The sequence below is a fragment of the Barbus barbus genome (genome assembly GCF_936440315.1).
Source record: "Barbus barbus genome assembly, chromosome: 15".
NCBI classification, from domain to species: domain Eukaryota; kingdom Metazoa; phylum Chordata; class Actinopteri; order Cypriniformes; family Cyprinidae; genus Barbus; species Barbus barbus.
In genome coordinates, this window is record NC_136743.1 from 22,552,471 (window position 1) to 22,624,559 (window position 72,089).

General features: G+C 41.9%; 1 protein-coding gene across 1 annotated transcript; it reads left to right on the forward strand.

Moving 5' to 3' along the window:
- The first annotated feature begins 14,558 nt into the window (after positions 1-14,558).
- Positions 14,559-32,610, forward strand: LOC306881053 (lysine-specific demethylase 4A-like). Its single transcript, XM_079434942.1, has 22 exons — positions 14,559-14,678; positions 15,881-16,033; positions 16,134-16,309; positions 16,384-16,498; positions 16,609-16,802; positions 16,959-17,008; positions 17,097-17,200; positions 17,870-18,007; positions 18,389-18,609; positions 18,708-18,862; positions 19,058-19,464; positions 20,724-20,832; positions 20,912-21,084; positions 21,356-21,545; positions 22,522-22,598; positions 23,663-23,718; positions 23,883-23,991; positions 25,137-25,325; positions 26,819-26,992; positions 27,069-27,188; positions 30,115-30,207; positions 30,394-32,610. The coding sequence occupies exons 2-22, from the start codon at positions 15,905-15,907 to the stop codon at positions 30,532-30,534; spliced, it is 3,120 nt and encodes a 1,039-aa protein (XP_079291068.1). The 5' UTR covers positions 14,559-14,678; positions 15,881-15,904; the 3' UTR covers positions 30,535-32,610.
- Positions 32,611-72,089: the final 39,479 nt, after the last annotated feature.

Consider the following 72,089-nt stretch of genomic DNA (forward strand, 5'->3'; position numbering starts at 1 on the left):
GAGAGATAGATAAAGTGCATAAGGCACATGGCAGAATAGATGGAGTGCAAACCAGTTGAATGTACAAAAACAAAAACAAAACTGTGCAGATGTTTTGTTTTGTTATGAGTGTAGTGCAAGAAGAGCTTATCAGTCTGTTAAAGTGACAAGTCGAAGTGACTGTTCGGATAGTTTTTGTCAGACTATCCGAAGAGGTAATTTGCAGTCAATGTTGGATGGGTAGTGATCAGCCAATGCTGCACAAGTGACAGGTGCCGGTCACAGTTTGTTGGTCGGTGGGGGGGTTGTCACAGAGTCAGAGTTCCTAGTGTGTTGCTGTGTTAAATGGGGGTGAAAGAGGGGAGGGGGGGCAAGGACGGGAGGGAGTTCAGCTTCCTGACAGCCTGATGTATGAAGCTGTCCTTCAGTCTGCTGGTCCTCGCCTGGAGACTCCGCAGTCTCCTCCCTGATGGCAGCAGACTGAAGAAGCTGTGTGTCGGGTGGGTGGGATCGCCTGCAATGCGGAGGGCTTTGCGGGTGAGACGGGTGCTGTAGATGTCCTGGAGGGAGGGGAGAGAGACACCAACGATCTTCTCAGCTGCTCTCACTATGCGCTGAAGTGACTTGCGGCAGGATGCGTTGCAAGCGCCATACCACACAGTGATGCAGCTAGTCAGGATGCTCTCGATGGTGCCTCTGTAGAAGGTGCACATGATGGGGGCCGGGGCTCTGGCTCTTCTGAGTTTGCGGAGGAAGTAGAGACGCTGCTGTGCTTTCTTGGCCAGTGCTACAGTGTTGTTAGTCCAGGAGAGGTCCTCAGTGATGTGCACACCCAGGAACTTGGTGCTGCTCACTCTCTCCACAGTCGCACCGTTGATGGTCAGAGGGGCATGCTGAGTGTGTACTCTCCTGAAGTCAACAACAATCTCCTTCGTCTTCTTCACGTTCAGAGAGAGATTGTTGTCACTGCACCACCCGGCCAGGCGGCTCACCTCGCTCCTGTAGTTTGTCTCATCTCTGTTGCTGATGAGACCCACCACAGTCGTGTCATCCGCAAACTTAATGAAAATATTGGAGTTGTGTGATGGTGTGCAGTCGTGGGTCAGCAGAGTGAAGAGGAGGGGGCTCAGCACACATCCTTGGGGGGCCCCAGTGTTCAGTGTGATGGTGCTGGATGTGTTACTGCCGACCCGTACTGCTTGAGGTCTCCCGGTCAGGAAGTCCAACAGCCAGTTGCACAGAGAGGTGCTGAGCCCCAGCTGGAACAGTTTGTGAGTGAGCTGTTGAGGGATGATTGTGTTGAATGCTGAACTGAAGTCTATGAACAGCATCCTGACATATGAGTCTTTTTTCTCCAGATGTGTGAGGGCTGGGTGGAGGGCAGTGGTGATGGCATCATCGGTCGAGCGGTTGGACCTATATGCAAACTGGAAGGGGTCCAGGGAGGGGGGGAGGACAGACTTGATGTGGTGCAAGACTAGCCGTTCAAAGCACTTCATGAGGATGGGAGTGAGTGCTATTGGACGGTAGTCATTGAAGCAGGATGGAGATGACTTCTTAGGGACTGGAATGATGGTGGTAGCTTTGAAGCATGTGGGGACAACAGCCTGATTTAGTGAGATGTTGAAGATGTCTGTGAAGACCTCAGTGAGTTCCACTGCACAGTCTCTCAGTACACGCCCAGGAATGTTGTCAGGACCCGGAGCTTTGCGTGCATTGATCCTGCTGAGGGATCTCCTCACACTGTCCGGGGACAGCGTCATCACCTGGTCGCCGGGAGGAGGTGGAGTCTTCTGTGCAGTGGTGCTGTTTTGTGCCTCAAAGCGAGCAAAGAAGGCATTCAGCTCGTTCAGCAGGGGGATGGTGTTGTCACAGGTCTGTGGTGGGGGCTTGTAATCCGTAATGGTCTGTATCCCCTGCCACAGGCTCCGCGTGTCTCTGCTGTCGCTGAAACGATGGGCTATCCTCCTGGAGTACTGTCTCTTGGCCTCTTTGATGCCGCGGGATAGGTTGGCCCTAGCTGTCTTCAGGCCCTCCTCATCTCCAGCTCTAAAGGCAGCGTTCCGAGCCTTCAGAAGTCTGTAGACCTCCCCTGTCATCCACGGCTTCTGGTTGGCCCGGACAGTGATGGACTTTGTGACTGTTACATCATCAATGCACTTGGAGATGTAGGCAGTAACAGTCTCTGAGTACTCTTGGAGGTCTGTAGTATTGTTGTATGTGGCAGCCTGTTTAAACATATTCCAGTCAGTGGTGTCAAAGCAGTCTTGAAGTGCCTCTGACGACCCTTCCGGCCACACTTGAATCTGTTTGTGAACTGGTTTGGTGACTTTAACGAGCGGTCTGTATGCAGGCATTAGCATGACAGTGATGTGGTCTGAGGCTCCGAGGTGGGGGAGGGGGAGGGCCTTGTAAGCTCCTCTCTGGGTGGTGTAAACAAAGTCCAGAGTGTTTTTTCCCCTTGTTGGAAAGTCTATGTGTTGGTGAATTTTTGGGAACACACTCTTTAAGTCTGCGTGATTGAAATCCCCAGCCAAGATAAGAAAAGCATCTGGGTGGGCTGTCTGCTGCTCACTGGTGTGCTGGTACAGATCATTTAGTGCCTCACTCCTGTTGTTGTTGCTGGAGCTGGGAGGGATGTATACAGCAACGAGCAGTATGGCTGAATATTCCCTCGGTAGATAGAACGGCCGGCACTTAATAATCATAAACTCCACCAGGGGTGAGCAGTGTTTGCAGACCACAACAGCGTCGCGACACCACGCATCATTGATGTAAACACAAAGCCCGCCGCCGCGGATCTTACCTCCCTCGGCTGTGTGTTCCTCCCTACACACATTATATCACTGCTTGGGATACACGCAGTCTGTGTGTGGTCTGCTTGAGAGCAGAGCGCACAGATTCAGCTCTCGAGGGAGCTGACTGCCCGTTTGTGAGCTTTTTCATTTCTTACGCCTGCTCTCTGAAGGCTCTCTTTGAAAAAGAAAAGGAGAGGAGTGAGTTTCACTAGCCTTTAACGAAGACGGGCGAGCCCGTGTCTTCCCTTCCTAGACCTGTCTTCCTCCGAGGAGGTGGACGCGTCAATGAAACAGTGTTTGCACAAGCATATTATGAATGAGAACGGCGCGCAGTCAGCTCTAAAAAAAGGAGAAAAGGGGCTGATTGTGTTTCTCTCCGCTGTACATCTCGCATTCCCGCCGCTGCTGAGGCACGGCGGCGAGTGTGAGTGCGGGGATCGCAGTGCGCGTTGCCGAGGCGACGCGTGCATTACCTATTCTCATTCATATCAGAGCGATGCCCCGGGTGGAACAGACGCTCGCGAGCTATCTGTCCCCTTGCGTGGCGTTGTCTCTGAAGGCTCACGGCTGCAGGTCAGGCTGGTGCATCATGGCAGTTTTACAAAAAAGAAAAAAAAAAAAAGGCGCACCAAGCTGACGTACCTGCTTAGAGAGCTGGACGAAGGATGGGGCTCAATTTGACTGGAATATAAGCTGATCTCTGAGCTCCCTAGAAACGCTGTCTGTGGTCGACCCTATCTGACATGAAGGAGAAAATAGGGTCTTCCTCATGCACGCCCCGCTTGCGCCTTCTGGCCTGTTCGGCGACGCCGTCATTTTCGTCGTCGACAGGTACCAAGAGGCCTGTATACAGGCGGCGGCGTTTCAGCGATTTCTCCCTCGCTTATCTCTGGCTCAGGGGGCTGCTGGGCGGGAGCAGCCCTCGCCGCGTGCCAGCCCCTCTTTAGAGAGGCGCAAAACAGAGCGTGGCTACTCGCACCCCACCGAGGTGGGGCCGTGGCGGCTAACGCTCTGGGTCCGGGACCTCTAAGGCTAAGCCGGATCTGCGGACCGTTCTTAAGTCTAAGGGGGTTCTCGGCCAAGAAGCCTACGGGCGTGGGAGATCAGTCTGCCAACCCTGCCAGAGTTTCAGGGCGCAGCTGGCTCCAGCGAGCGAAGTTCTCAGTTTCTTCCGCACCGAAGTGTAGCGGAGCTGAGAAGCTCGCCACCCCTGCGGGGGTCCCTAGAGCTCCTGGTTCGGCCGTCTCCTGCCGGTCCTCCGCTTCAGGGCACCGAGCCAGCAGCTCTAGGCACGCCAGAGGCCAGTCTCGAGAGACTGGTTCCCTTAGGAGACCATCGGGCAGCGTGGGAACTACTGCCAATGTGTCTCTTTGGGTCCTGCCTTGCAGGGTCTGGTTCTTCAGCTTGGTCTTCCTAGGAATGACGCGGGTCTGAGGACCGTCGTTCATTAGGAGGCTGAGGCTGAGGAAGTCCTGGTGCTGTGCCCAGGACTTACGAGGGCAGACCCCTCTGGGGTAGATCGGGTGTCCGTCTCCCCCAGCGCCCTCGGGAGAACAGTCTGCCAACCCTGCCAGAGTTCCAGGGCGCAGCTGGCTCCAGCGAGCGGTGTTCTCAGTTTCTTCCGCCCCGAAGTGTAGCGGAGCTGAGAAGCTCGCCACCCCTGCGGGGGTCCCTAGAGCTCCTTGTTCGGCCGTCTCCTGCCGGTCCTCCGCTTCAGGGCACCGTGCCAGCAGCTCTGGGTACATCAGAGGCCAGTCTCGAGAGACTGGTTCCCTTAGTAGACCATTTAGGCAGCATGGAAACTACTGCCAAATGGATCTCAATGGGTCCTGCGTGCTGTAGAGAAAGGCCTTTTGTATTCAGTTCGGCGCTCCGCCACCGCCTTTCAACGGGGTGATTCCCACGTGCGTGGGCCCCCAGCAGGCTCTGATCATGGAACAGGAAGTAGACACTCTCTTGGGGAAGGAGGCCATTGAGGTGGTCCCTCCTCACGGAAGAGAGTCCGGGTTCTACAGCCGGTACTTCATTGTTCCAAGGAAGGATGGTAGATCTGCGTCAGTTGAACCGCTCAGTCATGTGACTGAAGTTCAGGGTGCTTACACTCATCAGTCGTGTCTCAGACCAAGTCCGAGGACTGGTTTGTCACGATGGATCTAAGGACGCATATTTCACGTCTCCATCCTTCCCTCTCACGGGAAGTCCCTCAGGTTTGCTTTTAGGGGCAAAGCTTACCGATATCGGGTTCTTCCCGTTGGCCCTGCACTCGTACCCCGCATTTTTACATCAACGATTGGTTGATTCTAGCTCGATCAGAGCAGGTGGCGACTCGGCATCGAGATGTCGTTCTCGCGCACATGAAGGGGTTGAGACTGAACGCCAAGAAAGTGTGATTTCTCCAGTATAGAGAACCACTTATCTAGGCGTGGTGTGGGATTCGACCACGATGTAGGCACGTATGTCTCCTGCTCGGAGCGAGTCGATCTTCACCTCAGTCAAGAGAGTGAAAGAGGGCCAGTCACTCACTGTCAGGCAGTTTCAGAAACTGCTGGGGCTCATGGCAGCTGCGTCCAACGTGATTACTTTTGGCCTCCTGTACATGAGACCCCCTACAGTGGTGGCTCAAGACCAAGGGGTTCTCCCCGAGGGGAAACCCGCTTCGCATGATCAAGGTCACGCGGCGATGCCTACGTGCCTTAGACTGGCCAAGAAGCCTACGGGCGTGGGAGATCAGTCTGCCAACCCTGCCAGAGTTTCAGGGCGCAGCTGGCTCCAGCGAGCGAAGTTCTCAGTTTCTCAGAGGCGTGCCTAGAGCTGCTGGCTCGGTGCCCTGAAGCGGAGGACCGGCAGGAGACGGCCGAACCAGGAGCTCTAGGGACCCCCGCAGGGGTGGCGAGCTTCTCAGCTCCGCTACACTTCGGGGCGGAAGAAACTGAGAACTTCGCTCGCTGGAGCCAGCTGCGCCCTGAAACTCTGGCAGGGTTGGCAGACTGATCTCCCACGCCCGTAACACTGTCCCTTACCTCCACTTCTAGCCTCCGAGACCCAGACTCCGCCTCGGTCCGTAGACCCAGCAGCTCCACTTCGGCTCCTAGCTCCCTCTCCTCCACCGTCACCCGTTGATCCATCAGCTTCGCTTCGTCGGGTTCCTTCCTCCTGCCAGCTTCACCTTGGTCCTCAGTCGCTCCGGCTCCGCCACGATTTCTGGATCTTCGCCTCGGTCGCCAGAGCCCTCGGCTCCACCCTAGCACCACGGATCTTCGGCATCCCCCTGGCTTGTTGGCTCTCCGTCTCGGGCTCCTCCACCACCTGCACCATTCCTCCTCCATGGCTCCTACCTCCGTCGGCTCCACCGTGGGCTGTCATCATGGTTGTGGCCTAGGTCCTGCTGTGCTCCTCCTGCTCCGGGTCCCTTCTGTCTCTTCCCTGGCTCCTCCCTCCTTTGTCGCCCCCCTGGTCTCTGTCTGCCGCCCCCTCCCGGGTGTCTGTCTTCCTCCAGAGCCACCTCCCAAGCTCCCACCCGTCCCTCCCTCAGTTGTTTCTACGGTGCGAGGACACGTCTTCCAGCAGGGGGGGCGATATGTCAGGATTGTGGACTGTCTTGTGTCTTTTTGCTCCCCATGTGCTCCGTGACCCAGTTTCTGTCTCTCTTTCATTATGTCATTTGTTTCAGGTGTGTCTAGTCATTAGTCCCTTAATTGTCTCTGTATTTAAGGTCTTGTCCATTCAGTTAGTGTTTGTCGGTTCTTAAACGTCATTCCATGTGTTCCTATGTCTCCTACGTTCCCTGTTGGATATTAAAGACTCTTTATTGAATTAATTCCTACGTCTCCTCGTGTTCCTTCAATGACTTCAATGACTCATTAATTATGACCACCTACTGGCGGTTTACATTCATAGTAGCCTATATTTTGCATTTTTTCCAACATTTCATATTTGTATATTATAAATAAATAAATAAATATATTTTAAAACACAGAACTCACAACATTATTTATGCTGTTATAATTTAGCATGCAGTGTAAATGCATTCATGCTACATTTCAGCTACTTTGAACTGTCTGTATAAATGCATCTGAATGCCACTCCAGTCACTTCCGTTTCTTCTGCAATGGAAAGATTTTGTAGATACTGATTTTATATGATTGGTAACAGCCCTGTATTATCTTATTATATTAAGTGAAATTATTAATAAAATGTAAGAATTTGATATGAAAGATGATGCATGCATTTAATACGGTTAGGGAAAAATGCCCTTTAAATGTCAAAAATGACCTAATAATCAATTTGAATAAATTTTTGTATTCAGCATTAAGTCATATAAAATATAATTTCCCGACAACAAAATTGAGACCAGTGAAAATGCTGAGTGGCTAATAAAATTGGAAAACCACTAGCCACAGTGGCCGGTGAGCAAAAACGTTTATGTCAAGCCCTGCTCACTACTATACAAGTACACAATTTGATTATTTTTATTAGCACAGATAAAGAGCTCAATAAATGTATAAACATAAATTGGTCAATAAATAGTTATATCATTAAATAAATAAAGTGCAATGGTGAGAAAACTATTGACTATGACAGTTTCACATGGATCAATGAAACCTCAGTAAAGAGATGCTTTACAGACTCCTACAGTAAACGGGTCTATAACCCTCTATGGGTAAACTCTGCAGGACTTTGGCCCTCCAGGAACAAGATTGGTCACCCTGTCATGGGTCAGGGTGCCTTCCTGGCTCCTCTGCTATCTGTGTTGTCATGTCTTTTTCGGCAGCTCGTGACAGGTGCAATCAGCGATGATCTGGCAGTGGGGCTGTGCATTTCACGAGCTACTTCTATTCTACCTGTCGCTCATTACCCTTTCCTTTATATTTCTCTTCTGACTAGTCCTGTTCTGTGTTCTGTGCTCGTGTTGTGCTCAGGTGTTACACTCACGTCTGTTTATCTGTACCCCAGGACGCGTAGAGAGAAGGACTGCCGCTCTCTGCCTCGCTCCATTCTTAGTTGGTGGATCCTGTGTGAGCACTGGGTCTTGGGCAGTGAAAGGGTAATGAGCGACAAGTGGAATAGAAGCAGCTCGTGAAATAGCCCCACCGCCAGATCAGCGCTGATTGCACCCGTCACAAACTGCAGAAAAAGACATGACAACACAGACAGCAGAGGGAGCCAGAAGGCACACTGACCCGTGACACACCCCTGTGGTTACTGAAAGGTACACCTCAGACTATGCACAAGTTATCGGAATTGCAAAATAAAGCAATTAAAATAAATACTTTAACAAATAACATTCAGATATTAAGCATGAATAAAACTCAAACTTTGTGGGCCCACACACACACATGCATACATCAACCCCACCACTGCAAGCCTGAATTAGGGGGCGTTGTAGCAGAATAAAACACAAATGCCCTCTTCACTCAACTGAGCCAACATAACCAGCAAAGTACCTCAAATCCCGCTTCTGTGCATGCAGTCCGTAACCAGCGGTCCAGTGTGGGTCCCAGGCGATCTGCTGCCACCTGTAAGTACTTCCAAAGCGCTAACCCCTTCTGTGGTGCCAAAGGAACTCTGAAGCGTTCCAGTGTGGGTCCCAGGGAATCTGGTGCCACCTGTAAGTGCTTCCAAAGCGCTATCCCATTCCATGGTGCCAAAGGAACTCTGAATCATGCAGGGATTCAGAGTGCTATCTGGGTGTTGTACTCTCCCTCAGTGCCAGATGAACTCTCGATTGCAAGGGTCCAAGTTATTTAAAAAGCTTATTCTGGATCAGAATGATCTGGATTTGGAAATCCAGTGTTTTGCTGTCCAGGATCAGGTAATCCATCTTATTTTTCTGCTGTTTTTTCAAAGCAACATTGGATTGGATCACAACGCTCCAGATACACACTTTTTCAAATGACCAAATCTGAATTACTCCTCCTCCATGGAGCCCCTAAGGGACACGGTAATGGAAAAACATATGAGATATAAAAAAGTCAATGCTTTTGCATTCTCTCACAAATGTTTGCATTGCATTCACACATGAAACTTTGCATTCACTCACAAATAACTATACTTTTGAGAGGTTTATCTCTGCTGATTGTGCCAATGTAGTTTTCAAACAGTGATTTAAAGAAAAAAAAAAACAACTTTAAATTAAACATAATATATAGCCTAATGTCTACCTCTCTAATGTCTATAGGAGCAATATCACACTCGTAGCAGTGCGATATGGCTGCATATCGGCACGGCTGTGATTCTTGTGAAAGTCTATTGTATTACTGTATTAAAAGCTCACTGTGAGCCGATTATTATGAGAGATAGACTGAGCGAGTGTGATTACCTGCATCTGATATGCATTCATTCTTCAGCTCAAATTCATATTCACAATAAAACACTTGTTTGAATGTTCGCTGAGTAAAGTGATATATATATTTGTCTTACTATATCCTTTCATCAGTTAAGGGTGATTTCCAATGACAATGCTGTTCAGGCATTTGTTGGGTGCGTCTTACAAGGTGTTGTTGAAAGTAAAATTAACTTCCTTGTTTACAACCATGTTTCAGTCTCTTTCAATATAAGTCTTTACTGCTGTGCGTCTTACAAGGTGTTGTTGAAAGTAAAATTAACTTCCTTGTTTACAACCATGTTTCAGTCTCTTTCAATATAAGTCTTTACTGCTGACTCCTCACTAATAAAATTCTCGTCGCCATCTAATGGCGGAACAATTCAACACACACACACACCCCATTTCCCAATACTAAATATAGTAAATACTATTATTAAATAATACTATTGAATAATAATATTTAATAAACAACAAAAAGAGCCATCAAAAGTTGCTAGGCAATTCAATCTATTTTACAAAGGCAGCGATACAGCATTAAATTGGTATAAAATACATTATGAGATTTTGCCCTCAGCCAAAACTGTTTGCTCTGGAACAAATGATAGATTAATGATACCAAAAACTGGCCATTAGATTAACCCAAAACAAATTATATCTCATGTTTACTCTAGAGACATCAGAGTCAGCGGCAAATTCTAGAAGATAGGCCTATGGCCAAGTAAGGCTGCTTTCGGTTGGCTTATTAACGCTGAATGGCCGCTGATGACCTGGAGCACACATCTCCAAAAACATTGAAGCAAATGTTCAAATAGACGTTATCTTTATTAACAAACTGCATAATTGAGGTCTAAACAATTACATTCTTGCCTTTAAAAAAAAAAAACACTTAAAACTACATTTCATGACACAAATCAGTATTATTTATAAAATAATAGTGGATTTGGGTGTCCGCCATGATTCTCTCTGTGAGAAGTGCTGCAAGCGGAGTGAAATTGGAGTTTTCACCAGAATATTGCACTCCTGGAAAAGGCTTGATTCAGATTTGAGTACCACAAAGAACTGTTGTGTGTATGTGTGTATACAGAGCTAATATGCTCTTGCATATTAATATAATATTGGGGCACTTGCTTGGCTATTTTTTGTGATAAACAGGAAAGTGTTTCCAGCTGAATTCAAATAGTGATTTGCAGCCGTCGTGTGAAGACCGAAGAGTGTAAAGACCATCGACTCTACCGTGCGACTCCACCAGACAGGGACACCGGCAAAGGACATAAGTATCGCTTTTTAGTTTTCCTCTTTCCTATAACTTGTTTCACTTCTGTTTCAGTTTTTGTAACCATTTCTTACTATGTGTAAGGAAGTTGTTGTTGTCGTTTTAAAACATGTGTGATTGGCTCAGTGGTGATGTCTGTATAAGTTTGTTTATTCAGTTTTATTTTTATTTAATTTGTTATTTTAGTACTTGAAATTGTCCTTTTAGTATACTAAATTGGTATAGCCTACTTTAAGTCTGCTAAATTGGAACAACACATTTTATACTTAATGCACTTTAATTGTGCATTCATTTAAAGTAGTGCTGAAGTCCAACTAAAGATGTGTGCTAAAGTGGAACTATTGTAAGTATACTTTAGGTACAATTTAAATATCTTGCATTTAAAGATCAATAATTTTCAAAGATCATACAATCCTCATCGATAGAGACATTAAAACACATTTTAAGCTTAATATTAATCAATGTGCATTGTGCACAAGTAGTACTCCAAATAAAGTTTAATTTTTATATCAGTAAGTCTCAAGCAATATGTCAGTAAATATGTTAATAGATTTGAACTATACTTAGTATGAAATAAATGTATAGGGTAGTCAGCTAAACAGCATTTGACCACTGGATTTATTTTTTTCATAATGAAGAATCACATTTGCATGTTCATGGTTCTCTGATATTGGTTATGGTCACATGACAAGAAGGTAAGCAAATAAAATATTTATTTTTTCAGTAAGTGTTTTATTTTGATTGATTTAAAAATTAATTTGAACATTTTTATGATTTATTTATTAGCTTTTCATTAAACTATAAACCCCCTGCAGTTCCTTCACAAACCCAGTTTGGGAAACCATGATGTAATATGATGATTAATGCACTCCATGTTGTTGATAACAACAAATAGAACATATTTTCTTACTCTTTGTATTTTATAGCAATATGATACAAGATGATCTCATTTAAATCAATGTAAAAAACGAGATATAAGTCATCTAAAAGTAGTTTGATTATATTACCTATGTCTAATGTAATGGATTACGTTACTACAATTTTTGTCATGTAATTTGAAATCAATAACGGATTACAATTTGTAATCAACGCAATTGTCACGAATCAGGCCTCTGTGGTTCCCCCCGATGGGCACCAGAGGGCACCATCACCCGAATACCAACTTTCCCTTCCAGACTCCATTTCCCGCCATCACCCTGTACCTGGCGCCGATGACGAGCACATCTGAAGCTTGTTCCCAGCAATATTTTAAGCCATATTATCGCACACATTCACAACGCAAAGTCTTGTTTTGCCTCGGCTGACATTTCTGAGCAGTCCCCTGTATTTCTCTGTTGGATTACGTGTTTGACCCTGGACTGTTTCTCTCGATTCTGTATTGTTTGCTGCCTGCTTCAACCACCTTGCTTTGCTGTTTGGACTCTCGTTTGTATTGTTTGCTGCCTGCCCCGACCCTTAGCCTGTGATTTGACTCTGCCTTTTGCCTAGTCTCTGATAACCCTGTCTGCTGGTGATACAGTACAGTAAGTTATAAAACAAGAGTATTTAGACCTAACTGACTGAAATGACCAGTAGATGGCTGCAGTGTTTCACACATCCTGCTCTCTGACTCTGGTTCTAAAGAAGGGGACCTCAAGATGATTTTTATTTTTTTTCAAATTATTTGAATAAAGTTAAATTAAAATAATTTAACAAAAATGTTAAATAAAGTAGCTGTTCCCAGCAATACTTACAACAACCTGCACATCTCTGATAGCAAATGATAACACCTTACTTAAAACCATTAGCCCAGGGCTGTCCAAACTCGGTCCTGGAGGGCCAGTGTCTTGTAGAGTTTAGCTCCAACTTGCCTCAACACATGTGCTTGGAAGCTTCTAGTAGCCCTGCGTTCCTTTCATAAGGGCTCATCATCTTTCTCTTTCTCTTTCTCTTCAACTGTTTCTTGAAGTGCCCTTCTGCGTTATTATACGGAGGCGCTGTCATCATGCAAAGGATCATGGGGGCCCAAAGTGTCCATCAGTTGTACCCTTCAAAATCCTTCCTTCCGAAGGGCCCTTTGAAGTGGTTAACTCTGACCACTTCGGTTTGGAACAACACTTCAATATGGCGGCCATTATTGTTTTTACTCCGAAGTGCCTTTCGGAGGGCGATATATCCTGTTTGGAACTTACCATAGGCCTAGTAAGAGCTTGATTAGCTGCTTCAGGTGTGTTTAATTAGGGTTGGAGCTAAACTCTACAGGACACCGGCCCTCCAGGACTGAGTTTGGACAGTGCTGCATTAGCCTACAATCATTTGATTTTGTTTTTTAAAAAGTGGAACTAAATGTATTCAGATTTATTCAGTCATTCATTTTTTATTTTATTTTTGTTTTACAATTGAAGATCAATTTTTGGGTTGCAAGAGAAGCATAAAATAAATCTAAAACAAATCTAAATGTCAAAACATGTAGGCCGTCTTTCGGATGAGACGTTAAAACCGAGGTCCTGACTCTCTGTGGTCACTAAAAATCCCATGGCACTTCTCGTAAAGAGTAGGGGTGTAACCCCGGTGTCCTGGCCAAATTCCCTCCTCTGGCCCTTGTCTATCATGGCCTCCTAATAATCCCCATCCACGTGATTGGCTCTATCACTCTCTCCTCTCCACCTGTATCTGGTGTGTGGTGAGCGCACTGGCGCCGTTGTACTGTGGCTGCCGTCGCATCATCCAAGTGGATGCTGCACACTGGTGGTGGTTGAGGAGAGACCCCCCACATGATTGTAAAGCGCTTTGGGTGTACGGCAATACACAATAAATGCGCTATATAAATGCATCATTCATTCATTCATTCATTCATAATACAGTGGCGCAAAAACGGGGTATGCAGTGCATAGGGACACCACACATAGGTCAAGTAAAGTAAATAAAGTAAATTTATACATACGGCCATGCATGCATACGTAGGCCTACATTACATACAAATTTGCTTAATTAGACGTCACTTATTCATAATTTATTTATAATTCCCCATGTTAACCCATTTAATCCCACCGGTCACAACAGTGACCGTAAAAAGGTTTTCATTTATAAAGCTCTAAAAACCTTACTGACTGATGTTTTAGTGCACTTCCTGCAAATATGGAAAAAGGGTCTCAATTAAATATGTGCAGTTTCACATAACTAGTGAAAATTGTCACATGACCAGAGCGGTTTACTTCCTGTTTGCAACTGCATCAAAGCTCCAAAACAAAAGGCTAGTAAAATCAACATAAAGATATGACAAAGATTTTTGGTACAGATCATCTTTAAGGTGTCTAGTATTAATATATGAATTCATATATATTCAGTTTTGTTTATTGTGGTCATAGAATGAGTAAACATGTTGACGGTCACAATAGTGGGATAACAGTGAACAAAGGAATACAGTATAAATCCAATTGCAGTTGCTAGTAAAAATTACAGTAAAATATCACAATGACAAAAAATTTCACTAAATTAAAACTTAAAATGTTACAAAAATTTTAAAATATTGATGTTGTAATACTGGTTGCACTAATATAAACATTTGATGTTATGTTTGACAAAAAAGTAACACTTTTGAAATGCGTTGATTTAATTTTTTTTTTTTTTTTTTTATCTGTGTTCCATAAGGATTTTAAGGATAATAGTAACCCTAGAATGTGATCAAACAGTTTAAAATAGCTGGGCTAAGATATATAAAAACAATTGTATTACTGCATTAGGAATTATTAACATAGGAATATGTTAATTCAGTACACACATTATCCCACCGGTCACAATTGTGACTGACCATAAAACACAGTTTTTCACACACTTTTCCAAAAATATAAAAAAATAACTATTGATTATTTCAAAGGGTTACTAATGACACATTTGGATATTTTCATGTCTGGGAAAAAATGGGATTAAACGGGTTAAGTCTCTATGCAGCCACAAAATGAATATTCTCGTTAAAGTTTTTAAATTTCCGCTTTGTTTCAGTTTTTCGGGGATTATAATGAATTGGTCATGGTATTGCCATTAAACGCCGTTATATTAGTAACATTTAAACTAAAACTGAAACCAAATGAAAGTTTGCATGACAGTGTATGGCAGAAAACAGGCAGGCTACCGTAAACGTGACAGTGATTTGATTGGTTATGGTGACTCTGGCATGGGTGGACCAATAATAATAAACAAATCCAGTGCGCGCATGCGTGGTGCGCGAGTGCTGATGGAGGTTTGTCAGGAGAAGCATCTGCTGTTAGCTAAACATCTCTACTAAGGTTTAGGGCAGTTATTAGGGTTTTGTTCGACAGAGTCAGTAAGTATTTATATATTACCTCCTTGTTATTTTCTACATTTACGCAATTTCTATCATTTACGGTTTAAAATCATTGATAACAGTGGTAAAGTTGCTAGCTTCGAAGAGCTAACGGTTGCACTTTCACTACTGCAACCAACAGCTAGTTTCCTCACTTGCGCACGTTTTATATTATATTTATCATTTGTACTTATTCCATTTTGTATACCATATCGTGCACTTTGTATTGTTTGAATCTTTTAACTTATCTGATGTTTTTGTACATGATAATGTTTACGTTTGGCCTAACTCGTTAGCCTAGCCACACGACTTTTAAAGAGACGCAGGTGTTAGCCAATCAGCAGCAAAGCTTCTGAATACGAGGCGGGGCGTGGGGTGTATTGTGTACACGCTTTACAGGCTCCACTGGACGAATATGAGGTTTTGTCTCACTATCATAGCCATATAAGGCTTATTTGCCAGTCTGTTCACAGTAATGCTATACGGCTGTTGTTTGTCACACGTGGTTTGATGTTTTTCACACTTTGAAATTAGTCTAAAACAAATGTGGTTTACCAAAATCAGGGGAAGTTCATGAAACCAAGCAACCCAGCATGTAAATAATGTGATGTGGTTTAAATTGTGTCGCAGTGACTTGTCTGGGTGTTCATATAATGTTGTTCTTATGTCATCCCACATATTATATAGCAAGGGCTTTCAAACTGAGACCTTGGGCCCTCTGTTTTTAGTGGGTCCTTGGAAAAGTTATGAGAAAAATAGTGTACAAATTTGAATAAATAATGAAAAAACAATTATTCTAAATACTAAATATTTTAGGCATATTTCATATTTACTCGTCACAGTATAAATTAGTTTTTTTATGCTTTTTAAATTTTAGGATGGTGTTTCTTGCACTAGGGCTGTCCAAACTTGGTCCTGGAGGGCCGGTGTCCTGCAGACTTTAATTAGGGTTGGAGCTAAACTCTGCAGGACACCGGGCCTCCAGGACTGAGTTTGAACGGCCCTGCACTAGGATATCCCCTGTGGCATCTAAAAGTTTGAAAACCCATGTTAAATAGTGCATGAAACTTTTTTTTTTTTGTGTCAAATAACATTCGAAACATGTTTTTTTTATATTCATGAAATTTCATTATTTGCTAATATAGTCTGTTTTTTATTAGATGCACATTGAGAGATTACAGTCCAATCAATTTTTCATACAGGTGCTGAGGACTTGGCCAGCCAAAATGGCGTCCGACATGCCGGTTTCTAGGGGTATAATGACCTTTTACCCCACAATTGAAGAGTTCAAGAACTTCAACCGCTACATTGCGTACATGGAGTCCCAAGGTGCACACAAGGCAGGCCTGGCCAAGGTTAGAGGAAAATGCTTCTCTTTACCCTGTAGCCTAAGCTTCTTCTGTTAAAAAAAAGAAAATAAATGCATAAAATGATGTTGATTTTGCTTAACTGCAGATTGTCCCGCCCAAAAACTGGAAGCCTCGACGTTCATACGATGACATTGATGACCTGCTAATACCTGCACCGATTCAGCAGGTTGTGACTGGGCAGTCAGGGCTGTTCACCCAGTACAACATCCAGAAAAAAGCCATGACTGTGAAAGAGTTCCGTAAAACAGCTAACAGTGACAAGTAAGTCTTGTTAACTTTGTTACTCATTTCAAGTGGAAATTGATTTAAACCTCATCTGCCCTCCCCCCTGTAAGGTTTTGCAGCCCTCGGTATGATGATTTTGAAGAGCTTGAAAGGAAATACTGGAAAAATTTAACCTTTAACCCTCCTATCTATGGAGCTGATGTGAATGGGACCCTTTATGACCCAGTGAGTAAACACTTGTAAGCAATATCAATGAGTTCTATATGTTTCACTTTTGGTTTGAGTACTCTCTGATGTGAATTAAGTCATTGTTTTCTTTTTCATGTCTTTCACAGGATGTCAAAGAATGGAACGTAGGGCACTTGAATACCATCCTTGACACTGTAGAGCATGACAGTGGGATCACTATAGAGGGAGTCAACACACCCTACCTCTACTTTGGAATGTGGAAAACCACTTTTGCTTGGCACACTGAGGACATGGATCTCTATAGCATTAATTACTTACATTTTGGGGAACCAAAGTCTTGGTAAGTTTGCTTGTGAAACTTTCACTAGAAAGCAGGTTAATTTGATTTTGTTAGACAAAAATAATTTGTAGATGAAATGTGATCCCGGGGCATAAAAATGGTTGATGTAATTGTCTGTCCTTATGCCAAGTAAATATGATTGGAATGATCTCACAGGTACTGCGTGCCTCCCGAACATGGAAAAAGACTAGAGCGGTTAGCCAAAGGTAAACAGCCTTTTGAGTCCTCAATTCTGTTCCAGAAAATATTTTGCTCGATTTGCTCATATATATTGCTTCCTATTGTCTTCCTAAGGCTTTTTCCCTGGAAGTTCACAAAACTGTGAAGCATTTCTTAGGCACAAGATGACTCTTATTTCACCCTCAATTCTAAAGAAGTATGGCATTCCTTTTGGAAAGGTATGTTGTTTTAGTGTGCATTTTTTCCTACTGGTTAGGTCTGCGCAAATAATCGCATGCGATTTTCATTTGCATCTTTTCAGTAAAGCCGGTTCTGTGATTAGTAGTAAATCTCCTTCACGTAGTTTGTCAGTGAACTATGGCTCAGTGTATTAAATGCTGATCCATCTGAAAGCACGTGAAGGATATTTAATACTAATCACAGAACCGGCTTTACTGACAAGATGCAAATGACGATCACATGCGATTTAATTGCACAGACCTACCACTGATTTGATTTTTATCGTTAGGAAACCGTTTTAGGCCTGTTTCACACTAGACCTGTAAGCAGAGTTTAATCAGACAAAGTGAAAACACAGCATATAATGTGCACAGTGGGAGGGGAACACAGTTGCATCAAAGCGCATGTGACATAGTTGTCAGAGGAGAACACCTAAAAAAAGGTGGCACAGCGGACAATACTTATCTGTATTTGCAGTACATGAGTCGAGGCTCATCTGCGCACATAACCGCTGCCGTTGTGAAAGCACAACAGGCCTGCGCTGCTTCCACTCTGCTTATGCATCCAGTATAAAGCTGGACTTAGGCTTCCTGTTTCCTCAATGTACATTTGTTTGTAACTCAATTTGAGAAGGTTTTGTGATATCGTTGTCTGTTCATGCTTTGCAGATCACTCAGGAGGCTGGAGAGTTCATGCTAACATTTCCATACGGCTATCATGCAGGGTTTAACCACGGTTTCAACTGTGCCGAATCTACCAACTTTGCCACAAGACGATGGATTGACTATGGAAAGCAAGCCATACTGGTAAAAATAAATAACCATCTAAAAGTATAGGGTCAGGTAAATCACAAGAGTAAATAAAGTTTGCAAAAAGTTTTAAAATAGAAGACATTTTTTCTAAACTGTAATTTTTCACAATATTACTGTTTTTGTGGCAAGTTAAAAAAAACTGCATTTATTTGAAAGGTTTTGAAACATTTATGAATTTATGGTCAACTTTGATCAAAATAATGTCCTTTCTGAATTGAAGTATTTCTTGAAAAAAGTTTTGAATAGTAGTATGTATACTAGTGTATATACTGTATAAACTTTTGTAATCTGTATCATCTTTGTCAGTGCATTTATCATGTACTGAAATGCCTGTACACTACACAGTGCATCAATCTTGGTATTTTTTTCCCTCAGTGTTCTTGTAGAAAAGACATGGTGAAGATCTCCATGGATGTGTTTGTAAGGAAATTTCAGCCTGAACGGTACGAGCTGTGGTTGGCGGGGAAGGACAATGCTCCCATTGACCACTCCAAGCCTACGCCCGAAGCAGCTGAGTTTTTAGGTGGAGAGGCTGGGAAAAGTGGTGCTCAGGAACTCTGCTTCGAGAACCAAAGTAGCGAAGGACAAAAAAAGAGGTGATAAACACTCACTAAACTCTCATTTGCACATACTGATATGTGAAAGGAAATCATGTTAAATCAGTTTTAAATGTTGCTTTTTCCAATTAAATTAGTTTGGCTAAAAAAAGAATAGGAACCAAAAGACACAGAGTGTGTCTGGATTTACCAGAGGAAGTTCTTCCAAAGAGTGAAACAAACGATGAGGAGGCTGAATATGGCAAGAAGAGCCGCTTGACTACATACACAGAACAATGCAGAGAGTATCCAGGTGTGTCATGTTGTAATGGCCTAAATAAAAAGAGAAAGGATTCAGTGACAGTCACCATAAGTTGCTAATTTTCAGAATTGACAAACTAAGGCAACTTCAAGATATATATATATATATATATATATATATATATATATATATATATATATATATATATATATATATGAAGTTTGCTGAAAACCAAATCTATTTCAGAATTGAAAGATGAAGATGACCTGCTGCCTCTGACGACTTCAACCAGTTTAAAGATGCTTCCTGGTTCCAGAAGCACTGCATCCAGTGAGCATGTTAGGGGTGCAGGTTTAAGTGCCACAAACCCGTCTTCAGCCTGTACACAGTCCTTCCCAAAGCGTCACCTCTCTATTGCATCTGTCCCTCACTGCCTGTCAGCTGTGCCACGGATTTCCACCAAACCAGGGGTGGCAAGCCTTCTCTTTCATCGGACCCTGAGCCCTTCAGATGCCCTACAGGTCCACAGCTATGCAGCCAGAGCAGTGCTCCATAAACCTCAGCAACCCAGCACAGAGAAACCCAGAGAAGATCTCAGTGAGCCAGACATCAAACCAGATGTAAGGCCAAATACGCCACAACCAAACACAAAGGTTGGTACATATATTGACTTAGTGTGTTGATATTTGATAGGGGCAATTCAAATAATTTCATAGTACTGTAGCATATAAAACCATTAAATGACTAAATATTATGCAATTAAAACAGCAGTTTGATTATAAAATAATTAAATGAGCCAGTTATTATTTTCATGTAATATCTGATAATATACATTGGAACTATATAATATTTGTTGAATTGATTAAAAATAAAATGCTGAACATGAAAATCAACCATTTTAAATAATTTAAGTGAATTTATCTATCACAACATTATAATGTACAGTATGAAAAATTCATATTTGCTAAAGGCATTTAACAGTGCCATTAAATTAATTATATTTTAATGATTACTTTTGAATTAAATTACTTCAAAGGTAACTTGAATGTAAAAAATAGAGAAAATGAGCTGCACATTATCCAGCATTGACTACTACTAAAATCATCCATTACTAGTAAGTTGCACTATTGTTTTAAAAGTTTGTTTAAAAGTTTGATGTCAGTGAGGCTTTTTTTTTTTGTTAGAAATTGAGTACTTTTATTCAGCAAGGATGTATTCATATGATTAAAAGTGACAGTAAACACTTATAGGCCCGGTTTCACAGACAGGGTTTAGACTAAGCCAGGATTAGGCCTTTGTTCAATTAGAACATTTAAGTCTTTTATTCATAAACATGCCTTAGACAAAAAACATTACTGGTGCCCATCTTGAGACAAAACAAAGGCACTGATATATTTTAAGATCAGTCAGTGCAAGTTTCTTTCAGTTGAAACAGCTCAGATTTACATTTTAGTCTGGGACTAGGCATAAGCCTTGTCTGTGAAACCGGAGGTAAGTTTATCAAAGATTCCTATAACATATTATGGTTTCCTCAAAAATATTAAGCAGCATAAATGTTTTTAATATTTAGAATGATTTCTGAAGGTTCATGTGACTCATATTATAATGATTTATTGCGATCTTGTGACACTGAAGATTTAGAGTAATGGCTGCTGAAAAATCGGCTTTGCCATAACAGGAATAAAGCACATTTCTAAGTGTATTCAAAACAGTTATTTTGCAATATTTCAAAATTTACTGTTTTTTTTATTTTAAAAAAAATGCTGCCTGGGTGAGCATAAGAGACTTCAAAAACATATATATTTTTTTAAAAGCATAGAAACTGCGTTTAAAAAATATATATTTTTTTTTAAATCACCTCGACAACATCCAAATCCAAATGAAATTTAACTCCTCTCTTGCTTTTTCTCAGCTTGAAATCGAGGGAGAGAAAGAGAATAAGAGCATGAAGAGGAAACTGCAGCCACTCAGTAAATTGCCACGCTTGCATCCCCTGCTCAGAGAGAGCTTCAGTGATGACGGTTAGCATCTGCTTCACATTGTTCATTGATTGTCACATCACTGTTTGTGCTCATTCTAATTAGCTCCTTCACTCCACAGAGATTCAAGAGCCAGCAGCTGAGCCAGAGGAGACCGATCCCTGGGCCAGACTCTTGGCTCCCATGTGGCAAAGCAAGCCACGCAACTTTATAGTTGAGAAGGATTTTAACTTCCGCATGGGCCAGCAACCTCCGTACTGTGCAGTGTGTACTCTCTTTCACATGTACACAGAGGTAACATGCTATTACCATCACAAAAATCTCTTAAAGCTCAGAGTTCTTTTGAGTTGGCAAACACAAGCAACTTGGTCTCTTTGGCTGTTTGATACTGCCAGTGGCTCAGAAATTGCACGCTGAAGTCTGATTAGTTGTGAAAATAAAATCTGGTGGTAGATTTGATACAGTCAGAAGTAATTATCCCTTTATTTGTGAGCTGATAATTGAAAAATGATTTGTGGAATCACTGTAAGACTGTGCTGTGCACTCTGCCGTTTCTTTCATATAGAGTGACATAATCAGCCTGAGCCAGAGCAATTCTGGAGCTGAAGGAGGAGACAAACGGAGGACCAAGCCGCTGATTCCAGAGATGTGTTTCACCAGCAGCTCTGAAGGACACTTGTCCACACCGAATGTGCAGGAAGACGGAACTAGCCAACTCGTCAGCTGCTCTGTGTGTAGTGTGCGCGTACATACAAGTAAGCAGTTTGTCACTCTATCACTGAAATATCTGCACTAAAAGCTTTTTTCTTTTTTATAATTATACATGCAGTTTATTAAACTATAGAGACTACATTGAATATCTCTACATTTTGTACAGATTTTACTTTCGCAATACATATTCTTGTTTGTTTCATTTTGTTCCATGTAGTTTGTCTACCCTTTAAGAGTTCGGGATTAATACTTTTATTCAGCAAGGACGCATTTAATTTATCAAAAATTACAGTAAAGATATTTACAATATTACAGATTTCTATTTCTTTTGAAATTCATCAAAGTCCTGAAAAATATAATGGTTTCCTCAAAAGTATTAAGCAGCAGAACTGTTTTCAACATTAATATTAACAAGAAATGTATCTTGATCTCTAAATCAGCATATTTCAGTGATTTCTGAAGGACCATTTGACACTGAAGACTGGCCATCACAGGAATACATTACATTTAAAATAGACAACAAATTAATTTCAATTGTAATAGCTGTTTTTACTGGATGTTTGATCAAATAAATGGAGCCTTGGTGTGCATAAGATACTACTTTCAAAAACATAAAAATGTCTTACTGATAAAGTATATAACCTCATAAAATAAGACTACATGGAATATTTGTGCTTTTTTGAAAGTCACATAACAGGACTGTTTAAAGTTAGCATAAAATCTGAATCTCTTTACTTTCTCAATACATGTTCCTTGGTCGTTCACAATTTTTATGTGATAATTTTTAGGCTTTAATTTTAATGTCATATTTAAACATTAAACAACATTTAAAGTGTATGGAGATTGCCATGGTAACCAGTTACATCATATAAAAATATTCACTTCCCTTATTGATTGGTATATGATAACCTGGTTTTTATGTTCCAAAATAAATGTTAATTCATGTAATTTGTTTGCTATCCATATTGTTTTGAAAATGTCACAAGGTAATTTGATGAATTTGGAATGTTTTGTCTGCAGGTTGTTACGGTGTGTCTCAGGATACTAATCTGGATGAGTGGAGATGTTCCCGCTGTGAAGCGAATGCCATAACTCAGGTCAGTTGGATTATTTGGGCAAGTTTACAGTTGTTTTTTTAAAATTCCCAAAACCACTGCTATGCATTTTTCTAGCTGCTAGGGGGCGCCATTATGTCTGGCTGGCATGCATGGCGTATGGCAAGCCGTTTTGACTTGTATTCCTTCTCAGGATATGAATTCTTGATATCAATAATTAAATTTTTACTAGTTAAAATGTTAATTCTTGATATCAGAAATTACATTTCTACTAGTAACAATGGCTATTTTTGATATCAGCAATAACATTTCCACTAGTAACAATGTTAATTTTTGATATCAACAATTAAATTTTCACTAGTTAAAATGCCAATTGTTGATATCAAGAATTAAATTGTTGATATCTGTAATTGTATTTTCACTAGTTAAATGTCACCATAGGCTGCCATTCAAAATCAATTGTTGATATCAAGAATTAATTTCTTACTAGTTGAAATTCCAATTTCACATATCAGAAATACAATTCTTACTAGTAAAAATGTATATTCTTGATATCAACAATTTAATTGTCACTAGTGACTGTTCATTTCTGATATCTGAAAATGTATTTCTGATATCAACAATTGGGAGGGTAATTTCTGATATCAACAATTTAGTTCTTGATATCAAGAATAGAAATTTTTACTAGTAAGAATTGTATTTCTGATATGTGAAATTGGAATTTCAGCTAGTAAGAAATTAATTCTTGATATCAACAATTGATTTTGAATGGCAGCCTATGGTGACATTTAACTAGTGAAAATACAATTACAGATATCAACAATTTAATTGTTGATATCAAGAATTAGCATTATTACTAGTGGAAATGCAATTGCTGATATCAAAAATAGCCATTGTTACTAGTAGAAATATAATTCCTGATATCAAGAATTAACATTTTTACTAGTAAAAACTGAATTGTTGATATCAAGAATTCATATCCTGAGAAGGAATAAAAGTAAAAACGGCTTGCCATACATGGCGAGGTTTTTTCCAGTTGCACCTACTTTCACTCATCTGTTTATTATTCCCAGTGGTGTGACTAAGTGTTTGTGTCTTTCTCACAGGACTGCTGTTTATGTTCTCTAAGAGGAGGAGCTCTGCAGAAGGCCAACAATGACAAGTAGGTAGCCAGGAGCCTTTTGGTGGAGCTGCTTACAGTGAACACCAGTTATTTTCAATTATACACATACATTCCTCTCTCAGCTGCTGACAGCTCTTCATGTTAAGGGTTTACCTCGGGCTCTGATGAAACCTGCTTAGGTTGAAAATGTGGTTTTGTTGCAGGTGGGTTCATGTATTATGTGCCGTAGCAGTGCTGGAGGCTCGCTTCGTGAACATCGCAGAGCGCAGTCCTGTCGATCTCAGTAGCATCCCGCTTCAGAGATTTAAGCTGGTAGGTTAATGTTTTGCACAGAAATGTGAAATACCAATCTAAATGCAGTGCTGATTGACAGAGAAGGAAAGTAAATTTATATAAATGTATAATCTTGGCCAGGGCAAAAACAATGAGGCTCTTAATTAGGGTATCCACATCAGTTGCGAACTCACAAATTCACATTGAATACATTAATAAAATTACAAACTCTCTTGTTAATATGATTTTGTAAAAACATAGTGGTAAAGCAATACGTATCCAAATATTTCCCCTAAACATTACAGACATAAAGAGACACGCAGAGACTTATTTTTAGTAAACAATTTCACTAAAATTAATCAACTTTCATAATACATAACTCATTTTAGGTGTGTGTTTATTGCCTCAGTTTGCTTGCACTATCATTCAAAAGTGATCTTTTTTTTCAAGAAATTATTTTATTCAGCAAGGATAGACATTTATATATTTACATATTATATATTTACATTATAAATGTTACAAAAAATATATTTAGAATAAATGCTGTTCTGTTGAACATTCTAGTTAAGCAGTGCAACCGTTTTCAGCATTGACAATAATAAGACCATATAAGATCATATTAGAATGATTTCTGAAGGATCATGTGAAACTGAAACCTGGAATATTGGCTGCTGAAAATTCAGCTTTACTATATACTTTGCTATATACTATATTTTATTGGTTTTAATGTATTTTTCAGCAAATAAGTAAATGATACTTGGAGAGCATAATATACTTCTTTCTGAAAAAATTAAATGATCTTAACTTTTGAACAATGTGCATGCAATACTACATAAAATGAGGCTAAATGTAAAAAAAAGTTGGAAAACTTACCTTGTTATTGTAAAAGCTTTGCTATTCTGAGAATATCTGAGGTTTTCTCATATTACTGAAAAAGTAGATAACAGTAGGTTGGCAGCATCTCTACTCCTAGTTAATTAATCACCAGCACTGTTTGTATAGCACTTCTTTTAAGCACTACTTTTTGGTATTGTAATCTCTTCATTAAACCTTTAATGAATCATTAAGATAGTCTAACAAATGACTTTCTGAATTCATTAGAATTTGTTGATTGTTCATCTTGCCTGAGCCCTAGTCTATTTCTAAGGTCAAAGACATGATGACTAACAAAGGTTTCTGTTTAGAAATGCCAGTTTTGCCGTAAATGGGTGAAGAGGAGCACGGGTTGCTGCGTCCAGTGCTCACATGGCCGCTGTTCCACTGCCTTTCACCCGACCTGTGCACAGGCAGCTGGAGTTCAAATGCACCCAGATGATTGGCCGTTTGTGGTCTACTTTACCTGCTGGAGACATAAGGGTGGCATCCAAATAGAGGTATAGATACAACACAGACATGGGCAGGATTATAGTGAAGTCTAGATATGACAACTAAACAATGAAAATGCACATAGAAGCAGATTAGCTGTTTTTGCGTTAAATCCATTGAATGACACAAAAAGGGCATGATAAGAGGATGGGTTCTCATTCATTTCCTGGTATTTAGCCTCTGCTCTGCACTGGTAGTTCTAACATGGGGGTGAAACAGTGCTAAAGGCAAATACTTAAATGCTACTAACAGTGTAATTGCACAGTTTGGGCAGCAAAATAAATCAACTTTTAAATAGGAAAAGAAAATGCTTCCCATTGTCTTGTTGACAATAAAGGTCTTTATAGTATATTGGTGCAAATTTGGCCTGCCAAAAATAAAGCAGGACATGCTATCTTTTACTGCAGACCCTCAGACTGTAGCTGTGGCCCAATTCAGGGACTGCATCCCTTAAAAAAAAACTGAACTTCAAAGGCCACACAAAGGCTGAAACGTTTGAACAAAGCATTGTCTAAAGGGATGTTTTAGCCTTAGGAGGATGGCGACTGTGACAGCTGCTGTTGATGAGTGGATATAACGTTGGTCCTGGACTTCTTTTTAAAAGTTATATCCAGCTGTCTGAAAACAAAACAACTTGGTTTAATTATGTACATAATAAAAAGTCTAAACTATATATTGAATCACAATATGGAAGTCAACATTTAAACTGCTTTAAAGATTGTTTTGTAACATTTGTATATATATATTCAAGTAAGTTGAAACCCAATACTTAAGTGTAATCCAGTATTGAGTCTGTTGTCATCAGCGTGCAAAGAGTCTTGGGATAGTTTGGGCCATGAAGGACCATTTGTTGTACCCTTCATGGCCAGAGAAATGAAGGCCGCATTTGAAGGAGGCTTCGAAATGGGATGGCCTTCCACACACCACTGTGACACATTTGGCCTTCAAAGGATGCTGCTTCTGAATTGGGACACAGCTTGTGTGTCAAAATCATTTAGTCTCATAAAATATCAGATAGTTTGACCTTTTTATAACACGACAAGGTTAGTTCAAGTTGTAAAATGACTCTGTTACTCCTCAAAAACATATGAATAAATTATTAATTGTGAAGTGTAACTCAAAATGTTTTTTTGTGTGTGTGTACAATGACTTGCTTTAGACTTTTATTGAAAGGTTTAAAAAAAACATTTTCAAAACCATATGAAACAATTTGACTAGTAGAACCACTTCCAAAAAAAAGTATTTTACTGTAATTTAGTCTGAGTGGTTTATTGGGTTGTAATTCTGTTCTTTGAGCCAGTATGTAATTACTGTTTCCACCAACACTTATTATTATTATTATTATTTTATTTTATTTTTTTATTTTTTTCAGGTTGGTGACTACAGTATGTCATAACTATAAGCCTTTTGCTTGCTGCAATCTGTTATGTTAGCGCATTATTGTTAACCATGCAAAAGATGTGTGTTGTCTGAGATGTCTAATATCTGATGTTATCTTCAGCAACGCAACAAGGCATCTATGCGGGAGTTGGAGAAGGGACAGAAAGTAATCTGCAAGCACAAAAATGGCCGATACTACCATTGTGAGGTGGTTGAGCTGACAAAGGCTACCTTTTATGAGGTTATCTTTGATGATGGCTCATTCAGTGACAACTTGTTCCCTGAGGATATAGTGGTATGTAAGGAATTACACAGCTCAAAATGTTTGATTATTAAAAGCAGTGTACTGAAGCCCTGCTGGTGTTTTTCAGAATAGAGACTGTAGGCAGCTCGGTCCACCATCGAAGGGAGACGTAGTTCAAGTGCGCTGGACAGATGGCCTGATCTATGGAGCCAAATTTGTCTCTGACCATATCATCCCAATGTACCAGGTCAGAGAACAGCAAACACACTTGTGTACACTATTTGGGTTAGTTCAAATTCAGACACTGCAAAGTAGATGCGTCACAGTATGATGACTGTTTTATTCTGAGAATCAGTATAATTTAGGATAGAAGACAGACAACTAATCTGTATCGTATACGTTTAATATCATAACATTCATTACCATACATATTCACATAATAATAAAGTACAGTCATTAGTCTTTTTTTTTTTTTTTTTTTTGTTCATGACATTGGCCTTCATTGTTGCTGCTTTTGTTAAAGCGGTAAGCTGTGATAGGTCACACAATAGGCTTAAATTTTAGCTGTAGACCCATTTACCATGGGTACACTCCTTACCCATGGTTAAATCGCTGTAACCCAGACTCTATTGGATTGTTGCTTTTATAAAACAGCAACATGATATACACTAGTGGTCAAATGATATTTATTTATTTTAGTTATTTATTTATACACTACTGTTCAAATATTTGTCAATAAGATTTTATTTGAAAGAAATTAATACTTGTATTGAGCAAGGAGACATTAAATTATTCAAAAGTGACGGTAAATATTTTTTATAATGTATTAAAATATTTTTATTTTAAAAAAATTTAATTTTTTAACTTCAATCAAGGAATCCTTAAAGTATTACAGTTTCCAGCACTGATAATAAGACATATTTCTTGAGCAGAAAATCATCATATAAGGAGTTCTGAAGGATCATGCGACATTGAAGACTAGAGTAATGGCTGCTGAACATTCGGCTTTGCATAACAGGAATAAATTATATTTAGAAAATTTATATTTTCTGCATTTATTTATTTTAAATAAAGTTTTTAAAAATCAGTATGCTGAGGCTCAATAGTGCCTCAGCAGAGCCACAGGCTGATCGCTTCCATGCCATTCCTCACTGATGCTGGAATTTGTGCTAAAGGAGCCCCGACAAAGTATTGAGTGCATAAATGAACATACTTTAAAGAACTTGAACTTTTCTGCTTTGCAAATCCTTTTTTTGATTGATCTTAGGAAATATTCTAATATATTGAGATACTGGATTTTGACTTTCATGAGCTGTAAGCTCTAATCATCAAAATTAAAACAAAAACTTCTGAAATAACTTACTTTACATGTTATGAATGTAAAATATATATGAAAGTTTTACTTTTTGAAAAGTTTTTAATGATATTCAAATTTTTTGAGATTGCCTGTAGTGTAAGTAACTATAAAGTTCACTCTATTCTTCACCCATTTCACCGGCCACTTACTTGCATGTATTTAGGGAGAAATTGATGAATTCACATGGTGTAAATCTGACTGACCGGAGTCTCTGAACTGCAGCGTGAACAAAAATGGCAGCGCCCATCTCACGTTACAGATCACGATCAAGATAATTTATATAAGGAATACTTGACGACGGGCCGTTGAATTAATGCACACCCGCGGTGGTGATGCGGCCACGACGCGAAGCGGAGGCTTGAGCCGTTGATAGTAGACTAATGCAGATGCAGTTAATACAGTAAATAACTAATTTATGAGAAGGGAGAGTGTGCGCCTCTCAAAAATGTTCGGCAGAAATGCCTCTAACATTAGTTATAGTGAAACTTAGTTAACTTTCTTCACGAACAGCACTGTTGTTGTTACCTCACTTGTGAGAAGTCAAGTACTTAAGTTGTTAAACTGTTACTGATAAAATCGTCAGAGTAGCGCTAACAACATTAGCGCATCTGTGCAAACCGTCTGTGAGGGAGAGAGAGCGGTAGAGATGGCGTCTGTGCTTTCCATACATAATAAAACGTAATTTTGTGACAAAAACATGAATATAATCTGTCATTTGTATCCTTATGTTTACTATATTTATTTGTTTGACCAGTGTCATTGTGGGTTTTGGTTCTTTTGCTGTTTTAGGCTGTAAGGACATTTGAAATAACGCAAATCAGATTCGTCAGCCAATCAGATTCAAGATTCGGCCCCGTTGTATAAAAATTTTAAACGACAACGACTTGCGGGAATAAATCACGCTATTCGCACGTAGTTGGACGCTTGAACGTTTTTAGTTTACTCTCTTCATTCGCACGTGAAATTCACTTCACAACAGACGCGAATTAGCGTCAGGGAGGGGCTTCTGCCAGACGGCTCCAGTCTCGTTGCGAAATGGCTGACATATAAATAACTTTTTTTTACTATACTATTGTGAGTGTATTTGCAATAGGATATAACAGCTCCGGGTGTCCACATACAGCGACGATTGTGTCATCCATTGTTGTTTCGGGTTTCTCCCTCCGCTCGCTACGTCGTAATCACGGCACTACTAGAGCAAGTCCCTGATTGATTAACGCGGCGCAAATATCCGCCAAAGTTCAGATTATTCAATTTACGCGAATCACACGTTGGGCGCGTCAAATGCCCGAAACGCTCAATTCGCGCCACAGGATGTCTATTCGTGTCTTTGCATTGACTTAACATGTACATCACTCGCGCTTAATGCTTCATTCGCGCCTGGTGTGATAAGACCTCCATTTATCTTCGGAACACAAAATTAAGATATTTTTTATAAATTCTGAGAGCTGTCAGACCCTCCACAGACAGCAAGGATCCTAACATGATCAAGGTCCAGAAACGTAGCAAGGATATCGGTAAAACAATCCATGTGACATCAGGGGTTCGACTGTAATTTTACGAAGCTACGAGAATACTTTGTGCGCAAAAGAAAAAAAAAAACGACTTTTCAAATGGATTTTTGGAGAATATCGACTGAACGCAAACAGCATATGCTCTTCTGTGTCAGCTGCACCACATTAACAAAATAAATTGCAAAGCAGTTTATATACCATTTCATCATGTCTTCATTCGCAGCTCGCCTGAGCAGAGATGTAAATACACTTAATTCCATTTTTTTATGTCAATATTAAAATGGCCCTGAATTATTTTCCAGGTGGAATTTGAAGATGACTCTCAAATTACTGTAAAGAGGGAAGACGTGTACAGTTTGGACGAAGATCTGCCCAAACGTGTAAAAGCCCGCTTGGTGAGTGATTTCCTGCTGGCACTGCTTCATTAAATTATAATGTGCGGTACGCAATCAAGTAACTCATTACAAAGGTACTTTTCTTGATCTGTCTTACCACTACAGTAATCTTAACATGTCATGACACAGTGCTACTGAACAACAAGTGTCTTAACAGATATTAAATAAATGTATTTCTATTCCTAGTCTGTGGCGTCGGATATGCGCTTCAAAGGAGTGTTTGTGGAGAAGGAGGTGAAGCAAGACACGAAAAGACAGCGTGTGATCAACTCCCGCTATAGAGAGGACTACATCGAACCGGTCATATACAGAGCCATCATGGAGTAACTTGCTCCACACAGTGTCTTCAACAAACAGATCAATTCACCAGAAAAACAGGCTGGACTAGATGTCTCTGTTTAAAGTGGAAAAACGTCATCACGTGATCAGACAACTGCAAATACAGTACAGAGCCTTTTTTCATTTTTAAAAACACCAAGATCAAGTTTTAGACCTTAAGGCTGAAGGTATGAAATCTCATTGAAGCGATCTTACTGTGGACGGTTTTCAGCCGGCACAGATCAGAGTCCCAGAGATTAAATGCTAGGAATGTCTTGTGTAAGAGTGTTTGTTTATTCAGACAGCACACAACCAGCTCAGGCTCAGCGGGGGCGTTGAACAGCTCTCGGACACCTACTGTCTTCAATCAGGTGGCGGTAATGATTCAACTATTTTTTTTAATCACCTCCTTGCAGACCCACCGGCTGACCGCACATGAACGGACCTTTAGCCCGTCAGACAAATCTTTAGTCAGCGTGGATGCGCCGTCCCACTGACCTTTTTTTTTATAGGTCTTAAAGTGCTTGGTAATATCTGAATCTCATGGATGAATCTAGTCTTTATTGGTACGAGCAGCTCTCATGTGTGATCTACTGTAAACATGGGACATTATAGAAAACTAGCTTTATACTCTCACATTTAGGTGGATACAGCAGCTTTGCATTGTTTTATTTAAATTATTTTTTTTGTTGAAGTGAAAGGAATTTCACCAGTTACTTATTGCATATTAGTTCTGGGTTAACTTTGTTTGTAAAAAGGTGTATTTATATGTGTTAAAGCCAGGTTTTCTCTACTTTTTCTACTCTTAGTTGCATTACTATGCCAACACGGGTAAGAGTGACTTATGACCAGTCATGGTCAAACTGGTGCGCTTATCCATGTTTTTTTCCCCCTCTTCAGTTGTAAGTTTCATAGTACTTAAGGCAGGGAAGGCAAGATCTTGAAGTGCTCCATTTAGAGAGTGCCAAAGAGATGCCTCATTTAAATAACCTACATTATTTAAAAAAAAATTGTTTTGTGGAGTTTCCTTTAGCTGTATAGCATTACAGATCTTTGTCTTCAGTTGTTTTGTGCAGTAGGCATTACACTCCTTTGAATTGGAATAGAGATCCATTGTTAATTTAAGGCTAAAAACTTTATTTTTTAAATTAAAAGCAATGTCTCCTACCCCCCTTGAACATTTGTCGTTTGTTTCATTTTAGACTTTTCATATCACAGCCTGCATACACATCCAATGTCAAAATGAATAGAGTGCTGCAAGGATAATGTTGGAGGCCAAAACCCAGAAATAAGGTGGCGTTCTAGCACTTTTCCATCATCCTGGAGTCCGTTTTTTTTTTTTTTTTTTTTTGGTTGAGGTTAGGTGTTTTCATGTTTTCTACGACATAAAACCATCTGTGTGTGTATATATAGATATATATGTCTTTCCGTCTGTAATGTCTAAATGTTATAGTTTGTCTGTGGCCTAACTTTAGCTTTTTATACCTGGTGATTGTATTTAGGCTTCAAAACACACAAAAGTTGTTTTTGTGAAGATTATTGGTCACAAAACATACTTTATTGTCAAGGGAACCAGGGTGATGCAAGCTTCGAGGTTGGCCTGCACAATATGGTGTGTTACATAAAACAAGAAAAAAATGTAGTGCCAGCTTGATTTTATACATTGAGACTTTATTGGACAGTGAAAAGTTACATAAGGTGTTCAGATCACATCACAAAAACTTTGAGAATTCAATTGTCAAAGAACATGCATCGAAATAACTTTGAGAATCCTCTGTTATGAGAATTCAACTTTCAAAAACCGTTCTCGTTCTTATAGAACTTTAATTAATTTTATGAGTGCTCCGAAATGTACACCCTGACCACTGAATTCAGAAACACTCAAAATAACAGTACTTTCAGTGATAAAATGTAGTTAAGCAGTTATTTTGTAATTTTTCTAAATAATTCCTAGAATTTACTATTGTATGTATAGTGTATTGATAATGCAAAAATAATCTGAAACAAAAGACTTGGTTACAAAACAGTTTAATGCAACAGTTACAAATTAGATTTATTTTCTCATAAATAAACTATTAACAAGGCACCAATGACTGTTAATTGTTGTATTATGGTTTTGTCTGTTGATGACTCAAATTACACTGATCGATTTTTAATAGGACCTGAACGGTTCCAAGCAGGATGTCCCAGGTTATCATCTAGTTACATTGAATTCGATATGGCTCGCAATACTTCTTTGGTTTTTGGTTAACATTACCAGCTTAAGTGACATCAGCTTTTCTCAGAGGAGATTTAATGAATGATCATGAAGACAAAAAAAAAGTATTTGCATTAACATGCGCCACTGAATGGTTCAATCTAAGAACTTGAGGTAAAGTAAATAGGGTTTAATTTGATGTTGACTTTAAGGTGTGTCTGAAAATACTTCAGTCTGCCTTTTCTCTTATCAGTTTATGCATTCACTCTCATAACGTTAAAAGGTTTTGAAATATTAACTCAAAATACACTTAGAAGCTGCCACCTGCTGTCAACCAGTTTTGTTTATATAGCTTGAAATCCGTAGGGAAATCATCCTTCACCGAGTGTTTTTGTGTGACCAGGCTCTGAGAACAAGAAAAGCTGTTCCCAGGAAGCTTGCGAGGGTGTGAAGGAGCTAATGAGGTGAATGTGTTATTCCGAGGCAGCTCTTCTACTTTACTAGTCTTGGAATATTCTTGGGAAGGATTCCTGTGGGACGGGTGACAGTTACCAGGTTGTGCCAATTAGGTTATGTTGGATAATTATGCAAAGTAATAATAGAATTTGTGACTGGGTCAAGTTCATTTGCTCATAGTCCTGTCAAGAAGTTGTGTTTTTTGCATTTGTCTCTTTTGCATTATTGCCTTTTTTGGATATTTTAACAACCGCGCCAGCTGGATTTTTACGTCTGAATGGTTTTAAAGCTACATCCTGCTTATGGGTATGATAATGTTTTGTAGGGACATCTGTCTTAAGTGCAGGTCAAAACCACCTAAAAAATTTATATTTTTAATTTTTTTGCTCATTTCAAGTAGTAGCATTACAATATAAATCATACTAATATCATCACTATGTCCTACTTGACCTCCTCGCTCTGTAGCTCTGATTAGCTACAATTCTCATCTCTACATCAGTGCATTCTCATGCTTATTGCAGAAATGCTTAAAGGAACCACATCTATCACATGACATCTTTCATACCATTCATGTTGTGTCTTGAGCACACAGTGCTCTATAACTCAGTTATAATCATGCAGGTTTGGGAAACAGTCCAGTTCTAGCTATTTGCGTTAAAAATCATTTGTCGAGCATAAATGTTTAGACGTGAATTAGTTATTTCTGACTTTCTTTACATAAAATGATATGGCAGAAATAGTTTATTAGATTGTTTATTCCCTAAATGATCTCAGCGTCTACTGTGTAGTGGAAGGGAAGTGGCTAAACATGCTAAAGCTAGCGACAACGCATCAAGTGTGTTTAAAACAATTTCCCTCAAATTAAGTCAAGTCATCTTTATTTCTACAATACAGATTGTGTCAAAGCAGCTTCACAGTGATGAACAGGAAGTAGCAAAAACTATTTTTGAAACTGCAGTGGAGATTCTGCTGTAAAGCAGCTCTAAGACAACGGTAGTGTCATTACTATAGCTCAGGTCACTTCGGATCAATAACTGTGAAGCTAATCAATCTGCTATATGGCAGTTCTACAAAAGGCAGCAGTGGTGTTATTCAGCTCAAGTCATTTCACTGATAGTTCAGTTCATGTGGATGCTGCTAGTGATTCATCATTACAACTTAATTCACTTCAAGTTTTGTTTTCATCAAGAGTGACAAAGACTTCTAAGTCTAACTATAATGATATTGATAATAATCATTGCAATTCTATGAGAACAGACTCATTAGCATCCACACCAATAAACAATAACATTGTATATTATAAGTGCATGCTGCAGTTCTGTAGTCAGCTGTTTTAAATGTTCAAGCTCTTTTAAACAGGATGGATTCTGATTGGCTGTCCATGTTGTTTTTTAATCTTTCATCAGCTGGGGAAAAAATGTTTTGAAAGTGATTTCAACAGTATCATTCCGATGTGCCGTTTTTGTTATGATTGTGATATGGACTACACCATTGTTTTACATGTAGAATGATTTAAAATAATCATTATCTTTATCATTATACTTATCATCCTTGGTGTGAATGGGTCTTAACACCACTATAACATTAGAATAAGTTTCAGAACAAATTGTTTTCCAGCTGATGATCCAATAAGAATCTATCCTGCTTTAAAAAGCACAGCAGACAATAAACAGAATGCATACATGCTAATAATAAACTTAACTTTTATCGTACGTTGGTGTGGAAACTGTTATCATTAGTTAGCTATACTTAGTTATGGTTCTTTTTGTGAACGGGCCTTTAAGCCTGGTAACAAGTCTTCATGAGTCAAGTCAAGTTAATATTATTTGTATAGCGCTTTTAACAATGCAAATTGTGTCAAAGCAGCTTTACATCGGCTGGGTGGCTTACATCTAAAGCTGAGAGGCTTTATATCAGCTTTACAGTATTTAGACGGGGAAATAGTTTGTCGAAATAGTGTCATTCTCCTCTGGCCAGACAAAATCAGCAGTTTAAATCTAGGCTAAAGCAGAATCAGATTGTGCAAAGGACTCATCTGGTTCCTGTGGTCTTGTCCCGATGGCCGTCTTGGAGACAGGGTCTTCACTGGGGATCAGTCTCTGGGGCTCATGTAGGTGTCCTGGCTGTAGAGGTCATCTCTAGGATGAGTCATATACAGTCGTTCAGCTGATTCGTTTAACAACCCTGATTTGTGTTGTGTGGAGATGCTGGTTATTCATACTTTGGCTACGTTTAGAACTATTTATGTAGCTGGAGTTAAAATAAATAAATTGGCAATATTGTGTATAAATATAGGTTTCTCAGTATTAACTTTTTATTAAGGGAAAGGGAAGTGGTGTGTGCCCAAGTATGCTGACCCATACTCTGAATTTGTGCTCTACATTTAACCCATCCAAGTGTACACACAGTAGTGAACACACACCCGGAGCAGTGGTCAGCCAATGCTGCAGCGCCCGGGGAGCAGTTGGGGGTTTGGTGCCTTGCTCAGGGGTCTCACCTCAGTCGTGGTATTGAGGGTGGAGAGAGTGTTTTGATTATTCACTCCCCCCACCTACAATCCCTGCCAGACCTGAGAAACCCGCAACCTTCGGGTTACAAGTCCGACACACTATCCATTAGGCCACGACTGTACACCACTGCAGTCACTTAAAAGATTATGTATTTACACTCATTCTTACATAAGCATTACTTCCATTAGCTATTCTTTTGTAACGCTCAGGAAGTGAATACTGAAGCGGTGTCATCTACTCAAATAGTAATTTGACACACTTTTCATTAAGAGACATAGCAGGGTAGAGCTGTAAGGAAATAGAGGTATTTGTTTTGAACATGTATATAGGTAAATATCATCTGTTTTGCCTTACACGACCAAAGGCTTTGAGCCAGTTGGATTAAACATGGTCACGCAAGTCCATGAACAGATGAGTTGTATGCTAAATAAAGCATGTTATGATCTATAAGAAGAGTGTTAGCCTGCTGAGTGAGTACTGGGTGAATGCTGACTGCAGTAGTATTCCAGGCACATACTGTTTTCTGGCTGTTGATGTTTTTTGAGTATTGCTCACACTGTGAATTGTTCACCTTGCATTAGAACATGTCAGCACCTTAAAATTCAAGGGGAATATTAAATACCATTGATAGAATTGTAAGGTCTACAATATTTTTCACAAATACAGACATGTATCATGCTAAATGAGGTTGAAGACTTTAGTCAGGGTGAATGCCATGTTAGATTTGAAGCAAATGAAAAGATGGACATGCTGTTACAAACTGGTCAAGGACCAGGTTTAATAACCCATATTTTCAGAAGTATTTATTTAATTTTCTTTGGAAAAAAAGAAAAAAAAAAAAAAAAAAGTTTGACAAAAACATGTCAGATTCTGGACTAATTTATGACATTGTCTGCAAACATGTTTGTACAGATTGCTCAGATGTTTCCATTGAAGCACAATATGACTTTTATCAGCAGGTTTTACACATTCATTGAGTTCATGCAGCTCAAATGCTGCTTTTAAAAAAGGTGAAATGCTAATACTTAAATATTTACTAAAATATTCAATATTTTGTCATTTATTTAATTTTTTATATAATTATGAAAAATAATTATTTTCTATTAAATCTAGTTTCTGACACAATAAATAAATACGGTAATTACAACATTTTATTTATCAGAACTGCAAGATATAAATGATCCATCTATCCATCTATCTTGTGGCAGAAACAAGCTTCCATAGAGAAAGCTTCTTTTTCATTATTATATAATAAATATAAAATGAATGACAAGTCATCTAGTGTGCTCAGGCATGTGACTAATTTGTTTAAACTTGCCACACCAGTGGTATGGTAAGCATTGTTCAAAAAAAAAAAAAAGGAAAAAGAAAGAAATATGTTTTTATTGATTTCAACATTTATCTAGATACTGATTTTACTGTCAACCTAAAAGCCTGAAGGAAACAATTGGAATGTCATCAAATACGGAATCTATTCAGAGAGAATCAAGCATATTTGTTATTTTGTGTAGTAAGGGTGGAAACTCTGTTTATGAGTTCGTTAGTCCTCATATGCAGAGCAAAATATCCAATGACATTTGGCTGAATCTATTTAAACTATGCATTTCTGACAGGCCTATTTGTCTTTGAGAACCACCCTGTTCTCATTCTTAATCTGCAGGGACGTAAGCAGCTCAAATGCCTTGTGGCGATCACATGGGGGTCAGATGGTTGACTTCGAAGACTTAAACTGCTCTCTCGGCATGCCACATTAAGTGCACATCTAGGATTCAACACAAAAGCAAATCAAGCCAGTATAAGAATAATCCAGAGGGCATGATATCATTAAAGGTTTGCTAAATCGCACTCAAAAAACATTTAGGCCTAAATTAAACATTTATTTGAATTTCATATACAAATCCATTTGGATTTAACTGTTTTAACAAACAAATGTGCTTATTGTGATGCATATTTATCAGTCATGCATAAAAATAGATATATGCACTCAAAAACAATCATGACATAAGTTGTTTGTATTTATTTGCATCTATTTGATTTTAAATAATCATACTGTATTTTCAAAATGTATTTATTCAAATGGCTTCAGTGTGATTTATTTCATCATGAAACCATTCAAATTTATTCAGTTAAAAAGTATGAATACAGTTCAAATATGGCTAGCAGTGGAAAAAGCAATATTTATTTAGTTAAAATATGATGAGATGAGAAACATGGATTGATTGCAAATAAATATATAAACCAGATTGTGTATTTAAAACGCATTCTGTTTATTATAGAAATCTTACCTGTTTCATGACATAAAATTTATTAATGTAAAAAATGTGAAATATGCGATGCAAATGCATAAATTAAGCCTAAATATTTTAAGTGCCTGTTTACCTGACAGGTGTATCATTTTAAGTCATTAAGCATGCATAAGTGCTAAAAGAAATCGATTTTTAGAGGGCTTTCTATTCAATATAATGTAGCCATCTGTGTAACTGTAAACAGCCTTATTGTGTAACGATGGCCCTGGAGGGCACCAGGCCGCTTGGAATTAACTGAGCATGTGACCGAGTGAAGTCCTCAGTGTAGCAGCACTCAACTGGCTCCATTGAGGGAGAGACATTGATTATGAGTGGGGGAAGCTCCAGATGTGCTTGAGAGACAGTTTACCAAGTCGTGTGAGTGTTGATGCAATTATTTTTCTTTATCAATGAGCGATGTGTATATGATACTTCTAAAACTGCTCTGATTAGAGATTATATAACATTATATATATATATAAAAAAAGTTTTATAGCTTGATAGTATGTTATTATAACTCTATGCATTTAGTAAATACACTCAAAGAATAACTCTTTGGCTGAACATGATTTAACCATGGACAGTGGTTCCACACACTGGAAACGTTATTTCTACTCAAATACTTCATATAGGATGTACTAAAGCAAACTGAGTAAAATCAATTAAAATTAGATAACGTTCCCTCTGCACCCTGACATCGATAACAAACTGGAGACACTGCTAGGTAGATCTTGTGGAGTTTGACTTTAGAATAGTGCAGCCTATGTACAATTTTAAACTGAATTAATTGAAGTCTTGCATTGATAGAGCAGCTATGAATTCTCTGCAAGATTTCAGACCAGAGGTCATCAGATACGTTGATGCCAGCATCCTTTTCTCAAGCTACCTTAAGATAATCAGAAGAAATGTTTAACTGCGAAGAGAAGATAGAAACAAATTGCGAAAGCATATGCCTAGTATCAGGTGCTTGTCGAACTAGATTATAGAACCGGTGTTCTTCCTGCTGGATCCTGTAATCGGAAAAAGCGTCTCGGTTACGTATGTAACCCCGGTTCCCTGAAGGGAACGAGACGCTGCGTCGAAGCGCTAGGGGAACGCCCACAGCGTGACCGCGCTCTGAATCAGAGTGTAACGTGTCCAATGGAAGGGCGAGACGTCATAGGTGGGTGACGTCACTGACTGGAAAGCATATAAGCACGTGCGGTGGAGCCGGCGTTTGCTTCCAGGAATGAAGCAACCGCCCGCAGGGATACAGGAAGTATGGCTTCGAGACGCAGCGTCTCGTTCCCTTCAGGGAACCGGGGTTACATACGTAACCGAGACGTTCCCTTCCAGGAACTCGAGCTGCGTCGAAGCGCTAGGGGAACGAGATGCCCACGCCTCCAGACTTCCAAAATACCTGCTCTGTGTGTATCACTGGGAGCACAGCGAGGGCGAGAAAGAGGAGAGCCGGGAGTGGCCGTAAGATCAAGGTGATAGAACCGAACAAAGGTGAGGGGCGTGGACCAACCCGCAGCATTGCAGATATCCTGCATCGAAACCCCTGCCAGAAAGGCCTTGGAGGCCGCCATACTCCTAGTTGAATGGGCCTTAAGCCCCAGAGGCGAAGGGATGCCTGAAGATTCATAGGCCAAGGAAATAGTATCCACAATCCAGAAGCAGGCAGACCCCGCTTAGGAGGACCGAAGCAAACTAGCAATTGGTCCGTCCTTCTCCACAGGGCAGCTCTGTGGACATACGCGTCCAGTGCTCGCACTGGACACAAACAGTTATGCTTTTGCTGGTCAGGCTCCCGAAAGGGAGGAGGACTGAGGGCCTGCAGCACGACAGGCCGTGGTATAGAAGAGGGGATCTAGGAAATAACCCGCTCGAGGGTAGAAGAATGCTTTGGCCAGACTAGGGGCAAAGACGAGATAAGAAGGGGCCATAAAGGGCCTACAAATCCCCACTCTCTTAAGAGACCACAGCCAGGTCCCCGTAGGGACACGTCGTACAGGAGGCCTCAGCGCACCGTGGAGGAAACATGTAACCAGGGGGTGTCGACCCACTGTAAGGCCACCGAGAAGGGCGTGGTAGGCCGATAAAGCCGCCACGTAAACCTTCAGGGTGGAGTGAGTTACCCCTGCAGAGAAACGGGCCTGCAGGACCTCCAGCACGGTACCAAACGGGCAGTTAACTGGGTCAAGGTGGCGGTCTCCGCACCAAGAAGTGAAATATTTTCACTTCAGGGCATACAGTTTCCTCGTAGAGGGAGCTCTGGATTGGAAGATGGTCTCAGCAACCTTGGTTGAGAGACCGGAAGCTATGAGCTGCGCCCCCTCAGAGGCCAGAACTTCCACACGTAATGCGCGCGTCGCCTCGGCAACGTGCGCTGCAACAGCGAGCACTCACTCAGAGGGGGAAGAACCGCACACGCGGGCTTCCACGAGCGAGAGCGCTAGATCTGGGGAATGCAGGAGGAGATAGGGCGAACCCGTCTCCAACCTGTTTGCCAGATCCATGTTGCCATCCAGAACTCCCGGGAGCAGAGCGATCGGGGAAAACCGTACAGACAAAGCCTCGGCCAGGTCTGTACCAAGCGTCCAGTCCAAAGGAGCTGGAGGAACTAGAGGGGCATAGCGCTGACTCTCGAATCGCAAAGCCAAAAACCTCCATATCTGCTTCACCACCTCGGGGTGAAGCATCCATTCCCCGGGCCTCGGCCCCTGCCTCGACAGCATGTCTGCTCTCACATTGAGATACCCAGGGATATCGATGGCTCTGAGCGAGCGAAGTTTGCCCTGGGACCACACAAGGATCTGGTGCGCCAGCTTGTACAAGGGGCGCGAACGCAGACCTCCCTGGTGGTTGATGTAAGAGACCACCGCTGTGCTGTCGGTGCGCACCAACACATGGTGATCTCTTAGGTCCGGAAGAAAGTGCTTGAGTGCACGAAACACAGCCAACATTTCCAAACAATTGATATGCAACGTTAGATGGCGCTCCACAGACCGCGGGCAGGGTGGCCACTCATGACCGCTCCCCAACCGGTGAGGGATGCGTCCGTCGCTAGCATTACGCGGCGACAAGAGGCTCCCAGCACCGGGCCCTGAGACAAGAACCAAGCTTGGCTCCACATGTCTAAGGCACGTAGGCCTCGCCGCGTGACCTTGATCATGTGAAGCGGGTTTCCCCTCGGGGAGAACCCCTTGGTCTTGAGCCACCACTTTAGGGGTCTCATGCACAGGAGGCCAAAAGTAATCACGTTGGACGCAGCTGCCATGAGCCCCAGCAGTTTCTGAAACTGCCTGACAGTGAGTGACTGGCCCTCTTTCACTCTCTTGACTGAGGTGAGGATCGACTCGCTCCGAGCAGGAGACACACGTGCCTGCATCGTGGTCGAATCCCACACCACGCCTAGATAAGTGGTTCTCTATACTGGAGAAATCACACTTTCTTGGCGTTCAGTCTCAATCCCTTCATGTGCGCGAGAACGACATCTCGATGCCGAGTCGCCACCTGCTCTGATCGAGCTAGAATCAACCAATCGTTGATGTAAAATGCAGGGTACGAGTGCAACGGGAAGAACCCGATATCGGTAAGCTTTGCCCCTAAAAGCAAACCTGAGGGACTTCCCGTGAGAGGGAAGGATGGAGACGTGAAATATGCGTCCTTAGATCCATCGTGACAAACCAGTCCTCGGACTTGGTCTGAGACACGACTGATGAGTGTAAGCACCCTGAACTTCAGTCACATGACTGAGCGGTTCAACTGACGCAGATCTACCATCCTTCCTTGGAACAATGAAGTACCGGCTGTACTGTTTACCTAATGTAGAACCCGGACTCTCTTCCGTGAGGAGGGACCACCTCGATGGCCTCCTTCCCCAAGAGAGTGTCTACTTCCTGTTCCATGATCAGAGCCTGCTGGGGGCCCACGCACGTGGGAATCACCCCGTTGAAAGGCGGTGGCGGAGCGCCGAACTGAATACAAAAGGCCTTTCTCTACAGTACACAGGACCGAATGAGATCCATTTGGCAGTAGTTTCCACGCTGCCTAAATGGTCTACTAAGGGAACCAGTCTCTCGAGACTGGCCTCTAATGTACCCAGAGCTGCTGGCACGGTGCCCTGAAGCGGAGGACCGGCAGGAGACGGCCGAACCAGGAGCTCTAGGAACCCCCGCAGGGGTGGCGAGCTTCTCAGCTCCGTTACACTTCGGGGCGGAAGAAACTGAGAACACCGCTCGCTGGAGCCAGCTGCGCCCTGGAACTCTGGCAGGGTTGGCAGACTGCTCTCCCGAGGGCACTGGGGGAGACGGACACCCGATCTGCCCCAGAGGGGTCTGCCCTCGTAAGTCCTGGGCACAGCACCAGGACTGCCTCAGCCTCAGCCTCCTAATGAATGACGGTCCTCAGACCTGCGTCATTCCTAGGAAGACCAAGCTGAAGAACCAGACCCTGCAAGGCAGGACCCAAAGAGACACATCGGCAGTAGTTCCCACGCTGCCCGATGGTCTCCTAAGGGAACCAGTCTCTCGAGACTGGCCTCTGGCGTGCCTAGAGCTGCTGGCACGGTGCCCTGAAGCGGAGGACCGGCAGGAGACGGCCGAACCAGGAGCTCTAGGGACCCCCGCAGGGGTGGCGAGCTTTTCAGCTCCGCTACACTTCGGGGCGGAAGAACTGAGAACATTGCTCGCTGGAGCCAGCTGCGCCCTGGAACTCTGGCAGGGTTGGCAGACTGATCTCCCACGCCCGTAGGCTTCTTGGCCGAGAACCCCCTTAGACTTAAGAACGGTCCGCAGATCCGGCTTAGCCTTAGAGGTCCCCGACCCAGAGCGTTAGCCGCCACGGCCCCACCTCGGTGGGGTGCGAGTAGCCACGCTCTGTTTTGTGCCTCTCTAAAGAGGGGCTGGCACGCGGCGAGGGCTGCTCCCGCCCAGCAGCCCCCTGAGCTAGAGACAGGTGAGGGAGAAACCACTGAAACGCCGCCGCTTGTCTACGAGCCTCCTGGTACCTGTTGACGACGTAATTGACGGCGTCGCCGAACAGGCCAGAAGGCGCAAGCGGGGCGTCCATGAGGAAAACCCTATCTTCTCCTTCATGTCAGATAGGGTCGTCCACAGACAGCGTTTCTAGGGAGCTCAGAGATCAACTTATATTTCAATCAAGTTGAGCCCCAATCCCTCATCCAGCTCTCTAAGCAGGTACGTCAGCTTGGTGCGCCTGCAACACTCTCTTTCTTTCTTTTTGTTTCTCTTTTTTCGGTGTGCAGACACGCACCAGCCTGAACTGCAGCCGCGAGCCTTCAGAGACAACGCCACGCAAGGGGACAGATAGCTCGCGAGCGTCTGTTCCACCCGGGGCTTTGCTCTGATATGAATGAGAATACGTAACGCACACGTCGCCTCGGCAACGCGCGCTGCGATCCCCGCACTCACACTCGCCGCCGTGCCTCAGCAGCGGCGGGAATGCGAGATGTACAGCGGAGAGAAACACAATCAGCCCCCTTTCTCTTTTTTTTTTTTTTTTTTTTTAGAGCTGACTGCGCGCCGTTCTCATTCATAATATGCTTGTGCAAGCACTGTTTCATTGACGCGTCCACCTCCTCGGAGGAAGACAGGTCTAGGGAAGGGAAAAGAATAGGGGCTAGCCCGCCTTCCTACAACGCTTGTGAAAACTCACTCCTCTCTTATTTTCAAAGAGAGCCTTCAGAGAGCAGGCGTAAGAAATGACAAAGCTCACAAACGGGCAGTCAGCTCCCTCGAGAGCTGAATCTGCGCGCTCTGCTCTCAAGCAGACCACACACAGACTGCGTGTATCCCAAGCAGTGATATAATGTGTGCAGGGAGGAACACACAGCCCGGAATGCGATCTGCTATCGCCCCAGTGCTTGCACATATTGCTGGAGCCTATTCAAGTGATTGTGCAGGACAAACAACACTAAATAAGACTCACAACATGCAAAGACAATACACACAGACAGAGAAGCGGTTGCTGAATGACGAAAAGCAAACGCCGGCTCCACCGCACGTGCTTATATGCTTTCCGGTCAGTGACGTCACCCGCCTATGACGTCTCGCCCTTCCATTGGACACGTTACACTCTGGTTCAGAGCGCGGTCACACTGTGGGCGTTCCCCTAGCGCTTCGACGCAGCTCGAGTTCCTGGAAGGGAACTTGCTGAACATAATGCTGAGTCTGCAAGTAGCGATAAAAATGAGAGTGAGAAAGACCATATTTACTAAGAAGGTGATCGAAAGAGGCAAAGCGACCATCAGTGTAAAGTTCATTAAATGTAGAAATACCCTTATTATTCCACAATTGAAAGATTCTATCGCTCAGAGCAGGTGTAAAATTGGGATTCTTACAAATGGGAGCATATAGAGAAGGCTGTGTGATACCAAGAAATTTGTTTCAATATTCTAAAGAGCTATGTACTACAATTTTTTTAGAAATGCTCTTTAAAGGAGCATTTAAACTAACACGTAATAAAGCAGGGAGAGAGCTCTTGTTTACAGAATGAGATTCCATGTGAATCCAGGTAGGAAAATCTGCATTGTCATTAAAACAGGGCGAATCAATACTCCAATACTGTCACACTCTACCAGGAACACGGAGTAAGGAACGAGGAGACAAGGAATTTAGTAAATCCAGAGTATTTAATGGTCCAACGGGGAAACAGATCACAGGGAAGACAATCAATCCCGGATCAGGTCTTTGTCACGGTCATGATGCAGCTTCGCAATAATTGGACATCTGTAGGCTTCGGTTGTAGCAACCTGTGGGCGCGATCCACTTTGATGGGTTTTGGGAACTTGGCCGAATAGCGCAGAAATCAGCCTGGTAACAAACTCCGGGGGATGACCTAGCTCCGCTCCTTCTTTTATCCCCACAAATTTCAAATTAAGCCGACGTGAACAGACCTCCAGATCATTTACTTTAGCACTGTTATCCGAACGCAGTTCCTCACAGATCCTCTCTATTTCATCCAGGCGCGAATCACAATCATGGCTAATTCCAACTCCTCAACTTTTTTCTTAACACCAGACTGTTCGGACTGTAGATTCGCAAGCATGGCATCCACCGCATCTAGGCGATTGTTAATTGACAATTTAGTGTCCTCAATGAGCTGCTTTAAATCGTTGCCTTGCGTCTCGATGTCTGAAAGTATGGTAACTTACTGGCGGAGGCTGAGGAGAGGGAATCAGCGTCGCCATCTTTGCCCTGCTACGCAGCCTTCGAGAGCTTCTTGGAAGTCATTATTACGTTAAATGAAGAGAAAGTAAGAACTTTGCAATCAGCTACAATTAAGGAAGAAGCAGTGACATCAAACTTTGGGCGAACTGGTATATTGACGATATATTAAACAAAAACAGGAGTCAACTTCGAGGTGACTTAAAATGTGCGTCTACTCCATTCGCCACGCGCGAGCGCCCCCGAGTCCGGTCATTTTTGGCTGGGAACACCACAAGTGTGACAGGAATCCAGACACAACCAGATGGTTAATTCTGTAATGTTACGTATTTCCAGCTAACACAGGATTATTCAATAGCAAAACAATTTAAAGGGCATGTAAAAAATTAAGTTGTAAATAAAACAAAGATTATTGGACTGTTATGATAAAATACTATTTCAGTGTTGTACTTAAGAACATTCAATGTGTTGCTGCTTATTTCTTTGTAATTGTGAAATTTACTAGCATTTTCGGAGTGAAAATTGTTTCAAAGTAAATCATACACTTTTTTTTGATTGAGCAAGAGCAAATGTAAGTCAGCAACAACAGTGCCTTAATGTTTTTTTTATGTTGTTGTTTGTTTTTTTCCTTTGGTTAACATTATCCAATATCCAGTGTGGCCATGATGTCAGTGGAAAAGTGGTTTTAGCGGAAGTGCAAATTATTAGGTTTTGATTAATCATTAAAGGGGTGGTTGATTGTGATTTTCAGTTTTTTTTAACATTAGTTAGTGTGTAAAGTTGCTGTTTGAGCATAAACAATATCTTCAAAGTTACAAAGCTGAAAGTTCAATGCAAACGAAGGTATCGTCTTTTAAAATTCTGGCAGTTTAATGCCTACAAAAACGGCTCGTAGGGACTACAACGAGTTACTTCCCGGGTCTGTTACGTCACGAACCCAGATAAACCCCGCCCCTGGGAACACGCAACTAAGGGGGCGAGGCCAAGCTGCGCTACTTTAGAGAAGAGAAAGAGAAAACGGTAGAGGTGCACTTAAAAATCTATTCATATATGAATCGCGATTCTGTCTTCTAAGAATTCTAATGGATTCACAAGTTTCAAAACCATATGTTTTAAAGCAGCAGTTCTTAATACTGTTCCTTGCGTCCCCTGCTCTGCACACGCTCTACATCTCTCTCTCTCACATTCAGATCGTCAGATCAGCTCCAACAAACTGTTCCAATTATATACTTATTTTCACATAGCAATGAGAAGCATTGTACATGGACGCACATAGGGTTGCTATGCTGTATTAAAGCTTTAATCAGGATATTACCATATATTAAAAGCAGTAGCACTAACAAATAACAGAGTATCTAAAAGTATGAACCACCAACAAACAAAAAAACCCACACCATTAAAAGACGTGCTTGCACAGGTTCTGCGTGACCCTCTTCACTAATATTCTCTGGGTCTCAATCGGGCTCAGATTGATAAGAAATTTAGACAGTGCCATTGTTTACAACACAACCGGTGCACATGCCGCTGAGCTAAGGGGTGGGACGTTTAGATGCGCACTAGAGGCAGTTTAGCCAATCACAACACACTGGACCAGCTAACCAGTCTGAGCCCATCACTTATATATGAGGGAGGGGCTTCATAAAACCAGGAAATAATTGGGCATTTATCAGAGAAGGGAGAGAGCGGTGTAGAATAATGCAGGGTGTTTGAGTGCACCCCATAAACACAATCAAGCCTAGAACAAAAACAGTCAACATACCCCCCTTTAAGAATGAAATGCACTGATGAATTGTTCACAGTACTACAAGGAATGTGCATTATGAAACTAAATGGGGTCCATTTTGATTTCATGTTCACTAAAATTGAATAACTTGTGTTTCAGACAAAATTTGGCCAATTAGTTTGAATATTTCTTCTGCTTGGCAACTTAATTCTGTGAAGGAATGAAGTGAAATGACTGCAGTTTCTTCTCCTCTGCACATAGAGAGAATGATAATTCTAGATAGAAACTCTACTCCAATCGAGAAAACACCAACACTACAGCATTTTGAAAACCCACTCCAGGCAAAAATCACACACTTTCACTTCTATTCAACATGCCCACATCCAGAATGCTGTCAGCACAGACAGGTAGAGTGATACCCCAAAGTTCATATCTTGGAATGCTGCGGCGACTACTTTGATTTTTTTAACCTTGTGTAAAAGAAGTATGCTTAATTGTATTTACTGTGCACTTTAAATCTTAAAAGATGTGTATGTATATGTGTGTGTGTGTGTGTGTGTGTATTTAACTTTTACCAATATAGTTATCTTATATTACTTCCCTACTACAGTGCATTGTAAGTACACATAAGTACACATACTGTAAAATAAAATGCAACAAAAATGATACTTGTGGACATTATAATATTAATGAAATAAAAGGATACTAAAGTGTACTGAAAGGGAGTACATTTTCATAATTGTTTCTTGACAATTCTGCAAATAAAATGCAATTAAGTGTCTGAAAATATTACATTCAGGTTGCACTTTTTTATATTCATTTAAAGTTTAAGTTCTCTTTTTAAATTTGTTTTTAACAAGGGCTGATTTCAAGAGCTATTCATAAAATGAAAACAAGCAATTGTTTTTGCAGAAATATTTACGTGAGGGAAACTGCAGCTCTTACACGAGTGCACAAATGTGTACAGTTTATGGACAGAGGAAATTCAAGAACTTTAGGACAGCTTCCTATCTAAAATGACTGTACAAACAAGAGATATCGTATCCAGGAGGTCAGAACCATCAGTCTTTGTTAAGAATCTACTGACATCTTTTGTCTTGTCTAAAGTCAGACAATGTAGCCTAAACTTAAGCTTGCTTCAGTATGGGACAATACATTCTGTATTATAGTAATACATTTGACAAGAGTGCAATATGACATCAATTCATGTCTAAAATCATGTTTATAAACCCATACACTCATAAAATCTACAACCAAATAACCAGAGATTATGTTAACCATGCTCGATATCATTGACATATTTAGAGTTTGGTAATGTGGAGGACTGCTCTACTGGGAGAGAAAGTATTAAGTCACTGCTGCTGTGTTGTAGGAGGTACATTTAGGAGTACTACATTTAAAGACTGACACATTTAGGGTTACCAGCAACATGAATGTTCTTGTCCTTTTCATGAATAACAAAAGATATGAATAACATATATCAAGTGTCATTATTATTCATACTTCCGTTTAAACAAAATTGTAACAGATTGAATCTCGCCCCAATGCAACAAGTCATAAGGCCTCGTGGGAATCCCCACCCCACCCCACACCCCTCAGGTGTGTGCTACATCTTTTATAAGCCTCCATGCTCACAGTCTAAACAAAAATACCTCTAATATCTCCATAAATCAACATTATTGGGAGACTTTGACCAGCACTCCATGACCACCAGTTTTGCTCTCTGAATGTAAGAGGAACACCAAATGTTAAACGGTTTCCTAACTGTTCTTCAGGATGTTTGGAAAACTGATCCCGGAGAATCCTGTAGAAAAAGTTTAGTGATACTTAGTAAACTGCTGCTATGGTATTCTATCTAAAATCCAATTTTAATTATCAACTACATTACATTTTGTGTTAAAGGTGATGTTTATCTTTTTATATATTTTTATATTAATAGTTTTCTGTTCCAGTTTAAAATGCACAGGCTGCTAAGCCGAATGTATAGGTTAATTCCCATGAAAATGTTCAACATTGTTATGCTATCTAAACTTTACTTTTGTTTGAGCATCCTAGACAGTCTGACAAAAGCATTACTGGCTCAGTCAAAGACTTGAATCAGAAAATACGTTATCCATTTCTATAACCAATGGAAGATGGGGGAGTGTTCAGGAAAAGTGCAACATTGGTGGTGCAGAAATTGCACACTTCTCTTTAAGATGAACTTAAATGGAAATACAATCAGACAGTTTATCATTCCTTCTAGGAGTCCTATTGCAAATTCAGCACTAGATACTAGACTAGACAGATATATAAAAAAATAAGGGTCATGATTTAAAATAACTAGAATATGGAAAAGAGAGAAGAACTTCATTTGTCATTGTATATCATTGACTCTTGAAAGGACTCATGCTAAATCGATCAAAGACAGATCAGTGACTTCAAACAACATACAATTTGTTTATTTCCTTTACTGATGTACAATAAAATCTTTACAACATTACATGCAGTATATTTTCTCATGAAAATGTGTAAGCAAATAAAAACGAAAACTCATGGTATTGATCCGCAAAAATGGACTTTGGCGTTTTCGCGTGCATGTGATACGAAATTTGTTGCCGTGCATATACGCAGTTTTCACATACATATGATTTGCATCTACCCCACAACCCTAATTCTACCCATCGCGTAGTATACACTAGGGGTGGCATGGTACACAGATGTCACGGTTCGGGGCTCACGGTTCGATACGATTTCTGTGCAGCAGAAGAAAAAAAAATAAAAAATCTACTATGCTCGGTTTCTTTTAATTTATTTTGAACAGAGTAGTACCCGAGGTGTAAATAGTACTAAAAAAATTGTACTCAAGTGAAAGTAAAGATACTCAGTGAAAATTGTACTCAATTAAAAGTACAAGTATCTGGCCAAAAACATACTCGAGTAAAAGTAAAAACTGCAGTGGCACAGGTCAAACACATATCTAGTGCAGCACACACATTAAAAGGAAACTCCATCCTTTCCACCCTCATGCCATCCCATATATATATATATATATATATATATATATATATATAGATATAGATATATAGATATATATATATATGAATGAATGATGCATTTATATAGCACTTTATTGTGTATTGCTGTACACCCAAAGCACTTTACAATCATGTAGGGGGTTTCTCCTCAACCACCACCAGTGTGCAGCATCCACCTGGATGATACGACGGCAGCCACAGTACAACGGCGCCAGTGCACACACCCCCACACCCCCCTTTTATTTATCAAATGAACACAAACTAAGATCTAAATCATCTAACTAAATCATCTCTCTTCTTATAAGACAATTATGGGACGTCCAAAAATGACACTTCAAAAACTGCACAAAGTGAATCATACAGTCAGACAGTAACTCATACAACCCATGTTAATGAATCAATATTTTAAACTTGACCGTCATGCTCACTTTGTGTTGTTTCTGAAGTGGTCCTGTCCCCTTGCATTGAATGGACTAAAAATCTTTGCTTGTGTTCATCTGAAGAAATAAAGTCATAAACATCTGGGACGACATGAGAATCTTAATTTTTGGGTGAACTATCACTTTTAATAATAATGTGATGAAGAGGTTAGAAACATATTCCAGACAGAATGCAAGAATGGGTTGTATTAATGGAGAGTCATAAAATTAAAACTTACAACATTAACATTTTGAAAGCCAACTTTTTTGTGTTGTTTACGTCACTGTCTAAAAGGATAATTAATCTTTTAATTGTTTATTTGGGGCATTTCTTATTTGGGATTTTTCTCAGCAAATATTGCTACATAATTATTAGTGACTAATTATATGAATTAATGAGCAAATCATGTAATTATTAAGATTAAAAAAATATTCATTGAGCGTCCAAATTCCTACGCCATGTGTCACATAATGACATTATTAAAACAACTTATCCACTACCGGTTAAGAACATCACAACATGAATTACTATTAAGTAAACATACAATGTTCATTTAAACCCTTTTTTGGAGACATTTGTAACATTTAATAAAAAAAATTATAATAATTCCCACAAAAAATATTAACTATATTTACATTTTCATCACTGATTTTATTTGCACTCAATCTTGTGCATTCAGCCAATATATTACACAGCTAATGGCTCTATCAAAACAGAAAGAATAATGAATAAACTTTTGGGGGGGGGAAACACAACTTTGCTACCTCAACATGCTCTCTCAGATTTGATGGTGAACTTTTGAACCCAGACATTTAAAGTATACTCCTTTGTCAGTCTATGTGAGAGACTCAGCACACGGTCACTGTTTAGAGGGCTTTGTTTTCAAGCGTGCAACCGCATTCGCTGTTCTTCTGCTGGCGTTTATCAAACAGCGTTGCATTGCTGCAGGCTCCCCCTTCTGGATTGAGGGTGAATTGCCTGTATTCGTTGTAAGGGCTCATGCACCGAACCGAGATGCCCGTACCGTGATGGTTCGGTACGAATACATGTACTGTGCCACCCATTATATACACGCCAGTCAATTTTTGCGTATCAATCCAACGAGTTCCCCTTCGATTCGGTCACTCTACATTGCTATGGGAAATACCCTTTCCTCAAATACTACTAAAGCCTTATTGAATCATGCCAGTGAAACTGGCCAATGGTGTTCAAGCATGCGAAATATGAGCGGGAATCCCACTCTATATAAGGCAGTCCTTGTACGTCATCCATTCAGAATCTTTTCCTTCAGCCAACCTTCTACGAGAAGCAAGAAGCCTATCATCAAGACTACTCGCTGTGATCTACACACTGCAGCGGAAACGCCTTCTCTTCCCCTCCTGTGCGAAGCCAATCGAATCTTCTGATGGCCACGAATACACTGCGCCCCATGGCAGGGACCTCAATTACAGTGATGTTGAGCTCCTAAGCGTCCTGTCCAAGGCAGTGGATGAGCTCGGTTTGGAGTGAGCGCCTCCTGCCGAGTGGTACCCCCCAGTAAAGGCCGAAAAGACACCCCACGGAGACCCGGCCCCTTTTTCCCCGAGGTGTACGACGAGATAAAAAAGTCATGGAACCAGTTGGGTGCATCTGGTGACATCTTCTGTGGACGGAGCTGACTAAGTGGGGTATGTCAAAATCCCCCCGAGGAAGAAGCCGTCGCTGCCCATCTCTGTCCTTCAGCCGCGGCGAACTTGAGAGTGAGAAACAACGCGTCTCTCCCCTCTAAACCTTGCCACACCCCTGCAAACCTCGCCGGCAAGGCTTTCTCTGCGGCGGGCCAAGCAGATTCAGCACTGCATGTGATGGCGATACTCCAGGTATATCAGGCCAAGTTGCTCAAGTCTTTGGATGAGTACGGGCCGGACCCGGAAGTGTTCAAAGAGCTCCGATGCTCCACGGATCTGGTACTCAGAGCAACGAAGGTGACAGCTGTAGGTGACGCAATATGGGGAATCTTGTGGTGCTAGATCATCACTTGTGCCTTACTCTGACCAAGTTAAAGGACTCGGCCCTTCTGGATGCTCTCGTGAATCCCACAGGTCTCTTCGGAGCAGTAGTGGAGACATTCACAGAGCGCTTCGTTGAAGCACAGAAGCAGTCGAAAGCCATTAGCCACTTCCTGCCAAAGCGTGCTGGCGTAAAAACCTGCAGGTTCCCGCTCATTCTCAACACAGCGCGCGGGAAGACCGCACGCCTCTTCTGCAGCTGTTCGGCGCGAACATGAGCCAGCGGTGAGATCAATACAACCGTAACCGAAGCGCCATCAGGGCTCGAAGAGCCAAAGACCCCGCCCTGACAGAAATGGCAGATTCAAAGCTACGTTCCTGATGCTGTCTCTTGGAGGAGGAAAGCTGCACCCAGCACCGAAGATGAGCCACTGAAGAAGTCCGCTCGCTCCGCTGTGTGTGCTCACCACGCCCCCCTGCCTGTTGTGGGTGGCGAGAGCAATCATGTATGTGTTTTTACTGTTCCACTGTGCAGTGCAATGAAGTCGAAAAACATACAAAACTCACCTCAATATCATGGCAATTTTCCTCCACTCACCCCCCTCTCCCCCATCACTCCCTCTCACACTCGTGTGGCATTAAACTCCCTGCCCCCCCAACGGCGAGTTATCCCTCACAGTGTGCAGTCTGCCTCGCCCACTGTCACAGTTCACAGAAGCGTGCCAGGCACTGCCAGAGGTATCAGAGTGGGTTATGAAATCAATAAAGAATGGCTACACGCTTCACAGACCGCGAGAGCGGCTTCTACAGTCGCAATTTTCTGGTGCCAAAGAAAGAACACATGGCACATGGGCACCTTGCATACGCTGACCCCTTGGCGCAATATAACTCTGTATCGCCGGGGTGTTTGTATTGGCCAAGTGATCAGGAGAAAGAATTTGCAAAATCAGAGAGGAAAAGGAATCTGTTCTTTTGGTGGCACCGAAATGGCCCAATCAGCCGTGGTTCCCAGAACTGGTGGAGATGCTAGTAGCCCCCCTGTGGACTATCCCACTGAAGAGGGACCTGCTCTCTCAAGCACAAGGAACAATATGGCACCCAAATCTAGAGTCATGGAGACTTCATGTCTGGCCGCTCGACGGAGCTTGCCAGTAACAGATGCACTTCCTCAGTGCATGTTGAACACTATCTCTGAGGCTAGGGCTCCTTCTACGACTTTATGCACATAAATGGAGAGTTTTTTCAAGTTGGTGCGTATCGCAGTGTGAAGACCCAATCAACTGCCCAATACCAATAATTCTTGCCTTCCTTCAAGAGCGATTTGATAGTGGTCGTATGCCATCCACATTGAAAGTGTATGTGGCCGCTACAACAGCCTTTCACGCGCACGTCGAAAATCGCCCAAACGGCATAAATGACCTGATCATACGATTTCTAAAAGGAGCAAGAAGGCTGAACCCTCCTCACCCTTCTACTCTACCCACTTGGTACTTGGCGCTTGTGCCTTGACGCTTTCACGGGACCCCCGTTCGAGCCCATACAATCAGCGACTTCTCTCTCAAGACAGCACTCCTGCTCGCGCTGGCCTCTGTTAAGCAAGTTGGAGACCTGCAGGCGCTTTCAATTGACGACTCATGTATTGAATTTAGGCCAGGTGATTGCAGACTCACCTTGAAGCCTAGAAAAGGTTATGTGCCTAAAGTGCTTTCGGCACAATTTAAAGTGCAGGTCATAATACTATCTGCTTTCCGCCCACGAAACAAGGGCCGGGACGGAGCCACTTAATACAATCCTGCTGTGCCCTGTACGTGTGGCGCACACTTATATTGAGCGCTCTAGACAGTTCAGACTCTCGGAGCAGCTATTTGTATGTTTTGGTGGACGCACAAAAGGCGACACAATTGCTTTTGCTTACAGCTGTAAGGGCGTGGAATGTCCTATAGGGGAGTGGGCCCACTCAACCCGCGGACTCTTGTCCTCGTGGGCCTAGGCAAATGGCATGTCTATTCAGGACATTTGTATGGCGGCAGGCTGGTCGTCACCCAGCACTTTCGAGAGGTTTTATAACCTAGATGTGTCGTCCCTTGCCTCGCATGTGCTGTCAGTGCGAGCAGCGCACGCGCCTACTCAGCCACAGCTATGATCTGAGATGTGTATCAGTGGTTTCGACTAGGTCGTATACACCCTGTATTGACGCACCACCAATTCAATGCTGTCCCTATCAGTTTATCACAGTGTTATGATTATAGTTCACCACGTCTTTTAGGACTTGATCACCATCATACTCTGCTTATTGAGCACCGGTACGGCAGTTGCATCATAACACATGTTTTCATGGAAATTAAACAATTTCAACTAATCTATATGTGAAAGCACCGAAGCTGCCGCCATTTCACATTCTCTGTTTCACCGGAGTTAACTCTGCCCCTGGTATGATGCGGCATCGTCTAGTTGCCGTGCCCCCCCTGACTTTTACATGGTTTCGACTAGGTCCTGTAGACCTGAGCTGTATTTACCAAGAGCGCCAATATCATTGACGCTCTCATTACGGCTCCAAATGTGAAACTTGACATACTTAGTCGAGCCAGGCTCCATTGGTGTGACATGGCGGGATTTTATACGTTCCCATAGCAATGTAGAGTGACCGAATCGAAGGGGAACGCTCTGGGTTACTAACGTAACCTCGGGTTCCCTGAGATGAGGGAACGAGACATTGGTCTTATTGCCGTGTCACCTAGCTTAAGATCTTAGAATGCCAAGTTGCTTCAGTCAAAGATTCTGAATGGATGATGTACAAGCACTGCCTAATATAGAGTTGGATTCCCGCTCATATTTCGCACGCTTGAACGCCATTGGCCAGTTTCACTGGCGTGATTCAACAAGGCTTCAGTAATATTTGAGGAAAGGGTATTTCCCATAGCAATATCTCGTTCCCTCATCTCAGGGAACCGAGGTTACGTGAGTAACCGAGAGCGTTTTCGTTTTTATTTGGCATAAACAGAGAAACAAATAGAGACATAATTAGCGTAGCTGCTGTTCCATCTAAGCAAAAATTATTTGTTCAACCCAAGCTAAAGAATAATAATAATGCACATTTGATCAGATATAACTGCAGTACAAGATTATAAGATGCATTATGTGAATGCTTGGCTAAAGAGATGTGTCTTTAATCTAGATGTAAACAGAGAAAGTGTATCTGAACACCGAACGTTATCAAGAAGGCTATTCCAGAGTTTGGGAGCCAAATGTGAAAAAGCTCTACCTCCTTTAGTGGACTTTGCCATCCTAGGTATTACCAAAAGTCCAGAGTTTTGCGACCTTAGGGAGCGGGTTGGATTGTAGCGTGGTAGAAGACAAGTTAGGTACGCAGGAGCTAAACCATTTAGGGCCTTATAGGCAAGTAATAATATTTTGTAAATGATATGGAACTTAATAGGTAGCCAGTGCAGAGACTGTAAAATTGGGGTAATATGATCATATTTTCTTGACCTGGTAAGAACTCTAGACGCTGCATTTTCGACTATCTGTAGCTTGTTTATTGAAGATGCAGGACAACCAGCTAGCAGTGCATTACAATAGTCCAGTCTAGAGGTCATGAATGCATGAACTAGCTCTTCTGCATCAGAAACAGGTAGCATGTCTCGAAGCTTGGCAATGTTTCTAAGATGGAAGAATGCTGTTTTTGTAACATGGGAAATATGATTTTCAAAGGACAAGTCGCTTTCTAATATAACACCCAGATTTTGGACTTTAGAGGACGTAACAGTACATCCGTCTAGTTGCAAATTGTAATCCAAGAGATTCTGTGTACTGTTTTTTTGGCCAATAAGTAATATTCCTGTCTTATCTGAATTTAATAGGAGGAAATTATTGGTCATCCAATCTTTTACATTTTTTACACAATCTATTAGCTTAGATATTTGAGAAGTTTCATCTGGTCTTGTTGAGATATACAGTTGAGTATCATCAGCATAACAATGAAAACTAATCCCGTATTTTCTAATAATATTACCAAGGGGCAACATATATATTGAAAATAGCAGAGGACCTAGGACAGATCCTTGTGGTACTCCATACTTTACTGGTGATAATTGAGATGACTCCCCATTTAAATTAACAAAGTGGTAGCGATCGGACAGGTAGGATCTAAACCATCTTAAAGTCTGCCCTTGAATACCAATATAGTTTTGTAATCGATCTATGAGTGTGTCATGGTCTATAGTGTCGAACGCAGCACTAAAATCAAGTAATACTAGCAATGAGATGCAGCCTTGGTCTGAAGCAAGAAGCAAGTCATTTGTCATTTTAATAAGTACAGTTTCTGTGCTATGGTGAGGCCTGAAACCTTACTGAAATTCTTCATAGAGATAATTTTTTTGCAAGTAGGAACACAATTGAGCAGACACAACTTTTTCTAAAATTTTAGACATAAACGGAAGATTTGAAATGGGTCTGTAATTTGCCAGTTCATTAGAATCTAGTTGTGGTTTCTTAATAAGAGGCTTAATAACCGCCAGCTTGAATGGTTTTGGGACGTGACCTAAAGATAACAATGAGTTAATAATATTGAGAAGCAGTTATTCTGCTACAGGTAACAACTCTTTCAGTAGTTTAGTGGGTACAGGATCTAATAAACACGTTGTTGGTTTAGATGCACTGATAAGTTTATTTAGCTCTTCCTGTCCTATAGTTGTAAAGCACTGCAGTTTTTCTTTGGGTGCGATGAATGAAGCTGAAATACTAGACGCAGTAGAATCTACATTTGATATTGTATTTCTGAAGTTATCTATTTTATCAGTAAAGAAATTCATAAAGTCATTACTATTAAACTGTGAGGGAATATTTAGATCGGGTGGCGTGTGTTTATTTGTTAATCTAGCCACTGTGTTAAATAAGAACCTTGGATTGTTTTGGTTATTATTTCGTCTAGTTCATGTGTATTTATGGGTACACAGAGCAGTTGAGATAAATCAGGCAGGTTATTTGTGAATCTGTCTTTGGTGGCTGGAACAATAGTTCTGCCCGGACAATAACGCGGAGCCACATAACTAATATCAGTAATACGCAGCATGCACGATACAAGGAAATGATCAGTAACATCATCACTTTGAGGTACGATATCTACAGGTCCTTTTCAAAAAATTAGCATATTGTGATAAAGTTCATTATTTTCTGTAATGTACTGATAAACATTAGACTTTCATATATTTTAGATTCATTACAACACAACTGAAGTAGTTCAAGCCTTTTATTGTTTTAATATTGATGATTTTGGCATACAGCTCATGAAAACCCAAAATTCCTATCTCAAAAAATTAGCATATCATGAAAAGGTTCTCTAAACGAGCTATTAACCTAATCATCTGAATCAACTAATTAACTCTAAACACCTGCAAAAGATTCCTGAGGCTTTTAAAAACTCCCAGCCTAGTTCATTACTCAAAACCGCAATCATGGGTAAGACTGCCGACCTGACTGCTGTCCAGAAGGCCATCATTGACACCCTCAAGCAAGAGGGTAAGACACAGAAAGAAATTTCTGAACGAATAGGCTGTTCCCAGAGTGCTGTATCAAGGCACCTCAGTGGGAAGTCTGTGGGAAGGAAAATGTGTGGCAGAAAACGCAGCACAACGAGAAGAGGTGACCGGACCCTGAGGAAGATTGTGGAGAAGGACCGATTCCAGACCTTGGGGGACCTGCGAAAGCAGTGGACTGAGTCTGGAGTAGAAACATCCAGAGCCACCGTGTACAGGCGTGTGCAGGAAATGGGCTACAGGTGCCGCATTCCCCAGGTCAAGCCACTTTTGAACCAGAAACAGCGGCAGAAGCGCCTGACCTGGGCTACAGAGAAGCAGCACTGGACTGTTGCTCAGTGGTCCAAAGTACTTTTTTCGGATGAAAGCAAATTTTGCATGTCATTCGGAAATCAAGGTGCCAGAGTCTGGAGGAAGACTGGGGAGAGGGAAATGCCAAAATGCCTGAAGTCCAGTGTCAAGTACCCACAGTCAGTGATGGTCTGGGGTGCCATGTCAGCTGCTGGTGTTGGTCCACTGTGTTTTTTATCAAGGGCAGGGTCAATGCAGCTAGCTATCAGGAGATTTTGGAGCACTTCATGCTTCCATCTGCTGAAAAGCTTTATGGAGATGATTTCATTTTTCAGCACGACCTGGCACCTGCTCACAGTGCCAAAACCACTGATAAATGGTTTACTGACCATGGTATTACTGTGCTCAATTGGCCTGCCAACTCTCCTGACCTGAACCCCATAGAGAATCTGTGGGATATTGTGAAGAGAAAGTTGAGAGACGCAAGACCCAACACTCTGGATGAGCTTAAGGCCGCTATCGAAGCATCCTGGGCCTCCATAACACCTCAGCAGTGCCACAGGCTGATTGCCTCCATGCCACGCCGCATTGAAGCAGTCATTTCTGCAAAAGGATTCCCGACCAAGTATTGAGTGCATAAATGAACATAATGGCCATTCTTTTATTGGTCGGATGAAATATGCTAATTTTTTGAGATAGGAATTTTGGGTTTTCATGAGCTGTATGCCAAAATCATCAATATTAAAACAATAAAAGGCTTGAACTACTTCAGTTGTGTTGTAATGAATCTAAAATATATGAAAGTCTAATGTTTATCAGTACATTACAGAAAATAATGAACTTTATCACAATATGCTAATTTTTTGAAAAGGACCTGTATATCGGTAAGATCAATTCCATGCAATATAATTAAATCTCGCGTATGATTAAAATGATGAGTGGGCCCGGTGGCGTTTTGCTTGACTCCAAAAGAGTTTATTAGGTCAGTAAACGCAAGTCCTAACGCATCATTTGTATTATCAACGTGAATGTTAACATAACTGAGCTGGATGGACTGCTGTCCTCTTTCATGGAGGATGGCACTCCACTCTTAGTCTTCGGCGATTTCAACATTCACCTAGACAGGCCTTATGCAACAGACTTCCAGTCACTCCTAGCTTCATTTGATCTCAAACGCCTCACCACTACTAGCACGCACAAATCAGGTAACCAACTCGACTTAATTTACACACAATTGTTCTACAGATAACATTCTGGTACAACCACTGCATATCTCTGACCATTTCTTCATTACATTTACTTTACATTTTACTACCCAGGTGCCACCATCTCCCTTACCGGTTACTTTCAGACGCAACCTACGCTCCCTTTCCCCCTCCCTTCTTTCCTCTGTAGTATCCTCCTCTCTTCCCTCGCCTACCAATTTCTCTTCTCTGGATGTAAATGCAGCCACTGACACTTTATTGGATCCCTGGCCATCTTCAAGCAACAACTGAAAACTCATCCCTTTCGGCAGTACTTGACTTCATCCTAAACTCAAAAAAAAAAACCTCTTTCCCTCTCTTTCTACTTATTTGAACAATGACTGAGACTTGGTGTTACGAGCACTTCCTCTGTCTGATTGCCTCTTCAAGATTAATCGCTTTTTGTATTCCCCAATTGTAAGTCGCTTTGGATAAAAGCGTCTGCCAAATGACTAAATGTAAATGACTAAATGTAACATCTCCGACAATTAGCACTTTATCAACATTGACCAATAGATCTGAGAGGAAATCTGAAAATTATTTTATGAAATCTGTATATTTGGCCTGGCGGCCTATACACAGTAGCCAGAGCAAGAGACTTCTTTTGCATATCTAACAGTGTAACATTAAGCAGAAGTATTTCGAATGAGTTAAACCTCCTATATCCTGTTTTCTGAGTAACATTGAGAATATCACTATATATTGTTGCAACACCGCCGCCACGACCAGTCTGACGGGGCTCATGTTTAGAACAGTAGCTTGGTGGAGTAGACTCATTTAGACCAAAATATTCATTTGGTTTAAGCCAGGTTTCAGTCAGGCAGAGTACATCAAAATTATTATCTGTGATCATTTAATTTACAATAACTGCTTTGGGTGCAAGTGATGTAATGTTTAGGAGCCCAAGCTTTAAAAATGGTTTTTGTTCATTTATTTTACGTTTTTCTGGTTTAATCACGATAAGATTTTTTCTAGATCCTGCATTAAATTCATATTTTGTCCTCGCTATTCGGGGAACAGACACAGTCTGTATAGATTGGACAACGCAAGTACTTCTATCTTTTAAGTGGGTAGAACAAAAGTCATCATAGTAGTTATTTGAGAATTGGCTTACTAATCATATGGAGCGTAGCGTCCTGGAGATGTTGTCCGACAGGAGTTCCGCTCCGACTCTAAGCCATCAGCACGGAAAAGCCTAGGACGCTCCCAGAAAAGATTCTAATTATTAACAAAGAGCAGTTTCTGTTCTTTACACCATGACAATAACCATTCGTTTAAAGCAAAAAGTCTACTGAACCTTTTGTGTCCTCGTCGATACATGGGAAGCGGTCCTGACACGATGATCGTCGTTGCGGGCGATGTGCTGCGTCGTTTGGATCGTTTGGATCATTTGAAGTCCCTCTTCAGTGTCTCCATCTGCCGCAGCTTGGTGTCGTTAACCCCCACATGCAGCACGACAGCACTGATGCTCTCGTCGCCCTTCAGGATCGAGGGTATCTGCGCAGAAACATCAAGAACACGAGCACCGGGGAAACAGTGAGTGTGCACTTTACCTTCAGCTAACGTAGCACGGACGTGCCGGACGATGGAGTCTCCGACGATCACAGCATCGCGGAGGGGAGCGAAGCGGTTCCGGGTGGAGATCTCCAAGATTACGGAGGGGGAGAGGTTGCCGCCCGGGGCCTGGCTCGCGTCTTCCGCTGCTGGTGCACCCAGGGTCCGTGGCGTCCCGGCGCCGGAGTGAAGGACATCTGGGAAGTTCGCGTCCTGGGTGCACAAGGCCTGTGCAGAGAAACACACGGAGTAGAGGTGGTGTGAGTGTTAGCAGCGTGCTGTATACTTACCCTGGACATGTGAGCGTCAACCCGGGATGTTTCCAGCATGGCTCTCCGGTCTCTGAGGTGGGCCTGCTTCTCCACCAGGTCACGTTCTCCACGGCCTCCAGCTTCAGCTGCACCAAATGCAGCTCGAATGTGTCCTCACCTGCACTCAAAGGTAGACACAAATCCGCCATTTAAGCAAGTAACAGTGAAACAATGGTAATGTGTGTGAATAGAGTATTAGCAATCTAAGCAAGATTAGCGGCAGCCACACTGCCGATGTGGGCTATAAGCTAATAGCAGACACGAGAAATCTAAATAAAACTAGTGATAACAAGGCGCTCTGATTGGTTTTGTTTTCGAATACTATAGGGGATATATTCACACGTTATAGAAACAAAAATGAAAGTGTATAAATGTGTTTTTAAGATAGAAAATAGAAGATAAAGATTTAATTATTCCATTAGTAAACTCCCTATTAAACTTTCCAGTTATCATTAGCAAATGCTTTTGGCTTGGAAACTTATTTATAAGCATAATTTCTCGCCACACAACTTTTTTATTTGGAACAACTGTGATATTTTACATAGGAGGAAATCCTTGTTTCTGGAAAATGGGTTCAGTAATGGAGTGTTGTTAGTGAACCAATTGTTTGACAATGATGGCAAATTGTTTAATTATTCTGATTTTATTTTAAGATATCACTTTCCTGTATCTAGAAAATAATTTAATACAGTTTTAAAGGTCATCTCTCTGGAAATCTGTATGCTCTTTAGAAATAATAACAGTGGCTCATTGACTTCTGTTTGTCACCCCAGTCCTGAATCCACTGTGGTTGGTTCTATTTGTTTCTCTGTTCAAAAATCCAATCACAAAGTTAGGTCTTTATTTTTGGACCTTGTTACTTCTAATTCTTCCTCCATTTCTTATTGGAATAACCTTTTTGATGATATTAAGTGGGCATATGTTTGGTCACTCCCTCAGAAATTTTTCTTAACAAATAAAGTTAAAGAAATATCTTCTAAAATAATTCACAGGTTTTATCCTGTCAAGCAGTTTTTGCAGAAATTTAAAAGTGACATTGATACACCTTGTTCTTTCTGTGAATTTTCTTCTGAAACTGTAGCTCATTTAGTTTGGGAGAGTCCTTTTGTTCAGTCTTTCTGGAATAATGTTAATGATTTGATTGTCCAAAATATTTTTTATGATTTCTCTTTATGTTATAAATACATTCATTTTGGCTTTTGTGCTAAAGATAAGAATCTATTTAATGCTAGTTTTTGTATAAACCTCCTGTTATTTATTGGAAAGTTGTATGTCCATAAATGTAAATATACTAATTGTAAACCCCACTTTAACATCTTCAAACAAGAACCGAAGTTGTATTTAAATACAATTTCAATGTCTGTTAACAAGAAAGCTATAAAAACATCTAGAATTTGTGCCATGTTTGAGATTTTTCCTTAATATACTTTATATTTATTTGTGTGCCCTCTCTTCTCTTTTTTGTGACTCCTTTCTGTCTATTTTAAGAGTTTTTATATCATAATGCTTTTTTTGTTGTCTTTTAATCCACAAGTAGTTTATTATTGAAAGGTATTTTGTATGTTTTGTACATACAGTTCTTTTCTGTTTGTTTTGTACATACTGTAATCTTTTTTTGTTTATTGCAATAAAAAAAAATTAAAAAGCACATTGTGGTTGACCCAAGTCGTGTTTATACTCGCTGAACTTGTGTGTAATGCAGTCATATACAAAGTTTTGTTTCTTTGTTCCTTTTGACAGCAATGGGAAACATTTTCTCCTCTCTTTTAAAAATGAAATGCATTTGTATTGTTTGCATTTTGTGTTGTTTTCAGAACAAACTTTAAATAAAAATGATGTATTGCATTATGTTTTTATAGTATATTGCACAATTTTTGTAAGAATGATAAATTAATTCATGTATTATTCTTAAAAAAAAAATGAGGAAAACAGTTTGTGTGTTTTCTCTGTGTAGTGATTTATAGTTATATTAATCTGTTTATCAGGCAGTGAATCAAATTTAGGAAATATGATCAAATTAATAATACTTAAGTCTTATGTTCTTCTTATATTCTTCTCTACGTCTGCAGAACAATAATATTCCAAAATTAAATCGTAATGAATTTGCTGTCTCTGTTAAACACATAAAATGTCATGTTTGGTGGTAAACATGCTCTACAAGAATTAATTCAGGTGTGACTCACACCTCTTTTCCAATGCCACCCCTCCCATAATGCAAGTTCCCTTACTTACTTCCACAAAGCTAATCAGACACAATTTAAAGTTAGGTTTCTGATCACTGTGATCATTGCTATTCTCATGCTATGAGAAAGAGGTTGGATTAGTAGTGGTCACTTACCAGCAAACATACCTAATGCATTTATGTTAACTATAAAGACATTAAACATAAAGCGATACCTGGCTGATTTAACATTTATTGTCTGCCTACAAAAAAGTATCACAAAACACGTGATTGTTACGAACTATGTTTATACTCACAACAATAAACCCATATTTAATTTAGTCTAGGCTGTATTTTTCTTACCTTGCAAAGTTTTGCTCATGCATGGTTTTAGAAGATGAGGGCATGTCACATAACATGTCCATGCAGACAACTGACTAACTTCCAGGGCTGGATTGGTAATCGGGCATACTGGGCATTTTAGGGGCCGACAGAATGTTTTATTATTATTATTATTATTTGCCAAGGACCATAACGCAGGGACAGCGAGCAGCCAGTGGCCCATTGGTTTGTCTCCAGTATTGAGAACGTAAACCACCCAATCACAATGCCAATGTGAAAATATTTTAAAATGTAATTTATTCCTGTGATCAAAGCTGAATTTTCAGTATCATTTATCCAGTCATATGATCCTTCAGAAATCATTCTAATATGCTGATCTGATGTTCAATAAACATTTATTATTACTACTATTATTATTATTGTTACAGAGATCAGTGTTTATTTGAAATAAAAAGATTTTGTAACATTATACACTATACCATTAAGAAGCATGGAGTCAGCATTTTTTTTTGGGGGGGGGGGGGGGGGGGGGGGGTGGGTATAGAAATTAATACTTTTATTTAGCAAGGATGCCTTAAATTGATCAAAAATTATGATAAAGACATTTATAATGTTACAAAAGATTTCTATTTCAGACAAACGCTGTTCCCTATCTGTCGGTCACTACGATTTATGTCGTGACGACATAGGGGATTTACTTGGAAGCCCCAAACATCTCTGACTTAAGAGAAAATGCCAATGAAAATTGGCTAGTGGATTTTGCATACCTGAGCCACTCCCCATACATACAGGTATAAAAGGGCGACAGGTGCATCCGCTCATCAGATTTTTGCTTCGGAGCCAAGTGGATAAAGACTGTGCTGTTCTCCACAAAGCCTCATCTTTGTTTTGTTCCTGGTTGGTGTCACGGTGCAGTCAGTGGAGTCCCTTTTCACAAGCGATTCCCCTGGGCACTTCAACTAAAAGAGCAATTCTAAAAGCGAAAATCACGGATGATCGCGTCTTTTTCAAGATGCCGTTTTGTCCGTGTCCTCTTGGTTGCGGTGGTTTTCTGTCCGCGGATGACAGACACGAACGTTGTCTTCAGTGTCAGGGTCTCCAGCATGCTGAAGCTGCATTCGTGGATGATTCATGCGCCTGTTGTGGGCGTATGAGCATGACATCGCTGCAATCTCGCCTTTCCTTTCTGAAAGGATTGGCACCCTCTGCCGCCACCCGTCTCTCTGGCTCGAGCAGAGGACCGCCGGCTGGCGCTCTGGGAGATCTGAGGGTTACAGTAAGAGCCTCTCCACCGGGTACGTCCCCACGGACCTCTTACTCCTCACGCAGCGAATGTCCCATCTGGCTCCCGGGTGATTTTGCTGGTTCGTCCCACGGGGCGCCCAGCATTTCATTCGGTGCGCCGCCCGAGGATAGAATGTCCATCGCAGCATCGGGTGACGGGTTTACGTCCTCTGAGGATGAAGGTTCAGCGGGGCTGCCCCACTCGGGTGTGGTCGCCACCGCTGCACCAGACCCAGAGTTGACGGCCATGCTTGCCCGGGCAGCCGTGAGCATCGGGCTGGAGGTCAACAGACCGCCCAGTCCCGAGCCCTCGTGGCTGGATGATTGGTTTCTCGGAGCGAAGCGCGGCTCACAACCGTGTTCTACTCCAGTGCCTTTCTTCCCGGAGGTGCATGAGGAGCTGACGAAGTCGTGGATGGCCCCTTTCACAGCCAGAAGCCACTCGTCTGTCTCCTCCGTCCTCACTACCCTCGATGGCGCGGCTGCCAGGGGGTGCGCGGGCATTCCCCAGGTGGAGAGAGCGGTCACGGTTTATAATGCCAGGAGGCCTCTGCCCTGCATGCCATGGCTATCCTGCAGGTACACCAAGCCAAGGCACTCAAACAAATGCACGAGGGTAGTTCCGACCCGAGGTTGATGCAGGAGCTGCGCACGGCGACTGACTTCACTCTACGAGCGATGAAAGTCACGGCGCGGTCCCTCGGGAAGGCGATGTCTACCATGGTGGTCCAAGAGCGCCATTTCTGGCTCAACCTGGCGGAAATGAAGGATGTTTTCACAGAAAGAGCAATTTCCTTTTCCTCCACGTTCTCAGGTTCTTGGGCTGACGGTGTGTGACGCGTTGCCCCCTCACTCTCGCCCGCGACCCATCTTGCCAGCGGCCAAGAGAGTGCGGTTCGGGGACACAGTGCCTCCCCATGCACCTCTAGCCAGTCCCCTTTGGGACCCAGGGAGCTCTGAAAGGATGCTTCAGAACGCGCTGCCTTCTGTACCATCCAGCTCTACTCCCCTGCGCTGCACCACCGCAGGTACGTTGATTGTGCCGTTGGAGCCCCTTGCACGGCGTCTGGAAGCGTGGCTTGCGCTACCCGTCTCGTTGGCTCAGTTCGCCAGGCGACCTCCCAAGTTCAGCGGTGTTCTCGAGACCTCGGTGGTAGCTCGGAACGCTCCTGTCTTGCACGAGGAGATTGCTGTCCTCCTGGCAAAGGATGTAGTCGAGCCGGTCCCTCCAGACGAGATGAGGCAGGGGTTTTACAGCCCTTACTTCATTGTACCCAAGAAAGGCGGTGGTCTTCGACCAATCCTGGATTTGCGAGTCTTGAACCGGATCCTGCACGAGTTCCCATTCAACATGTTGACGCACAGGCGCATGATCAGGTGCATCCAGCCCCAGGATTGGTTTGCAGCGATCGACCTGAAGGATGATTACTTTCATGTTTCCATCGTTCCGCGACACAGACTGTTCCTACGGTTTGCGTTCGAGGGTCTTGGCATGGCAGTACAAGGTCCTCCCCTTCGGGCTCTCCCCGTCTCCCCGTTTCTTCACGAAGGTCGTAGAGGGCCCCCTTGCCCCGCTACGGGAAGTGGGCGTCAGGATCCTCAACTATCTCGACGACTGGCTCATTCTGGCCCAGTCCCTAGAGCAGTTGTGCGATCACAGCGATCTGGTGTTACGGCACCTCAGCCAGTTGGGGCTTCGGGTCAACTGGGAAAAGTGCAAGCTCTCCCCTGTGCAGAGAATCTCTTTTCTCGGTGTGGCGTTAGACTCGGTGAGTATGACGGCGTGCCTCACGGACGAGCGTGCCCAATCAGTGCTGAACTGCCTGAGTTCCTTCAGAGGCAGGACTGTGGTTCCACTGAAACAGTTTCAGAGGCTCCTGGGGCATATGGCATCCGCAGCTGCAGTCATGCCACTCGGATTGCTTCATGTGAGACCACTTCAGCACTGGTTGCACTCCTGAGTCCCGAGGTGGGCATGGCGCTGTGGTTCACTTCGGGTGAATATCACACGGGAGTGTCGCCGCTCCTTCAGCCCCTGGACGGACCTTGCCTTTCTACGGGCCGGGGTGCCCTTAGACCAAGTGTCCTGGCATGTTGTTGTCGCAACAGATGCCTCCAGCACGGGCTGGGGTGCTACATGCAACGGGCAGGCAGCCTCGGGGCTCTGGACGGTGCCTCGACTGCTTTGGCACATCAACTGCCTGGAGCTGTTGGCAGTGCATCTGGCCTTGCGGCAGTTTCGGCCACTTCTGTTAGGCAAGCATGTGTCGATCCGTACGGACAACACTGCGGCTTTCTCGTACATCAACCGGCTGGGAGGTATACACATGTCACAGCTTGCCCGCCATCTCCTCCTCTGGAGTCACACGCAGCTCAGATCGCTGCGCACTATCCACATTCTGGGGGAGCTCAATTGTGCGGCCGATGCGCTCTCACGACAGCTCACTTTCCCCAGAGAGTGGCGACTCCATCCGGAGACGATCCGGCTGATCTGGAGTCGATTCGAGGAGGCTCAGGTCCTGTTTGCTTCCCGCGAGTCCTCCCACTGCCAGCTGTATTTCTCCCTGGCACACAGCTGGCTCGCACAGACACTGTGCAAGGTCAGGGAGGACGAGGAGTAGGTCCTGTTGGTCACACCGTATTGGCCCACCCGGACCTGGTTTCCCGAACTCATTCTTCTCGCAGTCCTCTGAGGAAACACCTCCTTTCTCAGGGGCTCGGCACCATATGGCACCCGTGTCCAGATCTGTGGAACCTTCATGTTTGGCTCCTGGATGGGATGCGGCAGACTTAAGTGGTCTACCACAGGCTGTGGTAGAGACCATCACTCAGGCTAGAGCTCCTTCAACAAGGCAAGCCTATGCACTGAAGTGGAGTCTGTTCACGAACTGGTGTTCTTCTCGCCGGGAAGACCCCCGAAGATGCACGATTGGAGTAGTGCTTTCTTTCCTGCAAGAAAGGTTGGAGCGTAGGCTGTCACCCTCCACCTTGAAAGTGTATGTGACTGCTATCGTGGCCCATCACGATGCAGTGGACGGCCGGTCCCTGGGAAAGCATGATCTCATCGTGAGGTTCCTGAGGTGTGCCAGGAGGTTGAATCCCCCTAGGTCACCCCTGATGCCCTCCTGGGACCTCTCTATCGCCCTGGCTGGACTTCAGAGGGGCTAGACTCAGTCGAGCTGAAATTCCTGTTGGCTAAGACAGCGTTCCTGACCGCGCTCACTTCCATCAAAAGGGTCGGGGACCTCCAAGCGTTTTCGGTGAGCGAAAACGCTTTCGGTGAGCGAAAACGCTTGCTGTGTCCCGTAAGAGCGTTGCGCATATACGTGGACCGCACCCGGAGCTTCAGAAGCTCTGAGCAGCTCTTTGTCTGCCACGGAGGTCAGCAGAAAGGAAAGGCTGTCTCCAAGCAGAGGTTGGCCCACTGGATAGTGGATGCCATCGCCTTGGCGTACCAATCCCAAGGCGAGCCGTGCCCCCTCGGGGTGAGGGCTCACTCCACACTAGTGTTGCTTTCGTCAACGAAAATTATGACTAAATATCGTCGTCAACGAACCTTTATCACGTGACGAAAACGAGACGAGACGAAACGTAAATGCTGGTCCTGTGACGATGACAATAACTAAATGTATAATGCAATATTGTTGACGAATAAAAACAAGACTAAATGTGGTTTACAAAATAAAAACTATGCTAAAATGTCTCTTCATTTTCGTTGACTAAAGCGAGATGAAACAAAATGCTATAACGTTATTTCGTCTCGTTTAGTCGCGTTATTATTATTATTTTGCAGTATTTCTGTTTCCAGTGTCTCACTTCAGGTCAGACGCAGGCGACGTCACTTCCTCAAGCCCCACTCGCGCCATTATTTAGAAGACGACAACAAAGTTAAGTCTGACATAGAGAAAGGGACCAATGGTCGGCCAGCCGGGGTTCGTCTTTGGGAGATGTGTGTGTACTTCTAGCATGTTTGGTTGGTAAAATAAATGTTGTAAATTCAAATCAGAGCATCTTCCGTGTCTGGAATGGATGTATTCTTGAGTCTATAAGGTAACAATAATATAATAAGATATCCTTGTTTGAAATGGGTTTGGCTAAAAGAAAATTTTGGTTTTGTCTATACTACTAGGTACTTATACTATATTGACTGGGTTAAATAGAATTGTATTACTAAAAAGAGACTAAAATACAATTTTCATTGATGAAAACTAGACTACAATGTCATCGGTTTTCGTCAACTAAAACTAGACTAGACTAAAAAGAGTATGAACGTGACTAAAACAAATAAAAACTAAAATGACAGCTTCACACAAAGACTAGACTAAAACTAAAATTAAAACAGGCCGCCAAAAACAACACTACTCCACACGGAGTGTTGCCTCCTCCTATGCATTGGCGCACGGCGCCTCTTTGGCAGACATCTGTAGAGCTGGGCGACACCGAACACCTTCGCAAGATTTTACAGTCTCCGCGTTGACCCAGTTTCTTCCCGTGTGTTGGATAACAAGTAAGTGGCGGGAAGAGGTGGCCGGTGTCACACTTGCTGCGCCATTCCCCCTCACGCGGGGATACAAGCGCCTTTTTCCTCCTCCAGTTCAGTTCCCCGGATGGCGAACCCTGGTGGAGTTCCTCCAGCACCCCCGGCTGGGCGGAGCAGTCTGACGCCAGGCCCAGTACTGGTGCTAGCTCGCCCGGGTCTCCGGTCAACCCCTGTACTCGGCTAGGTGTCCGTATGGCCTGATTCCCTTCGGGTAATCCCACATGTGTATTCGTCCACGGTACGGTTTGCCTCACGGTAAACCCGTGTCTTCCCTTTGACACAGCTCTCTGTCAGGCCCTGCTGGCAGCCCTCCTCCCTACTCCTAGGTAGGATCTGCCCCAGGGTCCAGTCGTATGTAGTACTTTCCCAGGCCTGGGTCAGTCCATATCAGTGTCTCCACATGTTACCTCCCTTCGGGCAGGATGTGGCCTCCGTAGCGCCCTTCTCCGGAAGGCTTGCTTCCCCGTCGTTACTGCCAAGCTGTAACAACAAGATCTATGAACAATGACCTAGAAAGACTTGAAGCTATCTTTCATAGAAGGTCGAAATTCCGACTTCTTGGGAAAAGGAACAGCGGCTTGGCTATCTCCAGCAGCAATGTACTCAGTGGGTATGGAGCGATTTTTGTGCCAATATTCATCAAACAAATCCAGTGTTTTGCAAATAAACACAATCTGCTTTGCAAAGAAAAACTCAACTTTCAAACAAACGCAAAGTGATTTTCAAATACAAAACTCTATTTGAGAGAAAATGCAGAGGTATGGACAAATATATGTATTGTGTGTTACAACTGTGAGACTCATTTGCCTTTTTATGAGGAAACTTGGCTTGATTTTCTCACAAATGCGACAGGCTGATTTTCTCACACGAGTGTGGGCAGATTTTCTCACATGTGCAATTGAGCAAATTTATTTTCCAAAACAGCAGATGGCGCTGTTGGTCAAGTTACGCTAGTCTCCCAAGACCTGAAACACCTCTTTACCTTTTCATACCAATATGAGTGGGGAACAGGTGAGTTTCTGTCTTACTAGATCTATAATTAACCATTTAGATTTAGATTTTCACAAAGCAACCCTACGACAGTGTCAGTGAAATTCACAACATGTACTGTAAAGTTGTTAACATGATTGATTAGTTCAAAAATCAGAGGTGACCTGGCTAAACATTTAACTAGGCAGTCTTTCCCTATAAAAACTGATTCATTCTCCATACCTCTTATCCTCTGTTGGATCGCGGGATATAGAATATACATATTGATTCAATTGTTCAACATTCAAAACAATGCAGGGGTATAACAATATATCGTGTCACAATATATCATAATACTAAAATGCAAATGTATAGTGGATAGCGACAATATTGTGTACCAAAAATGAAAGCATTTTGAATTTTATTTTTATGTTAGGTCAAGTAAGATTTATTTTCTTTCTTCTACTGTATGTTGAAACATAGCCTACAGTGGAGAGAAATGCTGTAGGCTACCTCTGCATTAAAAGTTTAAACAAGCATAAAACTACACATAGACAACCTACTGAGAGGAGTAGGCTAATCTAATTATACAAATAGGCTACTATAATCAAACTAGTTTAAATTCAGGTGCGCTTTATTGTGATTCAGCTATGTAAATGTACCAAAATATAATCTAAACATTAATATCCCTTATGAAAATTAGCCATGGTTTTACTAAATAAATACCATGGTATTTGTAGTAAAGCTGCCTATATTGAAATGGTAACCTGCAAAAAAACATGGTTACCACACTTTTCCAATAGTAAAAACAATTTTAATTTTCATAAGGGATATCATAGTTTATCATATTTATGTTTATATATAGTAATATACATGCCTTGTACAACATTTAAAACTAAAAGTGGCCTGTAAGGAGATATTTCATATTTCAACCAATATACCAGCAAATTTTAGTCTGACAATAGCCTGTTTGGAAAAATTCAACTAAAATTATGTAGCTTTTTATATATGGCCGAGCAACATTTTAATTCATGAAGTTAAAAATAAAAGGCTACCATCAGGAATTATATTAGTGGCTCTTTAAAATGCAAACATTCGTCATCTGAGTCACTCCTAGAAGAGTCCTTGCTGTCCAGAGTGTGTCTTCACCCGTGTAGCACGCTGTTTATTAAACCACTGTTTATTAAAATGCTGCATTTAGTATTATATCAGCTTGATCCTATCACTTGATCCTTCTCCCCAATTGACAGGACAAGAGTGACACCAGAAAATAAATATTCATAATTTTGCTAAGCTAAAAAATATGTAATTATTTTAGACAAATGATTGCACAGTTACATCATTTAAAAAAAAAGATATTGCACTAAATAATGTGATTTGTTTTCATTTTTTTATTAATAATTAATGACCTCTTGGGTGATATTACTATATCTGATACTCAATTAAATTGTCTAAGCTTTCATTTTTGGTACACAATATTGTTGCTATCTATTATACATTTGCATCGTTTTGAATGTTGGAACAATTGAAATATGTATATATATGTATATTCTACATCCCGTCATC

What these genes read in the sequence shown, in the direction of transcription:
- LOC306881053 (XM_079434942.1), top strand. Translation starts at nt 15,905, where the DNA reads ATGGCGTCCGACATGCCGGTTTCTAGGGGTATAATGACCTTTTACCCC. An exon ending in ATGGAAAGCAAGCCATACTG is followed by an intron (nt 18,008 to 18,388) that starts GTAAAAATAAAT and finishes TTTTTCCCTCAG; the next exon opens with TGTTCTTGTAGAAAAGACAT. An exon ending in ATATCATCCCAATGTACCAG is followed by an intron (nt 27,189 to 30,114) that starts GTCAGAGAACAG and finishes ATTATTTTCCAG; the next exon opens with GTGGAATTTGAAGATGACTC.